General features: G+C 39.3%; 1 protein-coding gene across 1 annotated transcript; it reads right to left on the reverse strand.

Annotated features, from left to right (window-relative positions):
- Positions 1-5,385: 5,385 nt before the first annotated feature.
- On the reverse strand, positions 5,386-50,401 carry LOC121506354 (pseudouridine 5'-phosphatase). The gene is made up of 4 exons (XM_041782129.1): positions 50,308-50,401; positions 49,290-49,508; positions 48,110-48,339; positions 5,386-5,610 (listed from the first exon to the last, which is right to left on the reverse strand). The coding sequence occupies exons 1-4, from the start codon at positions 50,372-50,374 to the stop codon at positions 5,434-5,436; spliced, it is 693 nt and encodes a 230-aa protein (XP_041638063.1). The 5' UTR covers positions 50,375-50,401; the 3' UTR covers positions 5,386-5,433.
- Positions 50,402-72,089: the final 21,688 nt, after the last annotated feature.

A 72,089-nucleotide genomic window follows, 5' to 3' on the forward strand; every position in this document is an offset into this window, starting at 1 on the left:
AGTTATATTTGAAAAGAACTTATGTAGCTCGGTTGAAGATGACGTAATCTAGTGCAGCGGTTTTAAAAGATTTTTCGCCCAAGGCACACCTAAGGTTAAATTTTAAGGCACACCATAATCATATCAACACAAAATAGACCTTAAGAATAACATAACAGTCAAGGTGGCCCATAAGGCCAATAAAGGGGAGAGGTTTCTGGGGACCAGCCAACTGGGGGTGGCAAAAGTGGGCAAAAGGTGGCTGAAAGGTGGCAAAAATTGGTTAAAAGTAATGAAATACACACGGCAAAATTGGGCAAAAAGTGGCAAGACAAAGTCAAAAATGGGTAACAATTGGCGTAAGGGGCCAAAAATGGGTTACAAGTGGCCAAAAAGTGTTAAATGTTGTAATAAGGTGGTAAAATGGATTAAAAGTGATTAAAAATGGGCAAAATTGGCCAGACAAAGGCAAAGTGAGTGAAAATTGGCAAGAAGGTGGCAAAAATGGGTTAAGTGTTGCAAAAAGGAGGCAAAATAGGTTACAAGTGGCAGAAAAGTGGAAGAAAGGGTTAAACTGCTAAAATGTGGTTTAAAAAGGGTTAAAAGTGATTTTTAAAAAAAATGGCAAAAAATGTCCAATTAATAGCAGAAGTAGGCAAAACACACCAAAAAGGTAGCAACAATTGGTGAAATGTGGCAAAAAGTTCCAAAAAAGTGACAAAAATGTGTAAAAAGTATTTAAAAAGTTGCAAAATTGCAAAAAAGTAGCAAAAATAGTGTAAGTTGTCAAAATAGGTGGCAAAATGACTAGAAAACTTGGTTAAAAAAAGCATGAATTAATAATTCTAACACCAATTTCAAGTTAATAGCAGCTTGCTAAATGAGGTAATCGTTAGCCAGGATGCTAGCACCAATGCTACAGATCAAACCCACAAACACTGATATCAATAAATCACAACTTTGGAGAACCCATTCTCTGGGGTTGTTTTTTTCAGGGGCTAAGCCAGATCCCCAAGGCGCACCTTGACTTACCTTAAGGCACACTAGTGTGCCTTGCCACACCCTTTGGGAACCACTGCTCTAATGGATTAGTTTTCAAATGTCCACTCCAACAGGTGCACATCAGTATGAGGGCAATGACGGTTGTAAAGTTAAAAACGTACTGATCTACTTTAATGCGTGCCAAGAGCATAAATGAGCCTTAACAGTAAGAATTTTTGCCTGTTGGACCCTTCTACGGGACAGGGACTCAACAAGAAAACTCTCAGCAGGAAGTTTGCTTCAGTGATGTTTCTATACCAGTATATCTACAGTAGAGGAGAGTACTTCTCCATTCACTGCCACCACCATAAGTCTACAAAAGTATGGACAATTTGATATATTACCATGTGTTTTGGTCAATAAGGCTGCTGTAGGATGTCAAGGCCAAGAAATTCAAAAGGTGGAGTCTTATCATTAATCCATTAATTGCTCCGTTCTCTAGAAGTAAAAATGTAACCTGGGCTTGCCTCCACTTCACAGTGGTGCCCAACCGGGGGTCTGGGCATCCCCGGACGGGATGGGGGGCACAAACTATTCTGATGTGTTGAAATTAGTTGTGCGCACATTTAAAAAGAAATTAGAAACATAATGATGGTGTATCAGGGTGTATTGCAATATTGACAACATAAAGAGGATCCGTGTATTTTTGCAGGGGGAAAAGGGCTCAGTTTATTGGGGAACAAAATCTAAATATTTGAGATTGTAAAGTTGTAAATTTACAAGAAAATAAAAAGAATTCCAGAGTCTAAGAAGTCTAAAAAAATGTATTAGAAACTCATAAATTCCAAGTTTTTAACATGAATTTGAAACAGTGTAAAGGCAAAAAATATATAAGAATTCAAACTGAAAAAAGGGGTTTGATTTTCAACTTTATAGCCTCAGAAATTTAAAGTTTTGGTTCAGGTACATTTTTAGTAAAAAAAATGACTCTAAAACAGAGATTTTGAATGATGAGAATTATGGATAGTTTATACATAGATCTTTAGTCAAGAACCAGTGTGGTTAGTCATATTATGTTAGGGGTATTCTCAATTAAAACAATTAACATTGACAATTTCTCCAAGTGGGTCCTGGGGGGCTTAGCTTTTCTTAGATATTAGTAGTGAGGCCTCAGGAAAAAAGGTTAAGAATTACTGAGTTAGTGAACCCAGATGAAGAACAACTTCCTTTAATTAAAAAAGAAAACTGTTTAAAACACATAGGTAGTAACTGGTACCACTCTGGTAACTGGGTAACTGGACACCAGCCAAAATAGGCAAGACACTGGGCTAAAGCTGGCAATTATAGAATCTAGACTTGTCAAAATGGACGTCAAAGTGCAAATCCAGTAGTCACTCAGCTGTTATGCAGTATCCACGCCCAATCTGAAACAACCGTCATAAGACAAGATTTCAGCCAAAAACAGTAACTTGTTCTTGCACTTCTTGTCTAAATGAAAATGGCTTTTTGGATACCCCAAACAAATTGAATTTGAAACGCAAAGTAAAATTTTTGGCACCATTATAAGGAGTTAGATTTGTGTTTTGGGTTTCTTTATTTGAAAGCAGAGTGAGTGAATTACAAAAAAACCATCCTAGTGATGAGTTTGTGATCAGAAAAGAGAAAGCAGCCAATCTCTCTCTTCCTTCAGGATAAAAGGCCACACAGGCGACGCCTGAACGTGGATGTGAGTGCGGTGAAATCCTATTTCAGCAGCCTGGAGATGCTGACGAGTTCCACTCCTACGGCAAAAGCCCCCAAAGGAAGTGTTCGTGCACAGTGAGATGACTAGAGAGGGTTACATGTAAGACGTCACGAGGCAAGCAGAGATGAAAGGGTGAGGACGAGTCGCAGCCTCTTTACTGGATTACACAGAGGAGAAGAGGGGTGTCTTTGGCATTTCAATCAGAGCAGTTCAAAACAAAAAGGGACAAGGACATGGAGAACATGCTGGTCTGATGTGGGGAGTTGTTCTTATTTTTTCATGAAAATGTCTGATTTACATCAAAATGTAGGCAGCAATGACTTGGCGGTTAAAATTAGCTAATTTTCCCAGTCCTACTGTCCCTAATCAGCCACAACATCAATCAGCATGCTGATTTTTAGATGTGGATCAGCCAAATTTCATAACTATTCAAGGCAGTCTGTAATGGTTTAATTGCCATCTCATGCAAAAGCGCTACATTTCCCACAATCCAAGAGTGTCAGAGCGACATCTGATTGGTTGATCCTACTTTTGCCCATAAAACTTCAGCATTCTGCCTCTCATAGTGAATTTAACAGCAGTTTTTCTCCAGCAAGACTGGGTAATGAAGGTATGTAGAAGATATATGATCACGCAAAAGACATAAGAAGCCCAAATATGCACTATATGGACAAAGGTATTTGGCCAGACCTGTAAATTATTGAATTCATTCTGAAGAGCTAAGTGACTTCAAATGGGGTACCATGATGGATGCCACCTTTGCAATAAAATGGTTCATGCTGGATATTCTACAGTCAACTGTCAGTGATATTATCAGAAAATGGAAGCGTTTAGGAACAACAGAAATTCAGCCATGAACCTGTAAAATCACAGAGCAACAAAACCTGTGTGGTAAAGCACACCGACACTGGACTGTGGAGCAGTGGAAACGTGTTCTAGATTTTGAAGTCTGGGTTTGGTGGACATCGGGAGAACATTGCCTGCCTGATTGCACTGTTCCAGCTGTCAAGTTTGGTGGAGAAGGGATTATGTATGGGGCTGTTTTTCAGGGTTAGGCCCCTTATTTTCCAGTGAAGGCCAGTCTTAATGCTTCAGCATACCAAGACATTTTGGACGATGCTATGCTTCCAACTTTGTGGCAACAGTTTTGGGAAAGGCCCTTTCCTGTTCCAACATGACTGTGCCCCAGTGCAAGGACTATAAAGACATGGTTTGATGAGTTAAGTGTGGATGAACTTGACTGGCCCACACAGAGCCCTGACCTCAACCCCATCGAGCACCCTTGGAGATTGCAAGCCAGGCCTTCTAGTCCAACATCAGTGCCTGACCTCATAAATGCCCTACAGACTGAACGGGCACAAATTCCTACAAAAACACTCCAAAATCTTGTGGGAGGTCTTCAATGAAGCGTAACAATCAAATCTGTAAAGCAGCATAGACTGAATGATGTTGTGGCTGATTAGGGACAGCAGGAAAGAGGGGGTACCTTGAATGCAAGGTGCAACTAGCTTTCTGCACTTGGCATTTGTTTACCTGCACAGTGGAAAAAGCAGGCCGTGATATAATAATGTATAGACAGCCCAATGTTGGTGTTAGCTTTCACCCACTTTACAGAATGAACAAAAAACAACCAAATTAATATTTTTCTCATCTGAATCAAATCAGCAAGCAATAGTTGTGATAGCAGCCCAAGTTTCAAAAATATCTCAATGTTAGTCTTTCCACTATCATTTAGCCTGTAGTTCTGTGGCTTTGTTGTGTGAAACAGATGTTAGCTATGATTGAAGTTATGATTTCTTTCCCTCCAAAATACTAAAACTGGCCCATAAGCAGGTATGCAAACATCATTGAAGCTAAGTTCTAGCTGGCACTTTCAGATTTTAGTGGTTCAAAATACTGCCCTGTGCTGTAAAAGGGCCAAAAGTGACAAAAACTCATTGTCAAAATCGTAATTCATCGTAATTTTGAGGAGATTGAGAATAAAATGCTCTGTGCTGAAGCTCCACGTAGTGGTCAACGATAGCTGCTGTTCAAAGCTCTTTGTCCACAAAGCCTTCACACACTGGTCACCATAGCTTGGCTTTTTCTAAACACAAGTGATTAAAAAAAAAACAATCCCAGTTGGATGGTAATACTGGGTGTTGCAGCCATCGGGTTGTGCCTTTTCTGCAAGATAAAAATCTACAGAAAATATTCCAAAAATGTTGTATTTTTCCGTCCTTGAAGACCAAAGACATTTAAAACTAGAATGGCTGTCGGAGGCGGCAGACCCACGCCTAAGCAGTGCCACCGAGGAACTCCAGCTCCCATTGATTACTATGGTGTTCAAAATTTCGAAGTCCGAGAAAAAACAAGCGGGTGCGCAGATCATCACCAAAATCTAATCGATTTTTTCCTGTCACTATCCCAATATTCCTTGAAAGTTTGGTGAAGATACAACTTTCCGTTCTCGAGTACACAAACAAACAAAAAAACAAACAAATATACGGAACCCATTACATAACGATTTCATCGGCATGGGTAAAAATGGGACCAAAGTTAAAAATAATAGAAGAAAGATTTCTTTTTGGAATAGTTGTACAATAAAAGCTGATCATGATGAATAAAAAACCTTCAAAACTTAAATTCAACGTGTCAGAAATGTCAAGAGTATGCAGAGAATATAATTTCAGAAGCTAAAATTTGACACAAAGATTCATTTATTGTGATTTCTTTGGTTTTGTTCCAGTTCAGTCAAACTGTGGAAGTCCAAAGTGCTCTGGCTGAAACTCCTCCATACTCCGGAGTGTAAGCGTGGCCTCCCAGGTCAGGCTCCGGTCCATGTTGTCATCAGGGATCATCACTACCTGCATCCCCGCCGCCAGTGCCGCCTTCACACCGTTGGGAGCGTCTTCAAACACCAAACACTGAGCAAGGACAGACAAGAGGAAAACAAAGTGATATTATCCTTTAAGCCTATTAGGTGTAGAGGATTTCACAGAGCTGACACCTCAAACAAACAGGCAGAAACGGGAGCGCCGTTTCCATTTTCAGTCTGATGGGTTTGATATTCCTCTGAGGAGTTTCGCTCTGACACATCAAACATCCATTTCATCTACAATTTGAGGAGCGCTAACCCCTGAAACCTCTGTTCATCTGCTTTATTTAGATTTTACATTTTCAGACGCCGCTTTTGAGAGCAGCTCATCAGGTTTTTATGACATATCAGGAGGCTGCATGCTTCAAAAACACCCGGCTGTAAAGGAAAATATGATCCAGGTTAATGATCTACTCCTGCTCAGCTTCCTTTTGAATCAAATGTGCCTTTTTTGTTATGACGAGGCCTGTGTCCGAAACCTCATGCTTTCATACTACTCATACCAAATGTGATGCCAAATTTAGCAGTATGATCTGAATGCATAGTGTCATTTTGTGTACACAAGACATTCGCAATTGTTTACTAAATCGGCTCGACTTTTTGAAGTATAAACATGAGCCTGCTTGTTGAACTAAACTGCCCCACAATGCATTGCTGCTCTCACTGGAGCTTACCAGCCAGCCAGAAATCAGCGTAAAGTTAAATGTAACAGTATCATAGTGGGTTTTTAATGTTTACATAGCTGCAGGCCGGCCCATAGAACTGGCTGGCCCCTGAATAACCTAGAGAATAGGCCCTCCCCAGACCTGATATATTGGTTTCTGATTGAATTATTGATTCCTGCTACCTTCAATCCGTCTAACCACTACACTAATTTTTGTCACTTGTTGTTTCGTGTCGAACTTTGACCCATTTTTGTGGCTTATTGCCCATTTTTGCTACTTTTTCCAATTTTATCTGCTTTTCAACCTTCACTATTTTTTCCACTTTTTAGCCATTTTTGCCACTTCTTTCAACCATTTATTACCCCTTTTTGCTATTTCCATTTTTGCCATTTTAACCAATTTGTGCCATTTACACCCATTTTGAACCACTTCTTACCCAGTTTTGCAGCTTGTTGCCCATTCCCTGTGACTTTTTTTTCACTTTTTACCCATTCATGAGACTTTTTGTCCATTTTGACACTTCTCAGCCATTTTTGCTACTGTTGATGCCATTTGTTCCTCTTTCACCTGTTTTTAACGCCTTTACCTATTTTTTTCCACGTTACCATTTTTGCCAATTTTCTTTTACATCTAATAAAGTTTTGTAGCTAGTTGCCCATTTTCGCCACTTCTTGTCCATGTTTGCCACTGTTCTTGCCATTTTATCCAAATTTGTGCTGGTTTTTTTCTATTTTTTTTTTACCTTTTTTCCACTTTTACCCATTTTTGCAGTGTTTTGCCAATTCTTTCGCATTTAACCCCTTTGCATCCACTTTGTTTTACAATTTTTTTCCTGTTTCTCTCACTTCTTGATCATGTTTGCCAGTTTTTCTTGCTACTTTTCTTACCAATTTATCCAAATTTGTGCTGTTTTTTTAAACTGTTTTTCTACTTTTACCCATTTTTGCAGCATTTTGCCCATTTGTTCACATTTAAACCCTTTCAATCCATTTTGTTATCCCATCTTTTAACCCATTTTTTTCCACTTCTTTTATTCTTATACCCTTTTTGTCCATTTTTGCTACTTTATCCCACTTCTGTTGCTTTTAAACCCTTTTGTTTCTACCTCCTTTAATTTTACTCACCTGTGTTTTTTATTGCGCATTTTTGCTGATTTTAACCCACTTGTGTTGCATCTTGCATTTTTGCTACTTTAAATCAGTTTTTTGTTGCTTTTAGGCACAATTATTTAAATACTTTCCTTTAAAGTTGTCTCAGTTTATTCTACTTTTTTTCTGGCATCCTGGCATTTATGTATATCATGGCTTAGATGAAGTCTGAAATGACTTTCCTGATCATTTAGTTCAGTGTGCCATCCACATTGTTAACATTAGCAATAAAATTTCATTCTGTTTTTAAAAAGGGGTTTACATTTTTTATTGCACAACAGCATAGATACAATTAAATTCTTGTTGCTTTGATTATAGTGGTCATTATTCAGGTTATAAATAAAATATTGTCACAGCTCAACTTTATAATGGACTATGATATGCTGACCTCCATGGGCCCCCTACTTGGCCGGTCCCCACAAAGTTCTCCTCTTTATCCCCTCTTTCAGATTGCATGGCTAGATCATTAATAAAACTGTGACTTTATTTGTTAGCTTGATGGCCAACTTCACATTGGAAAGGTTCACTAAACTATACACATATCAAAAAATTGACTTTTACGGTTAATAAAAGGTCTGATAAATCAGATTTTCCAACAGAATAATGTGTAGGACCTCCCTAAAATCAAATATTTCCTCTGAATGATCATTCATAAACCAGGAGAAGTGATTCTGCTCCATCTGTAACTTCTATTTTTTCATTTTGAGGTCATTTTATGGGTATCAGTGCAGGGCTGTGAGGCTGGGATCAGACTGCAGGTTGGGATGTAACGGAAAACTTGTAGGGAGCAGGAACATCGCTGCCTCTCTCCTCTGCTCTCTCTGTATCAGACACTAACGGTAACACGTGTATCTCTTTTAAAGAGACTTAATAAAATGTATTTCCAATTGGCAATGGCAGATTTATTTACATTTCATAGAGCCGACTCTTTAAGCTACATTTGTGTGTACTCGTGCAACTGGCAGTATGACATCTCTTCTTTGTAATCACTGCCTGTCTGAAGGGAGTCCCATAAACTCGACATAAAATCTTAAACTGAATGATCTTAAATCTCACACAATGAGGATTACAGCCTAAAATACCAAAGAAGAGGAGCTTAAACTGAGAATATGTGAATTTCACAGCAGGAAACATTGATCCTCTTAGAAGAGAGGAAACTGGTTCTCTGAGTGAAATCAGTCCCAACATTTTCAGTAAATAAAACCAATAAACTCTTAACAAACCAAACTATATGTGACTCAAACTCAACAAAGCAAGAGGAAATATGATGTTTGAAATCCTGCACATGTTGGTCGAGGACGTTGGAGCAGCTGCAGTAAATTAATACGTCTGAACCTCCAGCGGGAGGTTAATCATTCCTCAGTATCCAATAATCAGAGAGAGAGAGGGCAGGCGGGAAGAGGAGTACAAGTTAATGCCGGCTAATCAACAAGACGATGAGCTGGAAACACGAGCTCAGGCGTTCATATTTACTCCTAACTGTGTGGGAGTCTAAATCAATGTCAAATAACCTGAAACGGCAAGGACAAATCAGCTACTGAACACAGCTCTGCTTCTTTGAACAAGTTTAATTTATTGGTTTTAAGATTTAAAGAGATGAGGAATTTTTATCCACCTTTAGAGTCGGTTTAAAGCTTCCACTCTGATAACAGCAGGAGGGCGAAGGGATCATGTTTGGATGATTCTGCCCATCATACCTCTGTCCGGTCTGTTCTAGGGAAAGAATGATCTCAAGAATTCTTTCTTCAAGGTTTCGCACAAATGTTCAACCCCAAATCAAAGGTCTACTCTCAGTGGGCCTCATGTTCATCACTTGATTGCGAATGCAATATCTAAAGAATGCCTTAAGTGTTTTTCTTCATATTTTAAGAAGTTTTGTAATGACCTTGCAAAGCAGATGGATAGGGTTAGGGTGTTTCTCACTGGTGAATCCATCTTGTAAAGTTCCCATCTAGAAAGTGACAGAACCAATCAGTGTCAAGGGGCAGTACATTCGGGTGCGGCGGAGTCATGACATAAGCGAGCAGCAACAACAGGCCGGTGCAATTATGGCAGAAGACATTAGCGTGGATGCTGCTAAAGCGCCAGTTTTATCAGAACCTCACGACATTTTTTCGTTAAAAGAACAAAGAACAGCAGTGAGTTGTTTGCCAAAATGACAAAGGTCGTGTACTGACATGTCTACAGTCGCCATGGTTCGTGTTAGGCAGTTCTCTATAAAGTTTACTCCTCGGTAGTGGCGCACCTGGGTAGGGCTTCATCTTGTGTTTTGTTGCTCTGATTGGCCAAAAGGTATGACAGACTGAACGTTCATTCCCCAAACGCTGTCTATGAGAGGTTTATCAGATGGATGTGGCGTGTCTGGTGTGTCAGGTTAGTTTTTAGGGTTATTTCTTTAAATTTGCACCAACTTCCCCTTCAGACTCAACGATAAAACCATTGAGTTTTTGATGATTGTGGTCAAATGTCTCTGGGCCTCATGTTCATCTCTTGATTGTAGGGGTATGACGAGACTCTTATCTTACGAGACAAGATGAGACAAGATTTGGGCCCATGTGACACCAGACGAGACGTGATGAGAGGAGACGAGATTTTACATTTTTTTTATTTTGAAAAAAAAAATAGGTGGATAATATGTCCTTTATACAGCTATACGTCATAACTGCAAAGCATTCAGGTCTATTCAGAAGTGTTTAAACTAACTCCTCATGTATGGAATAATCCATCAATGCTTACACAGTTTGTCTTATCTAACTCTGAGTCAAACTGTACATTTCAATGCTCTACAAATCAAATATTTCATTTTAATAGTCTCCCATATCTTTAGTTTACTACACTATGCACTCATTGCTACAATTACAACTATAATAATGAAAGCATTTAGATTATTTTGAAAGTACTTTAAACACTGTTTATGACAGACTGAGATATAAAGAGCTGCATCAGTAAAATCAAACTATTTCTCATCGTCTTTGAGGACATTCGTAATTAAAACACTCAAAAGAAATATTTCTGTCAATAAAACGTTTGCTGTAATTTAGTGAAATAGTTTATTTGATCGTTTTGTGCGCTTTTTGTTTGTATGAGCTTTGACAGTGTTGTACACGATGCACAGAGGAGCATTTACGTAAATGTGTGTGCGTTGGTGATCAAGTGTGTGTCTGCTCTGTCTCTGCTGTCAGACAACAAGCCGGGCACGTTTAAATGGGGCTATAGCTGCGTTTTTTTGAGCTAACAATGGACTCTATGGCGCTGAAAGAGAGTTTGTTTAGCTAAGTTTACCTCTTCAGTAGCCTATACAATGGTCCGTCGCGGTACACGTTAAGCTTCTGCGCGGTCAACAGCTGATGGATGTGTGACTGACAGACGGTGAGATGAGAAGGAGACATGACAAAGCAGAGCGGAAGCAAAGTTATAAAGTCACAGACATCCACACACTATGAGTGAGTATTCATGCATACACAAACTAATTTAACACTATATTCTCACAGCACAGCAGCAACATTTCATCATTTTGGACCGTTATGATGAACTTCGTATGCACAGGCGGATCATGCACAGCCCTAAGTGGCGCACGCGGAGGTTGGGGGTTGGAGCGGTGACTGAATGGGTCACGGATCAGCTCCATTTCTTCATTAGCTGCCAAACCAACGATTTTAAAGTGTCCAGGGCACCTTTGTGTACTTTTATAATTTCCAGTTTGGTATTGTCTCCTGAAAGGACAGCTGCTGCTTCATGTGTCAGCGCAATATTGATCTCGCGAGATGGATTTTCCCTCGACGAGAAATCTCATGACTTTTTGATCTTGCGAGATCTTGTGGCACAAGATCTCTTCACACCCCTACTTGATTGCAAACACAATATCTAGAATGTCTTGAGGGATTTTCTTCAGACTTTCTACAAATATCCACTCTGAATTACTGATGAAAAGGTTAAATTTTCAAGATAATGAGTCAAATGAACAGGGTGTTAAGCCTAATGATCATCGCATTCTTTTGAAAATGTCTCACCAACGCTTTGAGAAATTTCTTCAATCTCTATGGCCTCATTTTCGAGATAGTAAGTAGAAAGAAACCGACGTTAAGCCTTATGTTCATCCCTTGCTTGTAAAAACAAGATCTCACCAATGCTTTGAGAAATTTCTTCAAACTCTGGCCTCATGTTCATTCTTTGCTTTCCAGGCTATTAAAAAAAGTTTTCAAGGTTCTTCTTCAAACTTTCAAGGATAAAATCATTAGGTTTTGGAAGCTGAGGGTCAGCTGTCATTGGTCCTTATGTTCATTCCTAGACTGCGAATACAATAACTAAAAAAGCCTTAAGGTATTTTCTTTAAACTTTGTACACTTGCCCTCTCAAACTTACATTGATTGTATTTTGAATGGAAAAATTAAAGGCTCATCTGTTGCTTGTGACCAGGATAAATATGTTTCACAAACTGGCTGAACTTTGAAACTTAAGTCAAAGGTCAGTGGGGCCTCACATTCATGTCTTGCTTTTGACAGCGATATCTCCTGAATGCTTCAAGGGATTTTCTCTAATCTTGGCTGAAATGCCAACTCTAAGGCCTCGTCCACACGGAGACGAAAATGATATATTTCTTTTTCATTTTGATAAAGCTTTCCATAAATACAAGGTCATATCAGGAAATGTCCGCATAACCATGGAACAACTGAAAACGACTAAAAACGTAACATAGTATATATCCCAAGCCTGCAAGTGTTGCTGTAACGCTTCCACGGAAATGCACCAAAAGAGAGAAGAAGATTACAGAAAACTGCCACAAACTTTCTCCTGGTTGCCCTTCTGGTTGTTCTCCGAAGTGGATTTAAGAACGTCTGGTGTCTGCTGTTCTTGGTGGTGGTTAAGGAGCATCAGATTTTGCTGTAAAAACCATAATAAGCTCAACAGCTTCTGCAGCATGAACACGACCCTGTAATCCGTCATTGTTATTTTGGTTCGACTTGCGCATGCAGCATAGGTTGGCTACGCTATGTGTGACGTAATCGTTTCAAGAAAGATGCGGTTGGTTGTCCACATGGAGATGAAACGGTAGGCAGATTTCTTCACTCTGGAACTCAGTTTCCAAAAGTCGCAGTAGCAGTTATGGTCTCCCAAAACGCCGTTTCCGTGAGGATGGAACGCCAATACAAAAAACTTCCGTGTATACTCCTGAATTCATCTCTGTGTGGACAAGGCCTAACTCAAGGATAACCATATATATTTTTGAAGTTATGAGTGAGAAGTTCAAGGTTAACGGGCCTCATGGAAACCCCTTTCTCTACAGGTCATTCTTGTGATATTTTTAGTGCACTTTGAGGAATTTCATTCAAACTTTGCACAAACATTCCCTCCGACTCAAGTGTGAACTGATTACATTTAAGGGGTCAAAGGTCAAACGTAAAGGTCATTAGGCCCCATGGTCAACCTTAGCTTTTAATATTTTTACCACTGTGGACACTCTTGCGCTTCTTTTTGACCCACCACTGCCCTTTAATTGCCAACCTAAAGGAGATGTGTAACCACCAGGTAGTAGACCTAGTTTGTATTGTATAATTTCATTTAATGCAATAGTCTCATGAATTAAGACTTTATCAGCTTCTATATTAACAAGTTTTCAAATGATTATTTTTCACTTGTTGAACAGAGCTGAGGAAGAAAGACCCGCTCTCAAACAAAAACATTCTTGCTACTGAGAATGTGAGAGAAATGTCCTTGACTGAATCTCACCAAGCAGCACTGAATTATAAACGAAGACGTTTTTTTCATTGTATAAAGATTCTGGCTTGAAATTAGAGATATGAAATATAAAATTCAGCTTACATGGCGAAACAATGGCATGACTTCGAGACTGATGCATAACTGACATTCTGTCTTAAAATAAATCTAGAAAAATATATCAGAGCTTCTTAACAAAAGCCAAAATCAGAAACATCCACCCTTTATAGATTTATAAACACTAACATCCAATGACAGTAATCTAATCCTGCAACCAATTAAAATGTGAGAAAGATTAATGTAAAACTGGGCAGAAAACCTCATGTTTCTGAGGATATAGTTTCCTTTGATTTGCCATCACAATCATACACGTCTTCATTAATCTTGCAGAAATAAACAGAAGCTGCAATAATTACCCTTATCTGTGATTATTTTAAAAGACAATTATTTTCCAGAGTGTTTCTCTGCTTTGGAGTTTGTTTGCATTTAAAGGCAAAGGTTTCCCTGCGTCTCCGCGTCACATGGTCATGGCAATAATGCAGGTTAATTGCATGTCACACGAGAAATGATTTGTCTAATAAAGTCTTGAAATACAATTACAGACACTAGAATATTCATTTGAGGCATGACGGATGGTTAAACGTTTTCCTGGTGAATCATGGGGTTCATCACAAGTCTCTTAAGCTGCGTCAATGTCCTTCACTTGGATCCAAGTATCTCCTATTTGAGAATCGTGTATCCATGAGAAAGGGAAGGAGAAAGAACACATGGGAATAAAATCAACCACTAGGCCACCAGTAACTCTACATTCACAAAATTATCAGCACAACACCAGTATCCACAGATATTAGCTGTAAATATTGGCTTATATTGGCTGTAATAACTGGTTGACACCAGCTATAAATATTGGCCTTTATCTGCTGTAAATATAGGCTTAAATTGGTTGTAATAACTGGCCTGTATCAGCTCTACAACTTGGCCTAAATTGGCTGTGAATTTCAGCCGATAACAGCTGTAAACATCTGCATATATCAGTTGAAATAATAGACTTAAATCAGCTGTAAACATAGGCCTAGAGCAGCTCTAAATATTGGCCTGTATCAACTGTAAAAACTGGCCTATATCTGCTGTAAACATAGGTATATACCAGCGACAACAATTGGCAAATATCAGCGATAAATGTTGGCTTATACATGCTGTAGTTATAGGCTTTTATCAGCAGTACCAGTTGGCCAATATCAGTTACACAACTCTGTCGACATTGGCTGAAAACATCGGCCTATATCAGCTGTAAACATCTGCCTTTATCAGTTGAAATATAGACCTTTATTGGCTCAATTAATTTGCCTGTATCAGCTGTAAAGGTTTTGGCTTTAAAAATTCTCCTATATCAGCTATAAATATGAGTCTGTATCAGCTGTAATTGGGGCCTTAAACAGATGAAAATATTGGTCTACATTGGCTGTAAATTGGTTTTTACCAGCTGAAAGTATTGACTTTTATTGTCCATCAATATCAACCAGTATAGGCTGTAAAAATTGGCCTGGATCAGCATTAAACATCAGTCTACACCTGCTGTAAATATGGGCCTATATCATCTGTGAATTTTGGCCTATATCTACTTTAAATTGCTTGTATAAACTGTAAATATTGGCCCACATCAGCTGTAAATATCAACCAATATCACCTTGAAATACTGGCCTAAATAGACTGTAATATTGGCTAATATGGGATGTAAACATCTGCATACATCAGCTGTAAAAATCGACCTATACTGGCTGTAAACATTAGCCTATATTAGCTGAAATAGATGGCCTATATTGGCTGTAAAAATTGGGCTACATTAGCTGTAAACATTAGCCTTTATCAGACGTTAATATAGGCTTGTAACGGCTGTAAAAATCGACCTATACTGGCTGTAAACATTAGCCTACATTAACTGAAATAGATGGCCTGTATTGGTGGTAAAAAATTGTCCTACTTTAACTGTAAACATTAGCCTATATCAGCTATAAATATAGTCTTATAACAGCTGTAAAAAGCAGCCTATATTGGCTGAACCATTCCGCCTGCATTGGGTGTCAAAATCAGCCAGTCTTGGCTGTAAATATCTGCCTGCATCATTCGTAAATATTGGCCTATATCTGATGTAATTAAGGGCCTAACCCAGATGTAAATATGGATCTGTATCTCTTGTAAATATTGGTCTATATCAGCTGTAAATAAGTTTGTACCTCCTTTAAATGTCGGCCTATTTTTGGTTATTATTATCAACCAGTATTGGTAGCAAATCTCAGCCTATATCTGCTGTGAATATGTGCCTATATCATCTGTGAATGTTAGCCTTTAGGTACTTTAAATAGCTTCTATCAGCTGTAAATGTTGGCCTACGCTGGCTGTAAGCATTTGCCAATATCAGCTATAAATATAGGCTTATATCAGCAGCATGCCTTTCTTTTGGCATGCCTAGCACTCTGTACTGGGCCTTAAGATACATAAAGTAAAAAAGGAAAATACTGAGTCATCCATTTGCAATCCATCTATCTAGATTATTTAAAGCACACTTTATTCTATAATGTTTGTATCTTATGAGGTTTTATTTGCATGTTTTCCTTCTTTATTATTTCTTCTTGCACACACTGTACTAGCTACAGGGCAACCAGGGCACCCAGCAGTGTTTTCTTCATTTTCTAAGAGAAAATGTCTCACCACAAACTCAGCCTTAACCTGAATATAGGCGCTTCTTTGTTTACGCCTCCCTTTTTTATTTTTTTTTATCAAGAACGGCACAAAGTGAATTCATTAGCGAGTAAATGCAGCTGGAAGTTTGTGCTGGGAAGCAGCACTTCAGTCAGAATAAAGCAAACAGACGCTGAATGAGTCTAAAGCTGCACAGAAGTCGGAGAGGACGCTTTAAGCACCTTTGTTCATGTCAGCTCTAATACTCAGGTAGAACAAAGAGAACTCCTCGACTCTCTTCAAAACCTAATTGACTTCTGTGATGTCGCTAAGCCTGAAACCGGAGGATGTGGAACAATGACAGCGGAAACACTGAGAGTACACAACGGAGGGCCCTGTTGCTAATTCCCCTGATTGGGAGCAATTAAAACTGGTAATTACCCTGAGAGCCGGAAAAATGACCCTTTAATCTGCCTCCTATGCTGTGGTAAAACGGATGAAAATAGACAAAGATATGGAGCTAGTCACTGAGGATCGCTGGAAAGGCCGGACTAGGACTTCATAAAACAATCTAAATGAGAATACAACTCCACAAGCATCTCAGACGCATTAGTCTGACCCTGTTTGCCTCCATAATTTACATGGACTAACGTGCATTTTAGCTTACTGGACTGTTACTACTGACCTGTTGAATCAAGAAATCCCTTGAATAGAACCTGGCGGACAAATTGAAGTAGGCTAAAAGATCTCAAAAAGCAACATATCATGCCACAGCCTAAAGAGAACAGATAAGAAACAAAGTCATCGACACATACTATTCTGAAAAGGGCTACAAAACAAATTCTAAGGCTTTGGGACTCCAGCAAACCCCGGTGAGAGCCATTATCCACAAATGGAAAAAAACTGGGAACAGTGGTCAACCTTCCCAGGAGTGGGCGGCCTACCAAAACTACTCCAAGAGTGCAACGACGGCTCATCCAGGAGGTCACAAATGAACCCAGAATGACATCTAAAGACCTGCAGGCCTCACTTAAGGTCAGAGGTCATGACTCAACAAGAAGACACTGGGCAAAAATGGCAGCTGTGAGAGAGTTCCAAGGCAAAAACCAATGACCAAAAAGGACACAATGGTTCGTCTCACATTTGCCGAAAAAATAAAAAAAAAATAAATAAATAAAAAAATCCTGATGATCCCCAAGGCTTTTGGGAAAATATCCCATGGACTGGCGAGACAGAAGTTGAACTTTTGGAAGGTGTGCATCACGTTACATCTGGCCTAAAACCTACACAGTATTTCGAACAAAGAACATCATGCCAACAGTCAAACACGGTGCTGGCAGCGTGATGGTCTGGGGCTGCTGTGCTGCTTCAGGACCTGGACCTCTTTCCATAAATGGTGGACCATGAATTCAGCTCTCTACCAGAACTTCCTAAAGGAGAATGTCTGGCCATCAGTTTATGATGTCAAGCTACAGCGCAGTTGGGTTATACAGCAGGATAATTACAAAACATGCCACAAAGTCCACCTCTGAATGGCATTAAAAAACATAATGAAGGTTATGGAGTGGTCTTGTCAAAGTCTAGACTTGAATCAGATTGAGATGCTGTGGCATGACCTTAAACAGGCTGTTCATGCTGGAAAAATTCTAATGTGGCTGAATTAAGACAAGGGTGGGCCAAAATCCCTCCACAGCCATGCGAAAGACTCAGTGCCACTTATCGTTAACACTTGCTTGCAGCTATTGCCACCATCTCAGCATCTAAGTGTAGCAAACATGCCAAAAAATGTTCAATCAGGAAGTTGACAAATACTTTTTTTTTTTTTTAGATTTATTTTTTGGCCTTTTATGCCTTTATTCAATAGAGGAGGACAGTGGATAGAGTCAGAAACAGGAGAGAGAGTGGGGAGAGACATGCGGTAAAGGGCCACAAGCCTGATTCGAACCCAGGCCGTGCGCCCGACAAATACTTTTTCACAGCACTGTACGTACACAACCTTCTTTTAATGAAGAAATATCGTCAAGTTCTGATAAAACTGCTACGCTAAGCTCTTCCGCCATAATTGCACCGGCCTCTTGTTGCTGCTTGCCTAAAAATTACATGTGGTTTTAGTGCAGTACTCTTTTTACTTAACAACAATCTATTTGAGGTATGATTATAATCAATTAAACAACTTTACAGACAGTACTGAATTTAGATAAGATACATTTTGGCTAGATTTTACCAGGTGTTTTATGTTCTAGTCTCTTTTTGTCTGACCAAAACTCAAGAACCTGAACTCCTTAAATCCAAAGAAAATGTGGGAAACATTTACAAAATATTTGTCCTTTATGGTTCAATTATTCCCAAGAAAAAGATGGAGAAAGTGCAGCAAAAACAGAGTAATTTATATGTAAAATCCCTCAGCACAGCTTATTTTCGACCTTGAACAACAGCAGCATTTTCCCCATGTTTCCTTGCCCACATCAGTGAGCATACTGGCGCTGACGGTCCATGAATTTGGGTTATGAGGATTTATTTTGGCATGAAAAGGCTGTTAAACTGTTTTCCCCTCTAAAATGTTGATAAAGTGACTTCCAGTGGATTTACCTTGTTACATTTTTATGAGGCTTTGTTGCTCTGTGGCCGAGTGTTTAACAAGCAGAACACCTTGGCTCGCTGTGACAGCTGCTTTTGGAGGATTTTGGTCCAGAGTCAGCAGCATTGGGCCGCCGATGCTGCTGTGATTCACACTGCAGTTACATGAGCTAACAAACCAAACCGCAGGTTAACACTGGGTATTATACACCACTGAAGTGAGCTTTACTTGGCTTCTTATCAAACCCTTCCTCCTACCTAGTAATTCTACAGCAATAAGTGTGATTATCTAACAATTTCTCAAAAATAAGGTAGGAATTACCTTGTAATAAGATGGCATTTTACAAGTCAGATATAGGGTAATATCAGGAAAGTATTTACTTGGTAACAATGTATTAAATATTGTGGCACTTTACTGGTAATAAGTTGGCATTTTACCCTAACACTAACCCTAACCCAAAAAAATACTTGAAAATGATTCAGAAAGGACTCAATTAAATTCAGTGGGCAAAATTAAATGAATAACCTGGAAATTATCAAGCAACTCATGTAAAAAAAAAAAAATCTTATTTCTAAGAAATGACTTATTAAAATACTACCAAATTACCAGAGGATTGCCAGATTATTACAAGGATAAGGCTTAGCAAAAAAAAAAATACCACCTGATTACCAGATAGTTTCCACAATATTATTAGGGTAGGGGATTAGGTTAGGGTTAAGTTGAAATACCACCTAATTACAGAGAAATGCTGTAGTATTACAAGGGTTAGGGAAAAATTCCACCAAAAAAAGAGAATGCAAGAGTATTACAAGGGTTAGGGGGTTAGGATTAGAGTAAAATACCACCTTATTACCAGAGAATTGCCACAGTATTACGAGGGTAAGGGGGTTAGGGTTAGAGTGAAATACCACCTTATTACCAGACAAATTGCACATTATTACGAAGGGTTATGGGGTTGGGGTTAGAGTGAAATACCACCAAACTACCAGAGGATTGCCACAATATTACAAGGGTTAGGGTTCAGGCTAAATGCCACCTAATTACAAGACAATTGACACTATATTACAAGGGTTAGGGGGTTCGGGTTAGAGTAAAACACTATCCTATTATCAGAGAATTGCCACGGTATTGTGAGGGTTAGGGAGTTAGTGTTAAGGTCAAAATACCACCAAATTACCAGAGAATTGCTACAATATTACAAGGGTTAGGGGGTTACGGTTAGAGTAAAATACTACCAAACTACCAGAGAACTAAAACACAATCTTACAATGGTTAAGGGGTTACGGTTAGAGTAAAACACCACCAAACTACCAGGGAATTGACACAATATTACAAGGGTTAGGGGTAGGGAAACATACCACCTGATTTCCATATAATTGCCACAATATTACGAAGGTCAGGGGGTTAGGGTTAGAGTAAAATACCACCTTATTACCAGAGAATTTCCATTCTATTACAAGGTATTACTTGATAATTTATTCATTATTTCTAGCTTAATACTTCCTTTGTATTACAGAGTTAGTACTTGGTAAACTGCAAACTTATTACTCGATAATTACCACTGTAATCTTGGAAAGTTACTAGATATTAACCACTTATTACTATATAATTAATTGCTAATTAGGGCCCACTAAAATAAAGTGCTACCCATTTTTTAAACTCCAAGGCAGATGAATGTGAGTTGAAAATCTGGGCTTTAGTTATCCTTTATTGTGCTGGTACACGTTGCGTCTATGCAACCAATACAGTCCGGATGAAGGCATCCCAGACCACCTCTGTTTGCAGTCTAAGAGGGTATCAAACTGTCTTCAGTGCACGCTGAGGTGTGTCCACACAAATTATTAAAGATTACCACATGGTCTCTGATGAGGATATAAATCCTTGTTAATATGTAAACAGAGTGACTTAGACTTCATTTTTGAAAGGGCAACATAGGGAAATATTCCCTTTCCTTATAAATACAGGGAAAATTCAAAAACACATATCCATTGATGGAGTATTATGATCAGGGGAGTAGAGTAGAGCTTCTAATGGAGAGTTGTGTCACTGTTATTGTTGTTTGTTTGTGGTGGTGGTTTTCTGTTGGAATGGTTTGCACAGTCAGGATCCAGGGAATCAGAGCCTTCTGGTGCTCTGCTGGCGTTTGGCAGGCCCACAGATTTTCAAGGGGCCCTCCTCTGCTAAGCTATGGCTCTTGTTTAAAGAGAGCAGGGAGTTGTTACAGATTCTTTCACAGTTCTACTTCAGAGCGATCTACTCCATGTTAATGTGACTGAATAAAGTCTCAGATTCATTGAGCTTTCCGAGTTGGATCTCGCGGCGCCAGCTGGTCTCCTGACAGTTTCCTCCTCTGGGTGAAACAGTGAGCAGAGCGAGCGCCCTCCACTTCAAGATTTACAGCCCGTCCTCCGGCCTGCACACCGACACATGCAAGATTCATCAGAGCCAGATCCTGAGTCAGCGAGACAAAGGTGTGTGAGTCTGCTGTGTACCGATACACACCTTTACTATTGTCTCGGACACAATCGAGCCTCCTAACACACCCACATCCACACACAGATGGAGTGAAGGCTTTTAGAGGAGCGTGCTGTGGCCAGATGACAGCGGCCGATGTCTGTGTGATGTGATTTGGAGACGGTCCAGAGCTCGTTTGGCTGCGGACAGCGGTTCGATAAAAACACGCCGACATGAGAGAAGCCTGACAGAGAAGCTTCCTGTTACACACAGGCCCGTAAAAACACGATCATTTCTTTAAAGGCGACGATCAGACGAGTGCATTCACCCTGAGGGGCTGCACGCTGTTGTGCTCTCTACAACCATCCCATCACTGTTTGATGTAAAGAGATGAGTCAACAAGGAAATGAAAGCAGACAATCACAGCTTCACACATCTACTTGAACCTTTGTTAGCAGTCCCTCAGAAATCTACACATTATTTCAGTTCTGTAGAAAAACACTCGAGTGCTGGATTTAATGCTCTGTAAGTAGCACTAATCTGTTTTAATCAGATGCAAAGTGCAGGAAGGGGAGCCGATGGCAAAATTATACATTTTCACAACAATTTATTGATCGCATTAAAGGGAAATTAGAGAAGATGCAGGGGGACTGAAACAGAGGAAGTGTACAGCGATGTCCATGCAAGTTTAAACACAATGGGGAGAGGAAATTATCAAAATAAAATCTAATCTTTGGCCTTTTTTCAAATCTATTGTTTCTTATTATCTAAACCAGTGGTTCGCAACATGGATTCTGGCACCCTAAGGAGGGGCGCCAAAGATCTCAAGGGGGGTGGGATCCTGTCAGCTCTGAATTAGTTGTGCACAGTTATTTATCCAAACCATGGGCCAATCTATCCTGACACGCCAGATGGATTTGTTTCACACATCCATCTTGAAAACCTTCAATACTGGGAAAGGGCAGAGGATTTGACAGAAACTTGGAGCGTGATTGGATGAAAGTTCTGTCTGTCATATCTTTATGGGCCAATCAAAGCAACAAAACACGTAACATAGCCGCGTAACATCGAGGTGCGCGTGCGCTGCTACCGCGGAATAATGCGAAACATGGCGACTATAGACATGTCAGTTCACAACTTTTGTCGTTTTTGAAAAGAAAACAACTCAGTGCTGTTCTTTGTTCTTCTTTTAACAAAGAAATGTCGTCAAGTTCTGATAAAACTGGTGCTTTAGCAGCATCCACGCTAAGCTCTTCCGCCATAATAGCACTGGCCTTCTGTTGCTGCTTGTTTACGTCACAACTCCGCCATGCCTGAAAGTACTGCCCCTCGTCGCTGATTGGTCCTGTCACTTTCTAACTGGGCCCAAGCGGTTCAGACGGGAGCTTTGTAAAATGGATTTGCCAGTGAAAAACAAGAAAACGGGCGTATCCATCTACTTTGCAAGATTAAGAATCAGGTTTATTGGCCAAGAATGCTATGCAACAAGGAATTTGACTCTGGTTAGCTTTGCTCTCAATGTACAGGAATTAAACATTAAATACACAAATAAATAAACTTACAAATGTATTAAAATTAAAATGTAGACATGTACAGGCTTTGCTGACATTGTTTCCAATATGATCAGAGTATAAAAAGTGAAAGGATGAGGGAGAGAAGATAATGTAGGATAGTAATGTATGGCTAAGGGGGAGAAATGGGACTGACCCTGAATCTAATCTATCTAATATTGTGTCGGTTATAATATGATGATATATTGCCTGTTTTGGTTGAAAATACATAAGACAAGGAACTTAAAAATATAAAACTGCAATCGCAATGTTGAGGGGGTGCAAATAGATTATTTTCCCAAACACTTCATCCCTAAAATAATGGGGCTGATTGATTGGCTATGCATTGGTCAGTGCCGAGTGTCTTTGGGCATAAGAAAACACAAAGCAGTTCCATGCGGGCCAGTTAGATTTCTGTTGTTTAAGTCGTGATTTTGTCAACTAAAACTATGACTTAAAACATACGTTTTCCATGAGAAAAACTAGTCTTAGACTAGCTACAAATAAGTCTATGATGATAAAAACTGATGAAAAGTATGTTTAGTTTCATGAAGGACAAAAGACGGCCTTACACCTCACAACTTTTCCTCCCGTTTCAAAGTCGCGGACAAAATTCCAAAGTCAGAGTAAAATCATGGGAGTCTTGCTAAAGTCACAGCTCGCTAAGGTGGTCATTAGACTCGATTTTAGCCACTGTAAGGTGGTCTTTCTTCAGTCTTGGTGTTACGATAATATCAAACGTGACTGATATTATCATAACTCTGAAGTCTGGTCATATGCAAATTGCTCCAATGGGAGCTGGTGTTGTGCGTGAGCACATTAATTACAAACATGAGCGTAGATCAGTCTAGAGCAGCTGAATGTCCACTCAGAACTCAAGAGAGTGAAATGACATAACAGGGATGGTAAGCCGCCACTGAGATTTTCAAAGTAAAAGCCCAATCAGTTTGTTTCCGTGGTGAGACGACTCTTGTTTTCATATGGAACTTTTATTATTTATATATACTGATATCAATACCAGTATTTAAATATGGTTTTCAGAAAAAAAAAATTCAGTCATTTTGGACACTTTAAGGTTTAAGGATGACTAAGGAGACAAACTTTAGTCCTTAAAAACACTTAAAAGTTCAAAGAAAGGGGAAAAAGATCTCACCTGACATAGGTCTGTTGGTTCAGACTAAAACTCAACTAATTTATTATATCAGTGTTACTAAACTCTACTCAACCAAAGAGCCAAATTGTTTTAAAAATACCTTTGCAAGAACCACAATCTAAGTGGTGAAAAAGGCAAAAACAGCTTGAAGTATCAATAACAATAAGTTAAAGGTGGCAAAAATAATCAAAAAGAAAAAAAATGGGTTAAAATGGGCAAATATGGGGAGGAAAAGAGGTCAGAAATTGGCAAAAATGGGTGAGAAGTGACAAAAAAATGAGTTACAGGTAGCAAAAAATGGTCCAAAAGTGGCAAAAAAAAATGAGCGGTGGTATTTAATGACAAAGTGGTATTTAATGACAAAAGGTAAATTAAGTGAGTGAATATGGGGAGAAAAAAACTGAGAAAAGGCAAAAGTGTTATAGAAATGGGTAAAAAGTTGCAAAAAGTGTCAAAATGGGGGAAAAAGTAGGGGAAAAGTGTAATTGAATGGCAAAAGTTAGCTTAAATGAGCAAAAATGGGATAAAAGTGACAAAAATTGGAAAAAAGTGGTATTTAATGGCAAAAGGTAGCTTAAATGGATAAAAAGTGGTTTCCCTTTTTTAAGGTTTTCTGGGGGAATAATATTTTAAATAAAGACATGAAAGAGCCATAAATAATCACTAAATAGGCACATGTGGCTCTAGAGCCAAACGTTGAGTATCACTGGTATTTATGGACTGCTGATACCGATACCAAACCGACAACATCGTGCATCCCTACTCAAAATTTAAAAAAAAAAAAAAGCGGAATATGTTGTAAAGGATTAGATACATGTCAGGCAGAGGTGCAGTAAAATCCATCTTACCAACAGTTTACTGTATTCGTGTTACTGTACAAACACAAATAATGAGAGTTATTGCATGTCTGACTGAAAAACGTTTCACACAATACATCATTGTCTGAGTCTCTATGGATTGAATATCTCATGATGTATAAAAGAATCATGTATTCGCTCAGAGACGTCGCTGCATTTATTCCCTGTGGAGCCATGAAAAGATGACATATAACATTATAGTAGCAATAAAACGAGCCTCTTATTTACAGCAATACGGCTATGATGCACGGCTGATGCACACTGTGAGACTATAACAAGCTGACGCACCAGCGTGTGCTCCGTACAAACAGCACGTGTGTGTATCATACATGTATTTGTGTCCTGGGAGCAGCGGGGAGTGAATGAGCGACAGTGACAGATTGCCGACCGCATCTTCTAAATGATGGTGGAGCCCCGAGCAGATGCAGAGCAGGATGTGTAACATTTCATCCTCTGGATGGTAGAGAGAAGAAATAAAGCCAGTGTTGATCATAGAGGACCCTTGTAATGGAGGGTGAGGATGTGTTAGCACAAACAGCTAAAGTGGTTCAAGTCCGATACAGAGACCTCTGTGGCCCCAAGGACAGGTTTGAATGACTGATTACATAGAAACACATAATTAATGGTGAATGAATGGTGCTACAAATGTCTGTTATAAAATCAGGATTTTAATACAACTGCAGACCCTCATGAGTTTTTATTTTTGTGTCAGCTGTTTAGTCAAAGAAATAAGACATCTTTTGATTCATTATTTGTGAACCATGACCGGCATCTTTCAGTTGAGCTCTGTAATGCTCAATATTTTACCCAAATGTTCTCTTCGAGCTCCAAATTCCAAGCCAAAGTTGTCTCCGTTGGGTGTTAATGGGCAGATGTCAATAAGATGAAAACATGGCTGCAGCTTCAAACAGCCCAGCTTTTCTTGAACTCAGTCCCAGTCCACATAGACTGGTTATCAGACCTGAAACTGGGAGCCAAAATATGGAAGCACAAAACCTGCTGAAAAATTCAAAACACGCCCCAGTGCTGCCAAAAAAAAAAAAACAAGCTAGAAAGTTGCAAGGGAAAGCTGCAAAAATTCCTTCTTTATTTCCATCCAGGGTTTGAGCATATTTACAGAGAGCACATTAATGTGCAGTCAGGGAGAAATCAGGAGTGTTTACACTATGGAAAATGAGTCTAAAATGCTCTGTGTCGAACATCTCCTCAGTGACAGATTCATTCCTCAGCCGTGTTAACTGTCACACATGAGGCTGACACATCGGCTTCACCTCGGTGTCACACGCTGACAAAGCCGCTAACACGAACAAGCTGCAAGTCAAACAAGATGCATGGCTCCGTGGAGGCTGCAACCCAGAGGAAAATGTCTTTTTTAGATGCTTCTCTGCAGAGCTGGAGCTAAAATCCACCAAGATAATACAGTAGAGATCATGGATAACACCAACGAAGACGATGATTAGACTGTTTTCAGAGTGATGAGATCTAGGGAGGAAGAGGCGTGAAGATTTCTTTAAAGTGAAAGCTATGTGACGAGATCAGTACATCAAAAGTTAAACGTTAGATCCAGTTCATAGTTTTATTTACCTACCACCATGACATGAATGACAGATGACAGAAGAACGTCCAAAGGTTGACAAAGGACTTTAAGGGACATTATCCTGTCTGGTAACAATCTTAGAATCATTAATCAGTAAAAATCTATAATCCATATCAATCTGGCTTGCAGGGCAAGTCTCAGCACCATCACCATTATTACATCTGTTACTAATGATAGTAGTTTTGCAATGGACAAAGGGAACACACTTTGCTCATTCGTAGGCTTAGCAAGGTTAGCTTAGCCTACCTCCTGTTAAAGGGAGTTACACAAGGTTCAACACTGGGTCCTCTTTCATTTACATTACATATCAAAAACATCACATCTGCTATTATCAATTGTTGTGATTTTCGTTATGCAGATGATACCGTTTTATATTGCTTCGCTGACTCCACGCATTCAGCCATTGAAACCGGTCCTTAACCCAACAAATCCATATCTAGTTGAAACCAGAAGTTTACTTACATGGTATAAAAAGACGCATAACTTTTTTTTCTCACTGTCTGACATTAAATCAGACTAAAATTGAGATATACTTTAGATGATTTACAATACTTTCTTCAAAGTCAGAAGTTTACACATAGTAAGATAACTATGCCTTTAACCAATTTGGGAAAGCCCAGATGATGCTGTAATGGCTTTAGAAGCTTCTGATAAGTTAATTAACAACATTTGTGACCGAAGCCAGATAAAGTTCCTGCAAGTCGGCATTTCGGTAGTTGAGAAAAATGGATACAAAGTCGTTATTTTCATCATTTTTTTGTTTTTTCTCATTTTATGCAAGTCTGACATTTAAACTACTCATTCAATGAAAAAAATAACACAAATGTGATATTTAAAAGCATTAATTTTGTGTTTTAAAATGCCCTGTTTTCAGAGTTGCTGCGGGGAGATTGAGGGGAGGGGAAAGCGAAACTGCTGGGTGATAATTGGCCACTCACCCTGCCATTGTCCCCATTGATATGGACAATAACAAACACCGCATGGCTCAAACGCCACCCCTCCCCGTATGTAAATACAGCTGTTTCTAGTTATCACCTTCATAAACAAGCCTCAAGATGCACCCTGCAGTGAAGAAAAGTAGAAGAGACGATGAAGAAGCGGCAAGAATTATCAACAGATTTGGGAATATTTTGATGAGCGTCACCAGTCCGATTCGGAAGCTTGGTTTGGGCGGACTTTATGTAAATGTGGCCATATTGTTCACACCCATTACCTGGCCTGCCTGAAGGAATGAAAAGTCCTGAAACTTTGAGCCTGGTTTTCTCAGAACAAACAGAAACTAGAAGTTAACATTCAAATGAGCATACCTTTGTAAAATATGCTCAGATTAAGGTGTGTGATACACAATTTGAAAGCTTGGAACCTACGCTTTCATAATGCATCGAAAACTCAAAAATGACCTCAGACGACTTGCAGGAGTTTTCACCAACTTTGGTCACATTTGAGTTAATTTAAGCCCACCTTTGGCACACCTCAAACACACTGATTCTAGGGATGCAGGATATTGTTTTTTGCCGTTATCCGATATGCCAATATTTGTAGATTTTAGCCGATACTGATATTGATACCAATATCTATATATGCTTTTCGTACAAGAAATTTCAGTCATTTTTGACACACTTTAAGGTTTGAGGATGACCAAGGAAACAAACTTTAGTCGTTAAAAACACTTTTAAGTTTAAAGAACAAGGATAAATAAAGAAATAGACCTCAACTGACATAGGTCGTTTGGTTCAGCCTAAAACTACACCAAATTTTTGTATATACGGGCAAAATTTACAGTTGATTTATGCTCAAATACAGAGGCAAAATATCAGATGTAAATATCGGCAGAAATTTTGATATCTTCCGATATCAATATGAGGCCGATGAGATCGTGCATCCCTAACTGATTCCTTGTGTGTGACATCATTGGAAAGTCCAACAAAACCATCAAAGATATCAGGAAGAGAATTGTGGACCTCCACAAGTCTGGTTCATCCTTGGGTACAATTTCCAGAGGCCCGAAGATGCCACGTTCATCTGTTCAAACAATTATACGCAAGTATAAAAACCATGGGAATGTCCAATCATCATGACCATGCTTTGGTGCGAAATAGGCGTATCAACCCTTAAACAAAAGCAACAGACCTTGTGAAGATGCTGGCTAAAGCTAGTAAGAGTGCCATTATCCACAGTGAAACGAGGCCTGTACCCCCATGGGCTGAAAGGCCACTGATAGTGCTTTCAGACAGACACTGTTACAGTTCTGGCTCTGGCGCCATTCTGGACTCTCAGAACTTGGTGCCCTCTGGCCAACCTGCCTGGGTTCCCATCAGTTTAAGTGGAACCAAAGTAGGAGGACGTGATGGACATGTATCACCACATCCAGCTCCACTTTTCCCCAAGTCTTTCTTGCTGTCCCAGTATTCCTCCTTTAGGTTCTTGAGTTTAGTAATCATTTGGTCTGGCGTTCGTGTGAACCCAGCCTTTATAACGAACACAACTATTGGTTCGATAGCCCTATCAGCCATTACTCCACAATCAACATAAAACTGTTGGGTCATAATTACCACTGTTACGTTTGGAGGAAAAAGGGGAAGCTTGCAGGACTGAGAACACCATCCCAACTGTGAAGTATGGAGGTGGCAGCATCATGTCGTGGGGGTGTTTTGCTGCAAGAGGGATTGGTGCACTTTACAAACTAGAATGGCATCATCAGAAAAGAACACTATGAAGAAATATTGATTCAACATCTGAAGACATCAGTCAGGGAGTTAAAGCTTGGGCGCAAATGGGTTTTCCAAACGGACAATGACCCTAAGCATACCGCCAAATTAGTTACAAAGTGGCTAAAGGACGACAAAGTTAATGTTTTGGAGAGCGCTGATCTCAATCCTAGAGAAAATTTGTGAGCAGAGCTGAAGAGGCATAGGCGAGCAAGGCAGCGTACATAACTGATTTAGTTACACCAGTTCTGTCAGGAGGAAAGGGCCAAAATTCCTGAAAATCATTTTGGATTCCCAAAATGTTTGACTGAAGTCGTACAGTTTAAAGGCAATGCTACCAACACTAAGAAAATTTATGAAACTTCTGACTTTGAAGAAAGTAATAAAAATTGCTCAGCCGAGTGGAATTTGATTAAGGTGCACATTCAGTAAGGTTTTACTTTTATATGTTAATATTTCAATGCTTAGCAAACCTGAAAGTCCACAGTGCTCCGTTCTGCTGAGTTGATTTTTCTTTTTTTCTATACTAAACTTTTTAGTCGTTCAGACCTGAAGTTTTATTAAAAAAGGCCTCAGGTTAAAAAGTTAAATTATTTACATTGTTTGGAGTCAGTTTGTTCGCCTTTGAGCTCTGTGGAGCGAGACCCACCGCCTGAGCCATTTCCCGCCTGATACAGAGCATCCACAACAGACTCGGCCTTTTTATTCTGACGACTATTCCATTATGAGATAAAGTGCAACCGTGCCGGCTGTAAAGAGATTCTCAAAGACGAGCTCATGGACAGCCTGAAGACTTAATCAAAAAATACCACAATCGAGCTAAAACGAGCGTCTGCAAATCTCACAGCCGCCACCCTGCCCTCCTCTGCTCTGCCTGTGATCTGAGGAGGACCCTGCAGCAGGCTTAGCCCACACATCTGAAGTCTGCGCCGATAAAGGAATCCAGCCAGGAAAACACAAACAGGAAGGAAGCACATGGATGCAAGTTTCAGCCAGACATACGCCACACTAGATAAGAGAAATGCTGCAGAGCGCAGGCTAAGTGGTTTTAAATCAAGCTGGCCATCGGTGCATCCACCGACCCATAATATTGAGTCCGTTTAAACCAAAAGGTAGTGAATATTTCAGAGAGCAGGAAGGAAACAGGAAGTCGGCCTCCTAGCTGGAGCTTATTAAGTAACCTTTTAGGACTGCTTTGGGAAATTTTGCTTCATTACTGGACCAAACAGACGCAATGACACTGACCATGTGGAACAATCAAATACCAAACTGTAGAATAAAACAAAATGCAAACAATCCAGGGCCGGACAGATATAAATATAAGTAAATAAATGGTTATTGCAATACTAGAAGCAAGGTCGCCCATAAGAGGGGATTAAAGGATCCAGGGAGGTCAGGAAAATCATGGTCCCTTTGAAATTAAGCTGTGATAACCATATTTAGTGTTTGTTTTTTTTTTTTTTAACCTGAATGGCAGCAACCCTTATCAAAACAACAAATAATTTCATTCATTAATGTCGTAGTATATAGCCTTCTTCAGAATGAAAATCCCTCTTCTTAAAAAATGGTATTTGAAGTGGCAAAAATCTGTTTATAGTACCAAAAATGGGTCAACAGAAGTGAAACAAATGCTACCAGGCAGAAAAAAAGGGGTGATAAGGGGTTAGAAGTGGCAAAAATAAGCATAACCCCAAATTTCCATATACAGCTTGCCTGCGCACACCGAAGCGCCACGGGTTTGCTCCGACCGAAGGCAAGCGACCTCGCCCACTGGAAGGGAGTCTAGAGCGCCACGCCACGGCGCGCAGCCCTGATCATCAGAAAGAGATCACAGAAGAACTGCGAGTTCATGCAGGAATAGCATGTCAACAGCAGACTATTTTACCTTTTGGGGTTAATTTATCATCCTTTCCAGTATAAGTCCATGATATTATTGCTTCCTCAATTGAGTGAGTACATTAGGAAGTTAAAAGGTTCATGTTTGCTTAAAGGATCTGTGGTTTTATGTAAAATTCTTTGGCTAAATATCCCCAAAACTTAACTGTTCCTCATCAAAGGTGCCACTGTAGCTCTGTGACCAAATGACCTCTCGATGACCCTTTGCTCTCACTGCAGGATGAGACGTAATGTTAATATAGTAATGATTTGCAATCGGGAGTCTGTACATTGTGTTTTATTTTGAAAGAACCAGATGTTCTACTCTTGTGATTTCCATGGTTGGTGCTTTCTGAACGATGGTGAATTTACGAGGTTTGGCAGCGGCCGGCGCCGAAATAGACCTGCAGCATATTTGAAACGAAGCAGATCGGAGTGGCGCTCCAGGCACGCGCCGCTGCCAGTCTGGAGTGCCGGCTATGGAAATGCTCTGACTGACTAGAGAGGGAGCGAAGTGCTCCGCAGTTCAATTCGCCGGCATTCAGCGGCGTGCCGCGGCGCACACACTGTATATGGAAATTCGGGGTAAGAAAGAGGGAAATGTAGATAAAATCATCAATAATTGGTATAAAAAAGGTTAACAGTGGCAAAAACAGGTTTAGAATGCCAAAAATTAGTTAAAAGTGGAAAAAGCGTTAACAGGCAAAAATAGTTAAAAAATGGGAAGAATGGGTTATAAAGGCAAACTGGGTTTAAATTAGCAAAAAAGAAAAAGTGGTTAAAAGTGGTTTAAAAATTGCAAGAAATGGGTAGAAAGAAGCAAAAATAGGTTTACAAACAAAAAATGGGTCAACAGAGGCAAAAACGGAAAAAAAGGCAAAACAGGCTTAAATCAGCAACAACTGAAGAAAAAGTGATGAAAAGCGGTGAAAAGTAGCAAGTTATAGGTAGATAGCGGCAAAAAATGGGTTAAAAGGGAACTTTTTTTTTTAACTTGCAAAAAAGCAGATAAAGTGGTTAATAAGTGGCAAAAAAGGTAGAAATGGCAAAAATGTGTTAACTCATTGAGTGCCATTGATGTATATATACGTCATTTAAAAACCAACGCTTGAATGCCATCGACGTGTATATACGTCAAAGTGTTTTTTCGGCAGCTGGCAGAAGGGGGCGCTCTCACGCTCCCTGTGAGTAATTTTGGGGCTTCGTAGTCAGAACACGGAAGAGTCATTCACTGAAACAGACAGAAATCAGCGCGGCCATTCATCTGCCTCAGCCGGCCAAGAGGCCGCCAGGTCTCCCCCGTGCATCGGAGAGAAAAGCCAGCTTGATACACACAGCAATGACACTTCAGAGATGGACTTTTTTGACCCAGACTCTGATGAATGGCTGCCGAGTGAGCGGAGCAGATCTTGACTTCCGTCCCATAGCAATGGAGGTAAGTTAACGTTACATATTACATATATAATCCATATAACATATTTATATTATACTACTATAATTTTCAGGCAGTGCCAGAGGACACACAAGCAGGAGAGGACGTAGGCATATCGGGGGTCCCGTGGAGGCCTTCCAGTTGTAGGCTGTTTTTTTTTGTACTTTGTATTTATTTTACAATAAAATAATATTTGTAATACAATTTTCAGATGTCTTTTATGTCATTTAAGGCAAAATTATAACATTCAAATCACTGTTTTGCTTGACAGACTGTCTTTCACAAAAATGCATTTTTCTCAGCTTTCTTTAAAAAAAATGGTGTTTTTGGTGAAACTAGCCTCTATTCAACTTAAGATAAATCAAGAACGGAACAAGCTGCAAACAACCTTTTTTTCCATGATGAAATAGAGGGTTTGCTCTTTCATTTGAGTTATTCTGTGTTTTCAGAGTCATAGTACAAGATATTCTGTGGGTCGCTGGCACAAGGCACTTCCCATTTTATAAAAGGGCTGGCACTCAATGAGTTAATAGGCAAAAAAATGGGCTGAAAGTGGCAAAAATTGGTTTAAAAAGGCAAAACAAGTTCAAAATGTCATAAAAGGAACAAAAAGCAGTGAAAAACAGTTGAAAAGTTGGACAAAATGGGTAGAAAGTGGAAAAAATAGGTTTACAGACAAAAAATAGGTCAAAAGTAGCAAAAATGCTTTTAAAAAATGTCAAAACAGGCTTAAATCGGCAAAAACTGTAGAAAAAGTGATGAAAAGCAGTTAAAAGTGGCAAGTTATAGGTAGATAGTGGCAAGAATGGGTTAACAGGCAAAAAATAGATTGAAAGTGGCAAAAATGGGTTAAAGGGAAAATTTGTTTTAATTTGCAAAAAAAGCAGATAAAGTGGTTAAAAGGTGGCAATAAAGGTAGAAACTGGCACAATGTGTTAATAGGCAAAAAACGGGTTGAAAGTGGCAAAAATTTGTTCAAAAAAGCAAAATAAATTCAAAATGCCAAAAAAGGCACAAAAGCAGTTAAAAAGTTGCAAGAAATGGGTAGAAAGTGGCAAAAAAAAAAGTCAAAAGAGGCATAAATGACAAGTAAATGGTGAAAAGGGTTTTAAAATGGTTGAAAGAGATTCAGTGTGGCAACAATGTGAAAAAAGGGGCAAACTGGGCAAAAAGTGTGCAAAGTTGATGAAAAGTGGCTTTTAAATGAGACAAAAATTGTCTGGAAAAAAATGGTTAAAAGGGAACCGTTAGCCAGGATGGCTACCACCAATGCTACTGACCCAACACACATCGATATCGTCAATAAGGGGGGCCAGTTCTCTAGGTTTGTCAGGGGCCCAGCCAATCTTATGGGCAGACATGCCTATAAGATTGGCAAAATATTTGTGAAATCTGGACTTTCGGTAGCATGTTTCTTGCAATTTTTCAGGCCCAAAATATCGGCAACAATACTGAGACGGCATGTAGGGGGTTATCTGCATTTTTTTTACTGAAAAGTTCCCAGATATTTTTGTAAGTAAGACAGCGCTTAAGATGATGTCATCTATGAAGATTCGGCAATGTGCAGGACTTTGCTGGCAATATTTGAAAACAAAAAATACATAAATTGCACAATAATGTGTGTCTTAGCAGTAGTTTTCAACCAGGATCACTATTATTTGATTTTTAATTAAATAAGTGCTCCATCCATAAATAGAATGAATAAAAAAAGATTACTTAATAGACACAAACTGTATCTGTCTGTGGTTTTTCATTACAGTCATTACTGAATGAAAGTCCGCAGTCTGCAGGTCGGAAACAGACTTGAGTCAGTATTATGTGAATCCTTGTAAAGCCCTGATGGTTTCAGAGGGATGAAAGCCAATAAAAGTCATGTGGGTGGAGCCGGCCCTGAATCATACTTGCTGTGTTCTTGCAGTATCATTATCTGCACATCCGAAGCTCCCGAGATCCAAGAGGGAATTCACTGACTGTATCCGCCCTGTGTGAAAAACCTCTCTCCTACTCTCTTAAAAGCTTTAATTCATCTTTGCTCCTTCAACAAAATGAGTAGATAGAATAGGATGTGTGTAAGGCAATGTAAAAAAAGATGTTCTGAAAAAGAAAATGCCCGAAAGACTGAGAATTTTGGAACTAACTGCATAGTTAATGAGTGAGGGCAGACGTACCCAACCCGTGTTGGGACTCTTTAAGTCTAAAAGAGCTTTGAAAATATGTAAAATAAAAAAACATCCGCAAAATTGAGTAATTACAGTTCACATCAATCAGTTTGTTTCACACTGACAATACTCAAGCAAGTGCGATAAATAAAATTGATCTAGTTCAGTCTAATCCACGAAATTGCAGGCAATCAAATACAATACAATCCAATTTTATCTAATCCAAATCAAGCCAGTTCAATCCAACCTGGACCGATGCAATCCCATCCAATCTAACCGAGTCCAGTTTAATCCAATCCAGCAATTAATGCCTGAAAAAGGGATTTCAGTAAGTTCTGTTTTGCAGTTAGGGAACTGCAATCATCAGCCTTACAGATAATTTGGCAAAAAACAGCATTATCTTAGTTTTACTGAAGCTTGTTGTAATAATTACATACACCAACATGTCAGCCTTAATAAAAAGGAAAAAATTTAGAAGCATTGAGGGGGACACGTCTTCAGATTCAATTTAAGTAAAGGTAAATATTTTCTGCATATTTTCCCCTAGTTTTGACTCACTACTGACAGACGAGTATCGGAGCTTATTAACATTCGACTGCTGGAGTGAAAGAAGAGTGAGGAAACTGTCCAACTCACAAAGACTTTATGAAAATGTCCCCTGCAGCGAAGCAAAAACATGACCTGATGTGATTCAATGTGATGCTGAGAGCCAGGGGCAGAGTAGTGCAGCTCGCCGGCCTCACAGGTGAGTAATGTGGTGTCGACGCCGCTGTCTGAGCTGACCAAAACTGAAAGAAAAAGCGCTGCTCTCTTTTCCTCTGAGAGAGCAGAGACATTTTTCACGAGTCCAAAGTAACACTGTTGATGAGACGGGAGATTTTTACCAAAGGTGTGCTCAGCAGCCTGAAGAAGATTAATGAAACATGAAAGTGAGCAAGTTCATGCTCGCGTTGATGTCAGAGAGGAGCGCTTCTTCCTCCGTCATTAATCATACGAGGCATTACACCTGAGAAAGTCTTTTATAATCCGTGGATTCAAATCGGGTACAATTAAGGTATGAAAAGTCCTTACTGAACATTAAACTGGCCCATTACTGCCCTGACAAAATGACCACCACATTCACCTTTACCACTGCCAGATACACACGAACGTTAAGACTTTATATGGAAATGTTAAATGTAGTGTAGGTAAGTGGTTTGGTTTCCTTTTTAAGTGCTAAGTGCTCATAAGTTGTTCATTCAATGTAGTCTTTAGAGCACAAAGTAGTGCCTTACACTTGGCTATGAAAGACTGAGCAATTATTGTGAATTCAGCCAATCACTGGGAGTTCTGCACAGCCCTGCAACTTCATCTAACTACTGCAACTTTTCTGTTTTAACTTGGTGACCATATCAACTTCCAAAAGGGGAAATAAGATTAGATCTGATAACCAAATTGAACTTGAATAGATTGCATTGAGTTGGACTGAACTGGACTTGACGGGATAGAATTAGATTTAAATGGAATGGATTCCTGAATTGTGGGATAGAATTAAGAGGAACTGGATTGAATTGGAATGGATTGGATTACATCAAATTGGACTGGGTTGGATAAGACTTGATTGGATAACACTGGACTAATTTGGATTAGATTGGACTTGACTGGATAGGACTGTGCTAAGATGGACTGGGCTGCACTAGGTTGGATTAGATGGGATCAGTTTGAAATAGACTGGACTGGATGGGATTGGACTAGACCAGATTGGATTGTATTGGAGTGGACTGGATTAGAAGAGACTGGACTATATATTGGACTGGATTAGGTTGGATTGGATTTGATTGTGCTAGGTTGGGTTGGATTGGACTGCTCTGGACCAGGTTGGATTGGATTGTGCTAGGTTGTAATGGACTGGACTAGATTGGACAAGGTTGGATTAGACTGGAGTATAATGGATTGGATTTGAGTTGACTAGGTTGGGATTGGTTGGATTGGACTGTACAAGGATTGATTGGATTGGGCTAGGTTGGACTGGAGTGAACTGTGCTAGGTTGGGGTTGATTGAATTGGATTGATTGGACTAGGATGGATTGTGCTTTGTTGGATAAAACTGAACTAGATTTGATAAGATTGGACTGGCGCAGACTGGGTTGGATTGGACTGGATTGTGCTAGATTGGATTGTATTGGACTAGGCCAGATTGGACTGGACAAGACTGAATCAGACTGGACTAGGATGGATTGAAGTAGACTGTGCTAGGCTGGACTGGGCTGGACTAGAATGGATTAGATTGGATAGGACAAGTTTGGATTGAACTAGGTTGGAGTGGACTGGATTAGACTTGATTAGATGGGATTAGTTTGAAATGGACTGGACTGGATGGGACTGGACTAGACCAGATTGGATTGGACTAGGTTGTATTGGAGTGGACTGGGATAGATGAGAAGAGACTGGACTATATATTGTACTGGATTAGGTTGGATCAGATTGATTGTGCTAGGTTGGGTTGGATTGGACTGGTTTGGTTTGGGTTGTGTTGGATTGGATTGTGCTAGTTTGTAATGGACTGGACTAGATTGGACAAGTTTGGGTTAGACTCGAGTCTAATGAATTGGATCGGAGTTGAGTAGGTTGGGTTGGGTTGGACTGGATTGTGCAGAATGGATTGGATTGGACTAGGCTGGACTGGAGTGAACCGTGCTAGGTTGGAGTGGCTTGAATTGGACTGGACTGGAATGGATTGCACTTGGTCGGATAAAACAGAGCTAGATTGGATTAGATTGGATTGGCGCAGACTGGGTTGGATTGGACTGGATTGTACTAGGTCGGATTGGACTGGAAGAGAGTGGATCAGACTGAACTAGATCGGAATGGATTGTATTGGACCAGATTAGACTAGGTTGGAGTAGACAGGGCTAAATTTTGATTGGATTAGGTAAAACTGGATTGGACTGATTTGTCAAAGGGGGACAATTTTGTTTGCAACAGAAGTCCACCTAGGCTAAACATATCATAAAAATACACAAATATGCAATTTTGACATTTATTAGTGACAAACCACACCCCTGAGGCGATAAACTGGTATCAAAACCATCATTGGTGTTAGTTCTGCCCTGATATGAATTTAATGACCTCATTGTTAAGAACTTGATTAACCCACATATAGTGCCAAAGTCAAAAGCAGACATTTCAGCAGTAAGAACATGGGGCTGGATGCAATCAAAGCTTGTGCATTACTGACAATATCATATTTTTGCAACCTAACTGTATCTATGTGGAGTTAAATGTATGAATACAGCACTTCTCTTCCTTAGTGACTAAAAACACACTGCTGTTTGCATCAGAGTTGAAATCAGGGCAGGAAGAACTGACAATTGGATGTATGTCATTACCATACGGCTGTTTCTTCTGTTTACACCGTCCTCTCCACCCTCCTCCCTGCAGCCTCGCCTCTGTCTGCTCCCCCCCTCCGTCACGGAGTGGGAGCCGGGGAGTGACGCATCATCATTCGTTATTCCACTGAACACTCTGTCGATTCCCCCTCTGAGCCTCAGTTTCATATCTCATCAAGAAAAATGCCAGCCCTAACCGTGGCTGGCTGCAGATTAAAAAATCAGGTGTGCAGTGCCACAGGCGCACCTATTTGCAGCAAAAAGCCTTTTAAGTGAGAGCAGAGGAGGATATATCTATCCGATGCCTCAGTTAAATTAGGCTGCAAATATCCAAATGCAGTACAAGGAAGATGCAATCATTGCTCACTTTTTGAGTGATTTCTTCCTGAGTGCACACACGATTTTATATTATCCAGGCACCGTCTGCAAATGCAGGGCTTTATAGTTAAACTGTGAGATATAGAGCCCATCATTTTTATTAAGGTTAAGGATTATTATAGTGGGGGAGGCAGAGCTACTGGCTGATGAAGATCTGATGTTACTGTATGTTTAGAGGGCAAAAAGAAATGTTTACTACCGCTATATCTCAGTAAAATAGGGCACTTTCTCCGGCCTTTAAAAGCAGCACAAAGCATCAAGGGAGAGCAGATAATCAGAACCTTCTGAGACAAAACTGATCAGTTCATTTTGATCAGACTGAGCCTAAATCTACAAACAGTTTAATTCATTTTACACATGTTCCTTCAGTCATGTGACTGTTAAGCTTTTTGGTGTCCCAAGCCATACTCAGCTTACTGGGTTGAAGGGATATTTCAGTATTTTTGAAGTTGGGCTAAGGTGTGTAGCAGCAGTAGTGGCCTTAGCCCCCAGCTTTTTTAATTAGCATTGCTCCTTTAAGAAGAAGGAAGCTAGGCTATACAGTGTAACAGATGAGTACAGCTTCTACGCAGAATTAAGCGAGTTTTTGGTAAAAGTGGGCCACAAAACAATGGTGGCTCAAATGTATATCATATGACTTTGCACTACAAGTGTGGACCAAAACATGGCAACATTCTGGTGAGTTTATACGTTCAAATTTACTCAAAATGCAGATATCTAGTGATTTTCTTATTCAATATACAAACAAGAGATTCAAATATCCATCAAATATGGGGAATTTGTCTGATCATGCAAGGTTCCTTTGAAAGAAGGTCAAAAAAACTTGTCACATATGCCTTCAAGAAAAATTTAACAAAGAGAAATTAATAAGGAAAGTTTCTGTCTTTGATGTGTTGTGACTACAACAGGGTAAATTTCGTCGACTAAAACTGTCAGCTACCTTTTTCCCATGAGAAAGACTAGCCTAGGGCTTGTGCTGCCATATTCAAACTGCTCTGTCTGCTCCGTCAGCAAGACGTCTTTGTGCAACCCTCCTCCACCCCAGCTCCTCCTTTATTCCGCTTCTGACTTAATCCATGTTATTCTGTTGCCAGCTAGTCCACACTGCTCTGGGATTTTTGCTGCTTCTCTCCCTGCCTCAAGCTTTCCCTGTTGGCACAGGAAAGGCCAGAGCGTGCTGTTCATGCTTGATGCTTGCTACGTAGGCTCACGGAAGAGTAGGGGGATCCCAGAACAGCCACTCCATTTGATATAAATAACAGCCATAAGTGCAAATTAAAACCTACGATAAGGAAAAATATTTTTAACCACAAACTGTGTGTTTCTGGACAATGTGGGCCTGGCTGAAACATATATAGTTGGTATTGCATCATAGTTGGGGGTTGGGCATCCCATAGGGAAAGAATCCTTCCTCCTAGCCTGCAATGCTATGTTTAGTCATATTAGCAAAGACAAACACATTATGAAACTTGTCAGAATACAGTTGGAGCTCAGATGAAGTCTCCATGTCATTCCCAGATATCTTTTGCTGCCAGGTTGAATTGATTGAGAAGAGATCAAATGAAGTTTGCCGTCAATATGATGAGTTGAACTTGACATAGTATGAGTTAATCCAACTAATCCTTCAATTAAGTTAATTACAGTTTGAATAGGTGAACAGACGTTAAAGTTACATGTACAGACATGTATCTGATCATTTATTCTGACTTCGAAGAAAAAGCAGAAATATAGGACAACTGGCGTTGTCGGCAGGTTGGCCTCGCATGCATTCACTTTCGTAGCGCCAGTATATAATCTACCCAAGTATAAGGATAGAATCCTAGCTAAAAGGACAGAATAGTTGTGCTTCTGTGAGCAGTACAATACATCAGGTTGGTGACGTTTCCCTGAACATTTAAGACCATCCACTCGGGGCTTATTGGGGAGCCAAATCAATCTCAGCATTGTCTAGTGTGTAGGCAGCATTAGCCTCCTGCAACTGCAACCCAAGCCTGGATAAGCGGAAGAAAATGGATGGATTGCTGAAGGCTACAACATGCAAATCAGTGCTGACAGGCTCAGATTGTTAGTTTAAGTTTCTGACAATGTTAGAGGAAAAGACCCCTGCAGAGGTGGAGCTTTTTAATAGGGGAGACAGTGATTTCTTTTTTTTTTTTTTTTTTTTTTTTTGCTGTTAAAGCTTTTCTATAACCACACAAGACAGCATTGTAGCCATCATAGCCTGCATCCCAGCTTCTGGTTGAAGCAATCTATTTGAGCTTTTCTTGTCCCTATTCATGTTTTAAACACTAAAATATGCCACAATTAACAATGGTTTTAAAGATTTTCCCTTAAAGAATGTCTCTCCTATTTCCATCCAGGATTTCTTCTTTGAAAGATCTTGTAGAAACAGTGTCAGAAGAGCATGGACACATCCTCTGAAACACTAAAATCAATACCCTATAAAGCTTGAGATCATTTCCATCAGACCTGTTTGCATTAATGCTGACTACATCATGCGTGGGCAGCTGTTAATAGGAAATACTTTGTATTAGAGGAACTTTTCCTCCTTTAGAAAAATTCAATTAATTTTTCACAGAGTTCATGTTGCAAAGGCGCATTGCCAGTTCAATCTTTGTGCTCAGCTATGGTGAACAAAGTGAATAAAGAGGGCTGTGCTCGTCGAAGGCAGAGCTTTGGAAATGACATAAAACAGTGTCAAATGGGTTTCTCAGTTCATCAGTTGACAAAAAAAAAAACATCCAAATACTAGTAAACCTGGAAGTTCAGGTTCAGGTCACTGGAGACAAAGATGTTGAGACTCACAGGGAAGTGTAGTTATAACATTATCATTTAATACCTTTTGAAGCTCAATCATACAAGCGCTATAAAAAGTATTAGCCTCCCTGAAAGTTTTACCATTTTACTGACTTTAAAAATCAATCATGGTCCATATAATTGGGCTTTTTATTAAAAAAAAAAGAAACAGCTAAGTGACTGTATAAATATTCACTCCCTTTAAATGACTGACCTAATTCAACAGAGGTCCAGCCAATTGGTCCTAGCAGTCTCACAATTGAAATGGGGATCACCTGAGTACAGTGAATGTGTCTCAAGTGATTGTCGTATAAAGACACCTGTGTCTGGAAGGTCCAGTCACTGGTAGATCAGCATTCATGGCTACAATTACACCATGAAGACAAAAGGAACACTCCAAGCAACTCGGAGAAAAGATTATGGAAAAGTATGGGGATGGATATGAAAAAAATCCAACCCTGAAATGGTGCCTTTTCGCCATCAGACAAGACCACAAACACACCAACCCCACTGTGAAGAACAGTGGTGGCAGCATCATGCTGTGGGGATGCTTCTTGGCAGCTGGCCCTGGAAGGCTTGTCAAGGTAGATGATTAACATGATGCCCCTGTACTGCAGAAGGGTCCAACAAGACAAAATCGTGCAGTTTAAGTTAGCATTTCTGGGTGTGCAAAGGCCTTGACTCTTTTCATTTAGCCATAAATCACAAGAAACAGCTGCTAAAAAACCTTTCAGTTATTATGGTACACCTCAAAATTGACACTAAGTTAATAACATAAACACAAAGTGCCATGGAGTTTTCCAGCTGCTTTATATAATTTATACAGAGCTAAGCAATCCTTTATTTAATGGTACTGAACACCAGTTAACAATGAATTGGTTAAAATCAGCATAATTCTACCGTTTTCCTAAGCGTGTGGTCTTCATAGAGTTTATTCCCATAAAAGTAGGTCAGCCCTCTCGCTGTCATTTGGTGCCTTTTTACAGATATTTGGCAGCTATTTTAGACTGACTCAACTCAGAGAAAGACTTCCAGAGAGTCTGAAAATATCTCTTAAAAAGCCCGTGAACCCAGAAAGCTCTCCACTTCTGATCAAAGTGAGCTGCTGGAAGTGTGTGAGAGCTTGTGAGAGCAGAGAGCGGCCGACATGACGACCTGCTGCATCACTGCAAGCATCAGCTGTGAATGAGGAGCAATCTGCTGACACTGAGCAGCATACCAGCTGGTATAATACAAAGTGTTCGACATTATGTTGACATGAGGACTGCTCAGTGTGCTGAAGAGCCGTTCATGTTTTCACTGAAGATCAGAGTTACCATGATATTTATCTAATATGTCAACCAGCCTGACACTCCAGAAGTTTGGATTATGCTAACATATCTTGGTGCTAGAGTAGCTACACACTGATTATTTTTGTTTACTAAGAATCATTTTCCTAAGCTTTCATTACATAGGATTCTGAAGCTTTTTCTATGATTGCTGTAGTCTGACATGTTTAATGTGTCTACAGTTTCCTTTTAAAAAAGCCTGTATCAACTGTAAATATCAGCTTATATCAGTTGTAAATATCAGCCTACATCAGCTGTAAATATCAGCCTATATCAGCTGTAAATTTCAGCTTATATCAGCTGTAAATATCAGCCTATATCAGCTGTAAATATCAGCCTATATCAGCTGTAAATATCAGCCTATATCAGCTGTAAATTTCAGCTTATATCAGCTGTAAATATCGGCCTATATCAGCAGTAAATATCGGCCTATATCAGCTGTAAATATCAGCATATATCAGCTGTAAATATAAGCCTATATCAGCTGTAAATATCAGCATATACCAGCTGTAAATATCGGCCTATATCAGCAGTAAATATCGGCCTATATCAGCTGTAAATATCAGCATATATCAGCTGTAAATATCAGCCTATATCAGCTGTAAATATCAGCATATACCAGCTGTAAATATCAGCCTATATCAGCTGTAAATATTGGCTTATATCAGCTGTAAATATTGGCCTATATCAGCTGTAAATATTGGCCTATATCAGCTGTAAATATTGGCCTATATCAGCTGTAAATATCAGCCTATATCAGCTGTTAATATCAGCATGTACCAACTGTAAATATCAGCATATATCAGCTGTAAATATCAGCCTATATCAGCTGTAAATATCAGCATATACTAGCTGTAAATATCAGCTTATATTAGCTGTAAATATCAGCCTATATCAGCTGTAAATATCAGCATATACCAGCTGTAAATATCAGCTTATATTAGCTGTAAATATCAGCCTAAATCGGCTGTAAATATCGGCCTATATCAGCTGTAAATATTGGCCTATATCAGCTGTAAATATTGGCCTATATCAGCTGTAAATATTGGCCTATATCAGCTGTAAATATCAGCATATATCAGCTGTAAATATCAGCCTATATCAGCTGTAAATATCAGCATATACTAGCTGTAAATATCAGCTTATATTAGCTGTAAATATCAGCCTATATCAGCTGTAAATATCAGCATATACCAGCTGTAAATATCAGCTTATATTAGCTGTAAATATCAGCCTAAATCGGCTGTAAATATCGGCCTATATCAGCTGTAAATATTGGCCTATATCAGCTGTAAATATTGGCCTATATTAGCTGTAAATATTGGCCTATATCAGCTGTAAATATTGGCCTATATCAGCTGTAAATATCGGCCTATATCAGCAGTAAATATCGGCCTATATCAGCTGTAAATATCGGCCTATATCAGCTGTAAATATCGGCCTATATCAGCTGTAAATATCAGCCTATATCAGCTGTTAATATCAGCATGTACCAGCTGTAAATATCACTTTATATTAGCTGTTAATATCGGTCTATATCAGCTGTAAATATCAGCCTATATCAGCTGTTAATATCAGCATATATTAGCTTTAAATATCAGCCTATATCGGCTGTAAATATCGGCCTATATCAGCTGTAAATATCGGCCTATATCAGCTGTAAATATCGGCCTATATCAGCTGTAAATATCAGCCTGTATCAGCTGTAAATACCGGTCTATATCATGTATGTTTGAACTACATTTACATACCACTATCAATGTATGTAATGCCTAAAATGAATTTGCAAATGTCAGCATATCTGATATCAGCAAAAACTCAGCATCATGCATTGGCACTGACTTTGCAAAGAAGTTCAGCTTGCATTTATCATAAAGCTATCAGAAAAGTTTTCATTTAAACCAGTTAAACTGTTGCAAGCTTAGTCCACATTGTGCTGCATGCTATCAAGGAGTGTTTTGTTGTTTTCATTTACATCCAGAGATCATGGTCTAAATATCAACAAAAATGAATCACCACCTTTTGGGGATTTTTAGCAAAAAAAAAAAAAACACCACTGCAGCTTTCCAAATGTTTAGATGCAAAAGACAAAAATGTTTGATTAAATACAAAAGAGGAAACATGTTCTGTCTTTATACATTAGTAAACCAGATCAAGAGCAGGTTTAAATATGCATTTTTACTGTGACTTCATCAGAGCCTTTCTGCGTCACATAGAAGTTGTTTTTTGTGTTTTTTGTCAAGTTCATTTAGAGTTGAATGACCCACTCGCTGTCCCCAAACCCCAGTTTCCTGTTTGCTTCATGATAAAAGGAAGCAGATAACAGCTCTGATAAATAAAGGATCCTGTTTTGAATCTGAACCTGTTCTTTGAGTTCTGCAGGGATTATTGTTATTAACATAGAATAAACAGTCTAAATTATAGAGACAGAGAGAATAAAGACAAGGAAAGGAGACAGGTGGAGATGATTGACAGCTCTGGGTTTATTCATGTGTTAGTCAGAATGATGCTGGTTTGAAAAACAGTGACATCTTCAACTGAAAATGCAGGTAAATACTGTAACTACAGCATGGTGGTTATATCTATGATGTACACAATAACCAGACTGTAAAAGCACTGCACTGAAGAAGGGCTGGATTTAAATTTTGACCTCCAAAATCCAACCAGTTCATTCAACTTTAAGGAAATGCTCTTGAGCTATCACGGTCATAAAAGTCTGGACACACAGACAACCCACAAATATGATGCTCATGCCTCGGAAGGGTACTTGAGATATCATGTGCAGAAGCAGGGAATAATGTTGACTCAAAGAACCTTGAAATTTAACCTTTGAGCTCCGAAATAACAGCACTTCTATCTTGAGTCAAAGGGAACGTTTGTGCAAAGTCTGAAAAAAAAAGTCCCTCGGAGCGAGGGATAAACATGAGACCTCCATATTTCACCGAAATCTAACAAGTTCATCCTTGAGTCAGAGCAAGTTGCACACTTGACCTTGTCGAAGATCTGTGTTCTTTGAGTTCTCCTCTAGTTTGACTAGAAGTTCTGCCAAGTGTGCACTTATTGCATCATGCACACATGAATATTTTAACACTCAACACCAAGAGTTGTACTTGTTTTTTGTTGGGTTTTTTCTGAATGGAAGGTGCTATATAGTAGCAAGCTCTCTGAGGGGAATACCGAGTCTGAAGATATAGACGAAGGCTCAAATCCTTTACGGTCACTAAGGTAGTCAAAAAGCCAAAGGTGTAGACGATATTCGACCTGAGATGCTGATGGCTTTAGACCAAGGGTGTCAGACTCAACCACAGCAGCGCCGAAATTTGAATTTAGGTCTAACCTGAGGGCCCAACAGGGTCAACATTTTACCATAAACTGTCAACCTTATTTTTACATTAAGATGCGGATAAACTGATGATGAATGATTTTAAGATTTTAAAAAAAGTCAAAATGATAAGTTTAAAAGCTCAAAATCTGAGATAAAAACTCAAAATATTAGTTAAAAAGGTCAGAACACAAACTCAAAAGTCAACTCTATCAGTCATAAAGGCCGAAACATACAATTAAAAGTCAAATTAAGGTTTGTAAAAGGCAAATATATGGGATAGAAAGTAAAAATCATGAGTTTAAAAGGTCGAAATATGGATTACAAATCAAAGTTAGGAGTCAAAAAAGGTCACAAGGTCATTTTCAATTATGAGTTCAAAAAGTCAAAATATTGGATTAAAAGTTATATTTATGAGTTTAAATTTGAATTCATGATCTTGAAATTTTAAAATATGACTTGACATTTATAATTGGAATCTAAAAGCTCACTATATGAGAGAAAAAGTCAAAATGCGAAGTTTAAGTGAGAATTTTGAGATGCAAATTGAAAACATTACATGAAAACACAAATTAATTTCTCTCCCCCATTCCTTACCTTCTATGTAGTTATTTTCATTCTTTACTTTTTCAAATTTTTATGACTTAAAGGCTATTTTAAATCTTCAAGGTTAAATTTACATTTCTATACTGGAGGAAATCTGCAGACCTCAGACCAGTACTAATTAAAACATGATATGATTCTGCGGGCCGGGAAAAACTGCACCACGGGCCGGATCTGGCCCCCGAGCCTTGAGTTTGACAACCCTGCTTTAGACATTGCTGGTCTGGGGCGGTGCCTGTGGAGTGGCAAACTTGTGTAGCGGCTCCCATTCTTAAAAACGGGGACTGAAGGATGGGCTAGAATCATCGGGGTATCACGCTACTCAGCCTCCCAGGGAAAGCCTACCCTAGGGCAGTGGAAGGGATACGCTGGCTGATTGTTGAACCTCAGATTCAGGGGGAAAGATGCAGATTCCGTCCTGGTCATGAAACAGAGGACCAGGCTTTGCTCACGGTCGTGTTACATGGGGGTTACTGCCGGAATACGGGGTACCGGGGACACTGCAGTGAACCATCAGATCCCTGTATGACCAAAGCGAGAGTTGCGTCCGCATCCTCAGCACAAAGTCGAATATGTTCCAGGTGCATACTGGCCTCCAGCAGGCACTGGGACGGTTTGCAGCTGAGGGTGAAATGGTTAGTATGAGAATAGGCACCTCCAAGTCTTAGGCCATGGTCCTTTGCCAGAAAACGGTGGATTGCTTCAGTTTTCCAAGTGGTGGGACGGGTAGGTAGTGAGTCTTTGCCCCAAGTTAAGGAGTTCAAGTGTCTCAGGGTCTTGTTCACAAGTGAGTGTAGAATGGGCTGTGAGATTACCAGGTGGGCTAGTGCAGCATCAGCAGTTTTGCAGAAACTGTAGCGTGCCATTGTGGTGAAGAGGGAGCTGAGACAGAAAGCAAAGCTTTCAATTTACCAGTCAATCTATGACCTAACCCTCATCTGTGGTCATGAGCTTCGGGTAATGACCGAAAAGAATAAGGTCGCCAGTTCAAGTGGTCAGGAGCGTGTCTGGGCTGAGCCTCAGAGAGATCTGGAGGGATCTCGAAGTAGAGCCGCTGCTCCTTCACAACTAAAGAAGCCAGCTGAGGTGGTTCAGGGATCTGATCAGGATGCTTCCTGGTCACCTCCCTGTGAAGGTCTTCCAGGCATGTCCAACTGGAAGGACCTTGAACTTCAGAAAACACAGTGGACCAACACCAGCAGATGACATTGCTACCCAAACCATACTGGAATGTGGAAACTGGAAATACTGGACTTCAAGCATCTTAGATTCTGTGCCTGTCAGATCATCTTCCAGCGACAGTCCAGCCCTTTTTCTCCTTCGCCCAGGTAAGATGCTTCTGACATTGTCTCTGGTTAAGTAGTGGCTTGACAAGAGGAATGGGACAGATGTATCCAAATTCCCTGATATGTGCATGGTGGCTATAGATAAACTGACTCAGTCCACCCCTTGTGAAGCTCCCCCAAATTCTCAAATGGGTTTTGCTCGACAGTCTGCTTAAGGCTGTGGTTATCCCTGTTGCTTGAACATCTTTTCTACCACACTTTATCCTTCCACTCAACTTTCTGTTTGGATACAGCACTCTGTTAACAGCCACTTTCTTTAATAATTACCTTCTGTGTCTTAACCCTCCTTGTGGAGGGTTTCAGTGTCCGTCTTCTGGACATCTGTCAAGTTAGCAGTCTTCCCCTATGACTATGTAGCCTACTGAACCAGACAAATAGATTATTTAAAGGCTCAGAAAACATTTGCAGGCTAATCAAGTTAATTAGCTGATACGAGTGTTACACCTTCAGTTTTCACATATTCTAATTTTACAAGATACTTTTAATTGAACTACTGAAATAAATCAGCTTTCCACAATATTGTAATTTACTGCGATGTACCACTCTGCTGACCCCTGAGTATCTCCTGGTTGATGCGCCAGCATAGTCACAGGATCACTTGTGACTAGTGCTACCGCAAAGCCAGGAAAAGTTACATGATCAAATTGAAATAGACTAGCACTAAAATGCACTGAAGGCAATCCTATTTGAAAGGGAAAACATTTTTTATTTAATTATCCGGAGAAGGCCACCTTACCTCAGCTCAGATTTTTTAAAAAAGCCAGCAAAAATGCATCCACCAGAGCCTCTTTAAGCAAATATGATTTAAATATTACATCACTTATCTTTTACACTAACCTTCTCAGGAAGAGCCGGCGGGTTGAATCTTTTGGCACAAATGAGGAACGAGTCGGGCTGAGGTTTGCTGTTCTTCACGTCAGGGTCGTCGCCCAGCACGATGTGATCAAAGAGAGCGAAGAAATCTTTGTGATTCTTCGTCTTTAACTCAAACGTCACTCCCGCTGAGCTGGTGGCCACAGCTATGGGGATGTTATTATCTTTTAGGTGGTTCACCAGTCGCTCCACGCCTGAAGGGATGCACAAAGCAAAATTTGGTGAGTATCAGTGCATACAGCCCAGTTCAGAGTGAGATTTGCAACACAATGAGAACGTTTAAGAAAGCTGCAGGGGACAGTGAGACCTGGTTAGGTTTCATACAGCTTTTCTGTGTTACTGTGGCGACTAAACAGTTGAAAAACCTTTCTGAAATATGAATAAAAGCCTGTAAGTGCTGCAATAAAGCTTACATTAGTGAGAAAATTGCACCTTTTAAACTAAATGCATTTTCTATCATATACATGTCTTATTCTCTGATGTGAACAAAAATAAAGTAATCAAGACAGTCGAACTGAAAGTACCTAGATGTACTAGCAGGCACTGCATGAGCTTTTTTTAATAGCATGAGTAGCACAGGTTTGCTGCTCTATTATTCAATGATGACATGACATTTTAAGGTTGAATTTAGGCGTCAGTCGAGGAATTAAATTATGAGACACCGCAGCAGCAGCTGAATCATCCACCATGCTTATATAACACAAATGAAGGCAGTTATTAGGCATGTTTTTAGCTCTCAGAACATTCTCTATGGTTCGTATTTGGATGAAAGGGCCATGATTAGACCAATATGAACCTAAATATGACACCATCAGCAACATCAACACTAACAAAATTATATTTGGTCATAATATTTGATGTTTTGCAGAAAAAAAATCACAAATTCAGAAAATAGAGGATAAATTTGGCTCTAGCACTGACTAGATGATAACACAGCAGATTGTGTGCACACTTGCCCCAAAAGCTACACACATGTACACAAACAGAGGAAGCGTCCCTCCCACATGTAGAATAAAGAGGACAGCAGCCCACACAGGAGCTAATGATAGTTCATACTCTTCAGCTGGGAACAAATCAGCTGCATTTCACTGTTCCATGTTTGTGCATTCTTCGATTTCAACGTGGCGTGGCGAATCAGGAGTACCTGGCAGCAGCTTGGCAGTGGGAAAGATCCTTTCTTGTATCCGTCTGGTTTCAGCCAGCAGCTCTTCGGCTGTCATGGGAAGCTCCAACGTGTCCCGAATAATCTGGGCAGCATCCAGAGCCTTTTTCCCCATCACTGACGACTTCACGTCCCAGGTGTACTGCTTTCCAAAGCGGTCGCATACTTCCTGGAAGGACACGGTGTACAGCCGCTCTGTGTCTGCAATGACAAACATGGACTGAGAAATTAAACACTTCCAGTTTCATGGCACTTAAGGGAGATTATGGACTACCACATGCCTATTTCAACAGGAAAATGAACAGAAGCCATAATATGTTTATGATTTCCTAACATGGTGGCAAACTTAAATATAATTTTTTTTTTTTTTTTTAATCATTATTATGACAAAAAAAGGCATTACAGGATAGTCTAGAGAGGTTACTTTGGGGGTAAAGACAGTATAAACGCTGCTTCAGCATAATGGTGAACCTCGTTTAAAAACTTGGTACTTTACAATGAAGCACTTTAATCCAGGAAATTTCATTCAAAATGGGTAAATTTTTTGTTTTATACACTGCTTAAATCTCCTTCTTTAATTCGGCACATGTATGCAATTAAATATGAAGTTTAAACTTCTAGTAAAACCCGAAGTTTCAGCGGCATCATTGTAAAACTTCTTGTAAACGTGGATCATTTTGGGGGCCATTAAGCTCACGTTAACCACGTTGAAGCGACCGTAAAAGTTTAAAAAAACTAAACGTTAACAACATTTAGCTTTTACACATGTATGCCGAATTTAAGATAAGCTTATACCATGATTAAAAATTTTATTAATTGTGCTCAAATAAAATATAAATTTAGCAATGAGCAACAAACAGAGAACTTGTACAATGCCGAACGGAGTCCGGCACTGTAACGCCACACCGCGTACTGAATGAGATTCTGTCTCGTCAGCTTTAGCACAGGTGAAGCGTCGTTTGAAATGATTAATAAACACATAACACAAATTCATAAAGACCTAATAACAGTCCATCCATGTCGAAGATGACATGGCTTACAGGTTTGTAGCTGCCTGGCAGAGACATGTTTGATATCGGGAGTTTGAGTCCGCGTCGCAGATATGACGTATGAGGACGTACAAAACTATCACGGGGATTTATACACTAGCATAAAAACAATCAACAAACAACTTACGTGATTGGACACAGACTGAAACGAGAAAGTATGCTCCTTTTACATGAAATTTCGATCTCAAAGTTGGATAATTTCCTCGTAAATAGAGCTCCCGGGATAGTTTTCAGGCGTTCCAGCGCAATGGCTTGTGGGAAACGAAGTCCAAGCATAATTCCAAAGTTCAAATTCAATCAAGTAATCTTTTGTCAATGATTTAAGGATTTTCAGGACAACTATGAAACAGTTTTATGATTTAGAGAACGAATAAGGTTTTGATTAACAAATATAAGGCCATAAAGTCAAAGAAAAACAAAGACAAATGCATTTTTTAAAACATTTAGCTAACAAAGTAAGCAACAAGAAAGCTAATTTCAATACAATTGCAAAATGGGGGGAAAAATTGGATTTTGACTATTTTATCCCATCTTTCTGATGATTTTAGCTGGAAATCAGTATTTTTTAAGTCCACAAGAGCATTTTAAATGCCTTTGTGTTATTTTAAAGTGCATTTTAGCAAAATAAAAATACAAATTTTCTCCTCTTTGAGATGAACTTTCTGGGCATTATTGTGAGCTAGTTAGTGGCTCCCACAGGAGACTGGGGAAAGAAAGTAGGGAATGGTATGTAAAATAAGGGGCCAGTGGTTGGATTTGATCCTGGGATGCTTGCTTGAATGACTACAGCATCTACACATGGGGCATCATCCAACTGCCAGGCCCCTGCCAGCCCTGGAATAAATATTTCAGATTAATTCAGTTAAGTAAGAGGCATTATTAAGCATCTATCAGTCATAAAAACAACAAACATTTAGCCCACTCTAAGGCCTTGTCCATACGCAGGTGAAAACTTTATATTTCCGTATCATTTTGAAAGAGTTTTCTGTAAATAAGGGATCGTTTCAGGAAATGTCCGCGTAAGCACAGAACCACTGAAAACGACTGAAAACGCTGTAGTATATATGCCAAGCCTGTAAGTGGCACTGTATTACTGCCATGGAAATGCACCAAAAGAGAGAAGAAGATCACAGAAAACTGCCACAAACTTTCTTCTAGTTGCCTTTCTGGTTGTTCTCCACGTTGCATTTAAGAACATACAGTGTATGTTGTTCTCGGTGGTGGTAAAGGAGCATCAGATTTTGCTGTAAAAGCCATAATAAGCTCATATATAATAGCTTCTGCAGCACATACACACCCCTGTAATCCACCATTGTTGTTTTGGTTCGACATGTGCATGCAGCGTAGGTGGGCTACGCTACGTGTGACGTAATCAGTTCAAGAAAGACGTAGTTGGCCACACAGAGACGAAACGGTAAGCGTTTACAGATTTGTTCACTCCCGGGCGTTTACGGCCTCCCAAAACGCCATTTCTGTGTGAATGAAACGCCGATATGACAACTTTTGCGTATACTCCTGAATTCATCTCGTGGACGGGGTCAAAATGCTTCAAAAAGAAGAGACGGAGAGGTTAAAACAAACAACAAACAACCACTGTGAAGCACAGTGGTGGCAGCATCATGCTGTGGGGATGCATCTCAGCAGCTGACCTTGGAAGACTTAAGGTAGAAGGTAAAATAAATTTGGCAAATGTAGAAAAATCCTGTGGAACAATCTTGTTAAGCTACACAGAAATGGTTGAAAGACAACAAGGTGAATGATCTAGAATGGCCAAGTCAATCCGATAGAGAATTTGTGGCTGGACTTGAAAAGGGATGTTCATGCTTGATCCTTGTGCCACCTGACAGAGTTTGAGCAGTTTAGCAAAAGAAAAAAAAGAGAAGTTTAAGTCTGGACTGAATGTAGATGTCCCAACTAGGAGAAAAGTAGCAAAAAAAAGTGTGAAGCATTTTCATGCTGATGGTGAAAAGATGCTTTTTTTGTTTACTTGATAAATGACAAAAAATCATGCAGTACCTATTTTACTGTTATTCGTCTTTGCCATGACAACAGATCTGACCTTTCTGTGTTAAATTATTTGAGTTCTCATTACAGAGAATATCAGCACTCATTTACTGCACATAAAACACAAAACAGGCCTGTAGAAGCTCATCTTCGACACGCTGAGGAACAGGTATTTTATTAAGTCAAGACTCAGCGCCGTACATCTCCATTCTCTTGAGTGTGTCACTGAGACAAGCCACTGCAAATTACTGACAAAAGGCTGTTGGCTGCGTTGCCACAGTTCTCTGAATAATTGGAAGCTCCATGTTAACAGAGTTTGTCTTGTTAGCAAGAGAGCGAGACGGGAGCCGTGTAACCTGGGCGATCTAATGAGCCTGTGGATCTCAGGTCTAATTGGGGGACGGAGGGAGCGAAATGTGGAGGCTTTGAGTCCGGACGAGTGTGCTTTTTGCCAAATTGTGATGTTTAAGCAGCGGGAGCATTTCTGTTTCCCTGCAAGAAAACACAACGTCATGATCTTGCTTTGTAGGAGTGTTACAACACTGACAAGGGAGAAAAATATTATTATATGGCGGCAGAAGCAGTTGAGGCTTCCAATCCCACAAATCAGATCGGCAACAAAAAGATGACAGTCTGGAAGAAGTAGCAGGAGATTGCTATGAAGCTAGCCCGGAGCGACACTTTGCTGTCTGAGTGAAACGGCGTGTCTGTAGATATAAATAGTGGAGTGGTAAGAATCACACTGTTAGTTAGTTTTCACTTCTCTCTCTAGAGTGGGACTGCTACTGCTGCTGCGTTTCCATGAGATTCAAAGCTTTATAGTTGCCATGCCGCCTAATTATCACACGCAGATCCATAAATAAACCGCCATCCTGCTGCTCATTACCCGTCCGTGTGGTCCAGCTTTGATGTGATGGATAAATCTCCGTTTACTGCATCATTGCTTTGATTGCTTTACCTCATTCCCACTTTATAAACCTTAGATAACCCTTCATATTCTGCTTATTTAGCTCGCCGTATTCTGCACATGACCTCAGAGGAGCAGGGAGGAAATGATTGGCAGGGAAGATCTTTTTAAAATGGAGCTGTGTTTCACATATTCTGAGGTAAGATAAGGTGAGATAGGCTTCTGTTTTAACCAGACAGACATTAATATTCCCCCCTGCACAGCCACCAGACTCCATTGATAAAAACTGTTATTGTTAAGTGCCTGACAACAGTATAGTCATAATTCCTGCAGAGACAGACCTTTATGTGAGGGTGAAAGAGGCTTTATTAAACTAAAGCAGCTCTTATATCACTCTTTTCAAAGCCACCAGACCCTACAGATAAAATAACAGCAATTGCATCACAGGAACACATACTGCCGGTTTACCCCTGCCTATGATGATTTCAGCTGGAAACAGAAACCTCCTGTTGCATTTAGGCTGTTGTTTACATAAAAATAGCTGCAAATTGAAGGTCTTGAGAATGGGTTCTTAGGGTGCAAAGATAGTGCTGTGCCATGCAGAGAATTTCCGTATGCCACACACGAAACGAAAGTGTTTTAATAGTGATGTCTCATTTTTTTAACATAAGCAATGGGATCTTGATCCTGTTGGAGAGGCATTTGTTGTTGATGGTGATGGGATGTCCAGGTCTTTATTAGTGATTTGGATCATCTGGCTCTTAATGATAATGTACGACTTTTCATTTGGTACCACTTTGGTTTTATAAGATCAGCCAAATTTAGCAATTTTTTACATAGGACTTTTTTTTTTTTTCTGATATTTTAACAAGAGTTACTGTTACGACCACTCAACAGTCACTGAGTTATGATGATGTCCACTCAACAGTCACTGAGTTACTCTGATGTCCACTCAACAGTCACTGAGTTACGATGATGTCCACGCAACAGTCACTGAGTTATGATAATGTCCACTCAACAGTCACTGAGTTACGATGATGTCCACTCAACAGTCACTGAGTTACGATGATGTCCACTCAACAGTCACTGAGTCACTCTGATGTCCACTCAACAGTCACTGAGTCTCTCTGGTGTCCACTCAACCGTCACCGAGTTACGATGATGTCCGCTCAACAGTCAGTGAGTTACTCTGATGTCCACTCAACAGTTACTGAGTTACTCTGATGTCCACTCAACAGTCAATGAGTAACTCTGATGTCCACTCAACAGTCAGTGAGTTAAGATGATGTCGACTCAACAGTCAGTGAGTTACTCTGATGTCCACTCAACAGTTACTGAGTTACTCTGATGTCCAATCAACAGTCAATAAGTAACTCTGATGTCCACTCAACAGTCAGTGAGTTAAGATGATGTCGACTCAACAGTCAGTGAGTTAAGATGATGTCCACTCAACAGTCACTGAGTTACTCTGATGTCCACTCAACAGTCAGTGAGTTACTCTGATGTCCACTCAACAGTCAATAAGTAACTCTGATGTCCACTCAACAGTCAGTGAGTTAAGATGATGTCCACTCAACAGTCACTGAGTTATGATGATGTCCACTCAACAGTCAATAAGTAACTCTGATGTCGACTCAACAGTCAGTGAGTTAAGATGATGTCCACTCAACAGTCACTGAGTTACTCTGATGTCCACTCAACAGTCACTGAGTTAAGATGATGTCGACTCAACAGTCAGTGAGTTAAGATGATGTCCACTCAACAGTCACTGAGTTACTCTGATGTCCACTCAACAGTCACTGAGTTATGATGATGTCGACTCAACAGTCAGTGAGTTACTCTGATGTCCACTCAACAGTCACTGAGTTATGATGATGTCGACTCAACAGTCAGTGAGTTACTCTGATGTCCACTCAACAGTCAATAAGTAACTCTGATGTCCACTCAACAGTCAGTGAGTTAAGATGATGTCGACTCAACAGTCAGTGAGTTACTCTGATGTCCACTCAACAGTCACTGAGTTACTCTGATGTCCACTCAACAGTCACTGAGTTATGATGATGTCGACTCAACAGTCAGTGAGTTACTCTGATGTCCACTCAACAGTCACTGAGTTACTCTGATGTCCACTCAACAGTCACTGAGTTAAGATGATGTCGACTCAACAGTCAGTGAGTTACTCTGATGTCCACTCAACAGTCACTGAGTTACTCTGATGTCCACTCAACAGTCACTGAGTTAAGATGATGTCGACTCAACAGTCAGTGAGTTACTCCGATGTCCACTCAACAGTCACTGAGTTAAGATGATGTCGACTCAACAGTCAGTGAGTTACTCTGATGTCCACTCAACAGTCACTGAGTTACTCTGATGTCCACTCAACAGTCACTGAGTTATGATGATGTCCACTCAACAGTCACCGAGTCACTCTGATGTCCACTCAACAGTCACAGATTTATTTTGAGGAGCATTCAACAGTCACTGAGTCTCTCTGATGATATTTTTCTGAGCTGAGCCAAATAACCGCAATCACTCAGATAAGAGAACATGTATATAAAAGTTGAACCATTCCCAGTTAAGAAGTAGTTTTAACATCTGTCTGTGCACTATGACAAACTGCTGACCCAGAAAACAGTGCAGACAGACTGTTTGTTCTATAGCCATTGCTAATGTTATATTCATCCAAACATTATTTCAAGGGTGAGTTCCAGGTAGAAGGAGTATTAAAGTGTGAACACACTGCATAATGTAGGAGGAGCCGTGTTTGCTCCTTGTTATTCTAATGTGAGAAACTCCACTGCATAAGTTAAATAGCAGATTTAAAGCGGGGCATCAACAACACACAAAAAAAAACAAAAGTCACGTTGTGGGGAGATGAAGTGAAGCAAAAGCCCGGATATATTTTTCCTTTTAAGTGCTCAGCGGTGAACAACAGACCTGTCAGAGCTCAGCTTCAAAGCGGCCGCCGTAAACACGCAGAGCCTTTGTGCATACTGTATGTCTCTAAATGGATCTGTGCAGCCAGACCCCGGGCTGCTGCTGCTGCTGCTGCAAACTGGGTCTCCTCAGGTTACGTTTGGTTAGACTCACAATGAATCACAATTACATCAAGATCAAGCTGAGACTTAAGTTCAATAATGTTCACTCCACTGCAAACAACAGCAGGTAAGTGACGGCTGAAGATGAAACAACAAAGAAAACAACAGCAGTCTTATTACTGGTGGTGGTGTAGCCGTAAGTACTTTAACAGAGTTTTATCAGGACAGAAATTAATCACTGTTTTGACTGTGATCAAAACTTATTTTGGAGCTTTGATTTCAGTGAGTCATCCCTTTGTTTACCTTCTCAGTTTGTTAAGGAAAGTGTCAGGATATACAATCCTACCAGTGCATCCTCGATCTTCCCTGAAGTCTCCTCCCAGCTAGACATGCCTGGTCAAAGAATGACCGGACTTATCGTGGTCAAATAACTCCATACACTTGCCATGAAATATAGCTCCACCAACACTTGATCCTTTCAATAATGAAGACATTATATCAGCCAGGTTCTTTACAATTAATCCCCACTTTTTAGATTGTTCCAATGCTTTTAGAATGAAAGAGCCATATCAGGAAATGTTTTGTTTAAGGGAAGCTGAACTCAGCTTAAAACTTAAAACCACAGATTCATTTACAGGCCTCATGATACTCTGGGCTGAACACACAGACTCAGAGCAGAGGTTATCTTTTATTCACAAGTCATTTATTTTGAGGATGACCAACATTTCTCTTGATTAAAACACAAAATCTCTTCAACAAGGACATTTCTGAACAGAAGAAACACTAGTAAACCTTGATGACCCCTGGTAATGGGCCCTTTGAAATAACTTCAAAGCATGGGACGTGTACCAATCATTTTTATTGTCATCAATCCTGGATTAAAAACCGGAGAATCCCTGACAGCAGTGACTGATTGTTCAGCTAAATAAGCAGCTTTTTCTCTACCACTCATTATCAAACTTATTTTGAACTGAACTCATGAATTTTTAATCTGATTTAAATTCCAGTACCACAGCAGTGCACTTAGCAACTTAAAAAGATCAAAATAGTGAAGTCCTTCACATCGACTCTTTTCCTGTAATCAACCTGCTAATTGAAAATGAAGATGTTTCCAAATGAGAGCTGTAATTATCGTTATCATCATCAGCGAGAGGAAGACACTTCACAAGACACTCCAGGTTCGAGTGCTTACCGCCTCTCGGAGGGCTGCGGTCCCACACTTAATGAAGGGACGGAGGGTGGGGGGGTTTACTCAGAACTATATTTATAAAATGACTCAACATCTACACCGTGTTAGTATTCAAATTTTACAAATTCAGATTTCAACAGCAGCCTACGGCTTAATTAAGAGGACCACTTTTACAACAACAATATCTAACTTTCCATCCTTAAAGTAGTCGTCTCAAAGTAGATCTGACAGCAGGTCCTGAGTGGGAGCAATGTGAGCGAGCATCAGAGACTAAACCATCTTGCTTACATTGATTTCCATGAATGAAACTTGACCTTTGTCCTCCATTGCCCTGTTCCTATTTTTCTCTCCATAATGAACATAGAATGCAGTGAATGTGTCTCAAGTGATTGTAGTATAAAGAGTCTGGAAGGTCCAATAATTGGTTAATTAGTATTCCTGGCTACCATTGCACCATGAAGACAAAAGAACACTCCAGGTAACTCAGAGAAAAGGTTATTGAAAAGTTATTGAAAAGGGCTGGATACACACAGGTATAAAGACACCTGTGTCTGGAAGGTCTAGTCACTGGTTAATCAGTATTCCTGGCTACCATTACATCATGAAGACAAAAGAACACTCCAAGCAACCGGATGGAGCTTAAGTAGTTTTGTGAAGAAGTATGGACAAAGGCTGATGGTCAGTGCAAGGATCTGCCACCATCTTGAGGCGGGGCTCCCTGAAAGCAGCCTGGATCTGATTGGTTCACTTTTTACATTCTATCTTTTCATTGACATTAATTTGTAGAAATCTGTTTTCAGTGTAAAATCATATGCAACAAGCCTTGAAGGCGACCATGCCTTTCTAATCACCGGGGGAACAAATTGGGCAAGAATTGGGCCTAAAGCCAACGCCCCAGGACAGAATTAAGATTAATTAACTGACCATGGATTGCAAAGGAGCTTTGCCCCAAATCTGGCCTTGATTAGCTTTTTAAAAAGAAATGACACTTAAAGGAAACCAAAAGCATTTTATTTGATGCTTTTGTCTACTTAACAAGCTGATGTGAAAGATAAGTAAATATTCTGTCTTTTAATATTGGAGTCAGGATCTTCTATAGCTGATCAATACCTTTTCCTGACCTTTATTGGTTACTAGTTCTATCATTTATGAAGCTCCAGTCATCAGCGCTCTCTGTTAGGATGCAGATATAGACTCATCGAACCTAAATTAATTCACTTTGACTGACTGGAGAAGGATCAATAAGTGTATTCTGAGTGCTTACTGAAAACAGGGGGCAGTCATTGTTTAGGGCTGCCACTGTCACATCCACATGATGCATTAATAATTCTCCTCCAGTTTATCCTCTGATTACTAACCATGACACTGCTGAGAGGACAGGGGGAGGAGGATGACGGCTCTAAAGCAATCAGCACACTCGCACCAACATGCACAGACACAGAGCTATTTACATTGTGATGATAAGCTCGTTAACTCGCGGTGGCTGATCGGTATCGCCCTCGGCTGCTATTCCCCGGCCGGCCATTTGTCCTGGGTGAGATATCAGCAATCACCATTTTAAATGAGGGAAGGTGATATGAAATGCTAATTCAGCAGCTAAGATCAATATGCAACGCCCAGGAGGATAAAGTAGAGCAGGGTAACAGGTACAGGCCGCCGCTGCCCTTCAGCCCTCAGAGAGAGACGTGACTTTAAACTCATAGAACTTTGACTGAACTCATTTCAACTACTCTTATCTTCATCTGAAAAGTAAAGCAGCTTTATCCATTCACATTGCAGGTAATTATGGGCCGATCTAAAGTTGACGGATGGGTGCAGCTCCAAAAATTATATTGTGGAATATACAGTTTTCTTTACCATATTCTAATACTTCCATTTATTACACAAAGCATAAAATATTTAATCCTTTATTCTATTTTAACTTTGGTGAAAAATGCTCACCCCACTGAATAGCAAGTGCCATTTAGTCAAAGTTTTGGGGCTAAATCTGGTCAATCCTAGTCTCAATTTTGCCCAAAAGAAAGGCTAGTTGTTCAAATTAGGTTGACATTTTATTGGCTCCATTTTAAGACCAAAAATAGGCTCGTCATTGAAAATTGGGCTGCCGTTGGGCAGATTACTGACTTAAAATTAAGCCTAGTTATGGTCATGAATATTGGATTGGGTTTAGACGTCCTATTGGCTGTGAATGAAAGGACTAGTAAGAAATTGGAATGTGTATAGATGTCTTATTGGATCCAAAATTCAGCCAAAAATGTAAATGAAATTAGGCCGCATTAAGATATATATGTTTCAAATTCAGAAAAAAAAAGTTTAAAAATTTTTATGCTTTGACATCTTATTGGCTTAAAACCTAGCCACAAAAAAATGTCAGTTTTAAAAAATAAAATTCGTCAGTATGGCTCCAAATTTAGCTCAAGTTAGCTGTCCTATTGGTCATTTAAAACTGGCAACATTTATGTCTTCAATTTAGCCCAAGATGTTTTTGCTGATTGGCTTGAAAAAATGCTCCAAAGTGGCTTTAAAAGTTGTCCGTGTTTTGATGTATAATTTCCCCAAATTTAGCCCAGAGAAGGGCTAGTTGTAATTTATTACTGGTATGTTCTGTTAGCTAAATATTAATCCTAAACTAGATCAAAATTGCAATTTCAGCTGAATTTGCTTGGGGATGCTAAGAGCTGAATTGTGGAAGAACTGCTAAAAATAGCCAAAAGCAGAAAAATAGCTGAAAATAGCATAAAAATGGCATAAAATAGCAAAAAAAATGGCATAAAAGTAGCTGAAAATGGCATTTAATAGATCAAAAGGGATAAAAAATTGCTGCCTAAGAAAAGCTGAAAATAGCCTAAAAACAGCTGAAAGTAACATTAAAATAGCTGAAAATAGCATAAAAATAGCTGATTTTGGCCTAAAAGTAGCTAATAAATTGCATTCAATGGCTGAAAAAGCATAGAAGCAGCTGAAAACAGCATGAAAATAGCTATACTTTAAAAATGGTAAAAGTTAGAAATGAAAAAAGTCATAGCAGTCAAATGACGAAGAAATTGAGTTTTTAAAGTCAAAACAGTGCTGTTGGACAAAGTATGAAGGCGGAGATAGCCGGCACGGAAGAATAATAATAAACAAAATGGCCAAAGCGAATATCAATAGTGTGGATGCTAATATATATAATATATAACTATAAAAATGTAGAAATCAAACTGTTGATTCCAAATTTAGCCTAGAAATGATGATTGGTAATTGGGCGGCATTTAGACATCCTATTTGCTAAGATTGTTCCTGAGGATGTTCCTTTATTATAAAGCATTTATTTACCCTCTACCTTTACAAGCCTTACAGGTCGGCTGCCAAGAAGCATCCCCACAGCATGATGTTGCCACCATGCTTTACAGTGGGGATCGTGTGTTTGTGGTGATGTGCAAGGTCTGACAAACATAGTGTCTTGTCTGATGGCCAAAAAGCATCATTTTAATATCATTAGACCAAAGACATTTCTTCCACTTGACCATGGAGTCTCCTTCTTGCTATTTGGCGAACTCTAGTTGAGATTTAATATGTAACTAAATCTCAACTAGAGTGTAACTAAGTAATGTAATGCATTACTTGTGTGTATAATGATAAACTCATGGCTAAAATCCAAAATAAGACCATAAGAAATAATTCATAATAGAGACTTCTACAAGCTTGGCTTCTCCTCCTCTCCCCGATTCACATTAGCTTCCTGCAACAACAGGTATGATTCCCAAAAATAAAAAGGAAAGAAGCTCTGAATTCAATCTAAATCTCAATTGAACCAGCTCAGTCATCATATTCTATAACCCCCTCATTTATCACCCTGGACTCACCTGTCCGTCATTATTATGTCTCATGACACGCAAGGTCCTCTTACATTCTCTTTCAATAAAAATCAAAATCACTTCTGTCTCTGTGACAGCAGGCGATCAATAATCACATCAGGGACGGAGCATAGCAGCGTGATCGGCTGTCAATTCACATGATCTAATCCCAGGATAATCCCCCTAAAGGGTTAATAGTTTATTTGATAGTAGGTTTAACTATAGGGGTCGTTCCTCTGATACATAGGCATTACAATTTATTGACAAGAACTAGACATGTTAATCGGATACTGTTTAATGCTCTAATTGAGGCTGGCGGCTCAAGACATGATCTTCAAATCTTCAATCTGACATTTGATATTTAATGTGCAGATCAGGGAGGTTCTCACTCAATCATAAAGACAAAAACTGAAGGTTTATTTGAACAAATAGATGGTTAAAATGTTATAAAATCTTTCAGGGATGTCATAACATTTTGGGGATAAGTTTCAAGATTTTGTAGTGTTTGTTTGTTTGTTTGTTTGAATGAATTATATCTTTATATATATATATATACTTTTCTTTTTTTTTTTTCTTTTTTTTTTTGAGATTTGAAATTTTAGGGGAATTTTCTTCAAAACTTTTCCTAAATTTTGGGGGAATTCTACTGGAAGATTTGGGTGGAATTTGCCTTTGAGTGTGCTTGAAAATTACCAGGAATTTTTATGGAACTTTTGTCACAGTTCTTATTTCAATCTTTAGGCTTTTTTTGAAAAAATCCACTGAAACATTTAGGGAGTTTAAGGGGTGTTTCTGTTGTTTTTTAAAGGGATATTCTATTTGGTAATGTGTTTGTAAATTCTAAAATTTGAGTGGATTATTTTGTGTTTCTCTAATAACGTTAAAGGAAATTTTCAAAGACCTCAAAAACCTTTATTGGAAAAACAGTCTTTGTCAAAATGACTTCCTATAAGTAAAGATTTTTTTTGTTTTACGAGGTAGGATAGGTCTATCCTACGATCTCATATGGTGAAAACTACTTCCTGTTCAATGGCAGGTGTTAGGATTTATACTTATCAGGTCCTACTTATCCAAAATAAGTTTGTTTGCATTCCAAACAAAAGCCTGGGTTTCAGGCAGTTAAATATCAGCTGAAATTTTGATATCTGATTATAGCGATGATTGCCTTTTTTAGCTAATATCTGCCGATACTGATATCAGACCGATAATATTGTGCATCCCTACCTGTTATAGATTCTACACAGTAAAGGACAAAGATGCTTTAATCATAAAGTTAACTATGAACAAGATATAGGTTACTTATTATAAACCTAAATTTTCAATTTAAAAAAAATCAGTTTAATTACAGATATGAATGCAAGCAAAAAGCCACAAGCTCTGTCAGGTTGCACAAGGATCGGACATGACCAGCCTGTTTCGAGTCCAGCCACAAAGTCCTTCCAGGTCCGGCTGCTGAGAAGCATCCCCACAGCATGATGCTGCCACCACTATTCACAGTGGGCGTGGTGTGTTTATAGTGATGTGTATTGTTTAGTGTTCGTGAAATATAACGTCTTGCCTGACGGCTGAAAAGCGCTCAGAAAGATGAATAAAACATCCAAAAAGGAAAATAAATACCACAACAGATGCAAAATGTTAACAAAAAAATGCAAGAAATTAAGAGGTAGATGCACCAAATTATTATAAAAAAAACAACAAAATGACCCCAAAGATGAACCAAACTACTACAGAGACTTTTGCATGTCAGAAATGAGCCAAATGAGCCAGATCACTTAAAAAATACCATTATTACTTTTTTTTTTTGTAGTTTTTGGCTGTTCATTTTAACACATTCTTTTACCCTCTACAAGCCTATCATGGCCACTGCTGAGAAGCATCCCCACAGCATGATGCTGCCACCACCGTGCCTCACAGTGGGGATGATGTATTTCTGGTAATGCGCCACACATAGTGTCTTGTCTGATGGCCAAAAAACATCTTTTTGGTCTCATCAGACCAAAGAAGAGAAAAGACCTTGACTTGTACTTTTCAGTAACCTTTTCTCTGAGTTGCTTGGAGTGTTCCTTTGTCTTTGTGGTGCAATGGTAGCCATGAATACTAATAAACCAGTGGCTGGACCTTCCAGACACAGTTATTAGTATGCATATTTTGAATCAAAATAACTTAAAATAACCTGTTAAGTCCATGGGTTTTCTCCTGTGAATTATCTTCTCTGATAGCTCTCGTAGATTCCCTCAAATCTGAATTTATGATAGAAAGAAAACTTTTACTTCTACCATGCTGTGTAAAGTTAGGACTGAGGGGAGTAACGCTCACAAAACAAACAGCCGGTTGTAAAAATGGCTTTAAAAACGGCCGTAAAGGAGAAGAATTTATTCATTTACTGAGTGTTGGGGCTGCATTAGAATTCCCCCGCTCTGCATGGTTTAAACCCACGTCACGGCTCCCAGCTGGAGAAGTGTTTTCTGTTTTACTTCATTTATTTCATACAGAAAATAAACCTACAAAAGTCTTGATAAATGAGGCCCATTATCCACGTTCCTGTTGTGTGTTTGCACGCCGGCAGCAGAGAGGGTCACCGCTGCCCCGCATTAACAGTCTGCTGCACCTCAGGAACATCTTCCTGTTTGATACGGCTCGTGATTTATGTGGCTGTCACGGCTGACGTGCACTGACCCCAAAGCAGCGCGATAAAATATTCATATCTGAGCGGGACACACCGCCACAAACCTTCTCATCCCCACTGATATTTACAGAAAAAAACACTCCTCCACGGCCTGTGAGTAAATATAAGGTTAGAAATCAGCTCAGCCTCTGAGGTTTCGGACAAACTCGAATCATTTGTGGAAATTGAAGCCTGTGGAAGCAGGAAATAATGTGTGTCTAATTGGGTGTGACTAACAAGGCCTCAAGGCAGAGCTGTGCATCGTGTTTACAGGCAGAAAATCAGAGGAAGCCCTCAAAAAGTCAAGACTGTCCACCAGGGACAGAGAGGAAGTGTTAGTAAGAGTACTTCACCATAAATCACACGTCTGATCATGTGACAGCGCTGTTAAACAAAGAAAGGGAGAGATAGTCGAACGGAATTGAGATTTTTAAGGTGGATGAAGATAAATCAACAGGTAACCCTTATTAACCTGAATAGTTTGGATGTTTTTTGTTAGCAGCTGATGTTTCGAGGGGTTGTTGTCCCAAAGGTGCTCTGCCTGACCTCTACAAGGGCACGTGAGAACATTTATCATCAGTTAACTGATGTAAAAGCGAAGAGCTTTACCGCAGATACTCAGAGCAGTGACATTACCATGGACTAAAAATGTTCATGGTTCCTGCGTACGTCACTTTGAGAGATAATGCCGAATAGCAACACGAAAAAGACACGGACAACAAAGGAGTCCAAACTAAACGTCTAGAAGGTGTTGTTTCTGCAGAAAACACATCACTGAATCGGTTTTAAGAGCATGGAAGTTCCGACTATATGCCGGCAAATTGGTCAGCTGAAATGGTGTCAGACATAAAGAGAAGAAGTGGGAGTATTTAAAATGACGGACCTCAAGGACTTGAAAAAGCCAAGCATCGAAAAATTTTCACTAAATGTTATTGGAAATTTTCCATTTCCAAAATCCACACAAAATCCCCCAAATTTCAGAGAAATTGTTTCAAATTTCTGTGGAAATTCTCATATTTTTTTGAGTATATCAAAATAAAAGGTAAAACCTAAATTTTTTCAAAATATTTCCAAAATGATCCGATGTACATTCATCATTAAATCTGAACATTTTTATAAATATTTCCAAAAGACTTCCATGTGAATTCCTGAAAAATTTCAAGCCCCCCAAAAGTATCTTACAAATTTCAAAGCCAATTCAAAGAAAATCCTTCCAGAATTTTCAAATCAAATTCACCAAAAATGCAAAGAAAATTCTCAATTTTTCAAATCAAATTTTAGAAAATGCACATGCACATTCCACCAAATTCCATGAAAATTCCATCAACCTCCAAACAAAATTCCTAAAATTGTCATAAAATAAAGTTCTGATTCATCCCCACAAAAAATTTGCAGTAAATATAAAATATAGTTTTTTTCCATGAGAATTTGAATCAAATCCCTCAAACTTTTTAAAGCAAATTCACTCCTAAAATGTATTTAAATCAAATTCCCAAAATTGTGCAAATACATTCCACATATTACATGGAAATGATGAAAATTTCCTTATACATCCAAACAAATTTCCTCCCAAAAAATCCTAATGAAATTCCAAATAAATTTCCTCAATTCCCAGGAAAATACCTTCAATTTTTTTTACACAAACTCCCCCAAAAATCTTTTTGAAAATTCCCCAAATCAGAAAATGCATTCCCAAAAAATCCATGACAATGATTTTAAAAAATCCCCAAAACCTCCAAACAAATTTCCAGAAATTTTCTTGACATCTCCCAAAAATCCCAACAAAATTCCCAAAATAAGAAAAATACACTTTTCCAGGAAAATACCTTTAACTTACATAGTAAAGTAAGTCAAAATATTAGAAATAAATTCCCCAATTTTTCTATTAAAATGCCTGAAAATTTTAAACCCAATGAAATTATCCTAAATATACAAACATTTTCCCTAAATTTCTATGGAAAAATTGAACATCTTCAAGACATTTTCAAAAATTTCAAGCAAATTACCTAAACTTCAATGGACATTCAGGACAGTTTTCTCAAACATGTTAACAGCAGAATGGCTACTATGTGGTCAGAAACCTAAAAAGGTCTTGTCCTGGCATGTTTTGGTTGCATCATTAAGGCTTAGGATAATTTTTATATTAGTATTGCAATTTTGAGGTCTTAAACGTAAGCCATTATATTACCATACATAGGAAACCCTCTGTTTCACAGAGGTCTATTCCCACTACAGTGCAGACTAAGCTGACCTGGCTGTATGAGCTTCTCTGTGGGGGATTCCTGCAGATACAGAGCTCAGAGGAGCTTGATGAACTGGGGAAATGAGCAGCTGGATCTCCTGAGAGAGGAAGAAGAGGAGCGGAGGTTCGGTTAGGATGGTGTATGTGGAGCCATTCCAACCTAATAGCTCGGGGAATAAGTGAGCCGATGCTATTAGTGTCATGCTTGGTGGCTCACCTGGCTCCATCTGATCACTAAGACCTGTTTTAAGAAAATCCTGTGTTGAATTGACTGTACTGAAGCCACAGAGCTTGATTCTTTTAGTCAGTTTGAAGCTTTACCTGGAATATTTTACTACTAAATGTATTAATCGTTATGACTGAAGCTTTCATTTGGAGTCAAACAGAGGATGAGTAATTGAATTGCCTTGTTTACCTCCTTTATTTACCAGCTAATCCCACTTAGCCAATAAAATCACTCCCTGCTGACACCATGGTTAATCTCTGGCGAAGATGCGGCGGTACAGATGTGACTTAGTGATCACTGCTGTGTAAATATGGGAGGTTATATTAAGTGTCTGAGCCGTCTCTCTCAGTGGGAGGCCCAGCGAGGCAGATGACTTTCTGCTAATCACTCAACATATCCTCATAAGCTGAAGGAATCAAAGACGACAAAGCCAGCCCCTCATCATCATCAGCAGCACGCCTGCAGATAAACACTATCCTTTTCTGATCGAGACACACTGGCAGTCAGAGAACAGTCGGCCCAGAGAGCTCCCTTTGTCTGGCAACGTGTGAAAAGATTCCTTTACATAACACTCTGTTATCGCTAAAATGCAATTCACACGCAGGAAAATGTAATTTGCGGATATCAACAAGTCTCCTCCGAGGCACAAAGTGAGAGAGCCAAGACGGAGCGGTGCCACCAAGCAACACTTTGTGGGGCTGATCGTCTGCCAGAGAGTGAGCTGGCACGCTCGCTTTCCAAGGTGATTTTCTGGATATGTGCACGTTTCCCGCTTCACAACTACAACCAAACAAAGTCAACCAGCCGCCGATGCAGAATAAGTCCACCATTTGTTTGAGTGGAGCAGCTCCAGGTGGGATATTTTAGAGAAGGATTAAAGGAACATTTTTGGAGGAAGGATCTTCAGCTGCTCTTATTCAAAGAAGTAGAAGTCAGATGGATACCAATCTCAAGTCTTTCCATCTAAGAAGTGTTTTCAAACTTGGGCTAATTTTTTATATGACATTGTAGGGTCTAAATTTCCATTGCTCCAGCAAAACATGCTGTGATGGCTGCACTTTAACCTCAAAATTCCACATGCTCAACAGTGTTGGGGCTGCAAGAAACACCAAGGTACCATCTTTCATATTTGTTTGGTCATGTGTCCTACCTCAAACCACCCCTAAACTATTTCTGAACCTGCTCAGGAAAACAGCAAAAACATTTTTTCCACCAAGTAAAGCTTTCAGTGTGGTTCTTTGCTCTTTTTTAAATAAAGAAATGTCATGTTCTGTTTAAACTGCCTCTATCAACGCTAACCTTTGCACTATTTTCAGCAGTGGTCGACCCTTTTTTGCTTGCTTTCTTTTTCCTAAAAAATTCCCAATGAAATACAAAAATATTTCCAATAAATGTCCTAAATTTCCATGATAATACCTGAAAACTTAAGAGACATTTCTCTCTGAAAATTCAAATCAAAATTTTACAAATATATTTATCAAAACTTACATGGAAATGATGGAAAATCCCCACACACATCCAAAACACCCCTCCCCTCAAAAAACTAAAGTCTCCACATAAAGTCACATCAATCTTTTATTCAAATTCCACAAAAATTGCAATTACCTTTCACCCCAAAAAATCCCAATTTTAAAGCAAACCCACTAAAATTTAACCACAAATTCCCACTAAAATCTCCAACAAATCCTCAAATTAACATGAAAATTCTTAATACTTCCTCCCCAAAAGCTCTCTCTAAAATACAAAAATATTTCTAAATAAATTAAAAAAACCCCCCCCCCCCCCCCCAAACACACATCATGGTGAAGTTACAAAATATTTCCAAATAAATGTACTAAAATTCCATGAAAATACCTAAAAAATTTTCCCCCCAAAACAATCCTGATGAAATTTCCCCAAATTTCCAAATAAATGTTCCAAATTTCCATTAAAAAACTTAAGCAACCCCCCCCCCAAAAAAATCCAATGATATTCCCCCAAATTTCCGAATACGTTCTTTAAAATTTCACAAAAATAACACAACTTTTTCCTTGAACATTCCAACAAATTCCCACCCAAAAAAGTTCCCAATAAAATTCTCAAACATTTCCAAATAAATGTCCCAAATTTCCATGAAGATACCTAAAAATTTCAAAGAAATTCTCCCTGAAAACAAATAAAATCCCCCCTAAAATTTCAAAGCTAATTCCAAAAAATGTAGATACTCTACAATTCCATGAAACAAACATCCAAACTGATTCACTGAAATTTCTGTTAAAAAAAATCCTGATTATTCCCCAAAAAAATCCCAGTGAAATTTCCCCAAATTTCCAAATAAATGTCCCAAATTTCCATTAAAAATGAAGCAACCCCCCCCCCTTTTTAAAATCCAATGATATTCCCCCAAATTTCCAAATACATTCTAAAATTCCACAAAAATGACAACTTTTTCCTTGAACATTCCAACAAATTCCCACCCAAAAAAGTTCCCAGTAAAAATCTCAAGCATTTCCAAATAAATGTCCTAAATTTCCATTAAAATATCTAAACATCTCAATGCAATTCCTCCCTGAAAATACTTATCAAATTTCCCAAAATTTCTAAACAATTTCCTCCAAAAATTTCTTAGCAATTTCCCAAATAATGTACAAATACATTCTTAAAATTTCCCACTAAAATGACAGATGTTCCTCCTGAACTTCCTAACAAATCTCCCCAAAATTTTCCCAATGAAAGTCCCCAAGATTTAAATAAATATCCTTAATTTCTAAAAAAAAAACAAAAAAAAAACAGAAAAAAAACAAAAAGACACACAAACTCAAAATTTCAAAGCTAATTCCCAAAAACTGTAGACACTCAAATTTCCAAATAAATGTCCCAAATCTCTAAGCTTTGACATAAGGATCCACCTGATGGCAGACATGGAATCAGGACAATCCATAGACCTCAAAAGGTTAATTCTTAGTGAAATTACGATGGCAACAACCCTGTCTCCTTCAACATCCACTGTACTGTGCAGCTCAAATGATGAAATGGGCCCATCCTGTATAGATACCAGAGTTTCTAGAGGCGGACAGATACTGAATCGAAACATTCCTTGGGTTCTGTGAGGTTAGAGAAGACAAAAAGCAGCAGATCAATCAGAACCTTGTGGGACTTCACAATTAAAAGGTCATTCATTTCTAATCTTTGCTCAGAGTGAAAAAAAATTGAAGAAATACTCCAACGAAAAAGTCCAAACATGATGAACATTTGAGGGTCAGAACTGTAACAAAAGAGGGATCGATATCTGTCAAGAGAAATGACATCTCTTTGTTGCCAAACAGAGCACTAAACAGGTTTATAATCCGTCTGTAAATCCAGCCCTGACATCCTCATCCTCAGTGATGAAGACTTTCAGACCTCTCTGAAGCAGTACAGAAGCATGCTAATGCCTATGGAAGCCTGCTGCTGCATATGTGAGGTGGATTATTTCAAAGAAATTTCTAATTTTATCAGTTTTTAAATAATAATTGTCTGCGATGAGGCCACCAGAGACAATTGTGGCACTTAAGTTATGCCCACGATCCCAGCAGAAGTGGCTCTGATCCATTAAACATCCTCGTCTGGTCTATTTTTGAATGAGCGGCGTCCATGCAGCGCGGAGCTGAAGAGCCATAAAGAGGAGTATGTGTTGTGACAGGAAGAGGACTGTTTGAGGTCAGCTCGTGGCCCTGAACGTAAGCTAATATTATCTCTTGTTACCACAAGACAAGGCTGCTCTTATGAAACACAAAACTGTGCTTCGCCTTTTCTGTGTTCTCAGAGGATGCAGGATTTTTCAGTGGGTCCAGATTTACGGCATCTCTTCATTGCTGCTGTTTTTATAATGTGCACATCGCTACATCCACTGTAACACCAGGCATTTAGTCTCACAATTAGTGAAATAGGGATAACCTTTTTTTCTAGTAAAAAAGACGTGTCTGGAAGGTCCAGTCACTGGTTAATCAGTATCCCTGGCTACCATTGCAACATGAAGACAAAAGAACACTCCAAGCAACTCTTCTTCCGTATGCAACTGAGTTCAGCTGATAATATCACAGACCAATGTGGGCTTTTTGTTCCTCAATGACTCCCATAAATGCACTTAAAAGCAAACATACTTGAAAATGATTCCTCTGTCTTAAAGGGCTTTTGTAAGACGCATTATTGATGCAGGTCACGCCATCATCAACATCGCGTTCATTTGCAGATAATTTGCTTTGTGCTAAATGTGACCCCGGACACTGAGGTATAATCAGAGTTCATTAAATGTAAAGTATTAATGCAGCTTTAATGAGACGCTGATGACACTCAAAGCTCCGTGGATGTTGATGAACTATTAGAGCAAAAAGGATGAACATACACACATTATGTTGGATTATTAAAGCAGCTGCTGACATAAAGACATAAAGAGCAATTTGTTTTTATTTCCTGTTCACAGAAGAGAACCCCTGTTGTTATCAACAATCATTAAGAATCATCTTTAGTAATTCAGTGTGTTCATTTCAGCAGAAAATGAGCTCAGATGATTTAACTCTTAAAATCAACATATTATTTTATCCATGCTTGGCCCCTCATGCACACAATATGAGAACCAGAGCACCAAATTGGCAAAAAAAAAAAAAAACCCTGCTGGAATGCAATTCTTTTAAATTAACTTCTTGTATGGGGGCTTTAACAGGCTTTTGTTCAGGAAGCCCCCCAAATTTCTCCCCTATAAAACAGCTCCCCCATTGACTTTGACCTCCATGCATGAAATTTGGCAGGCATGTTTATTATGTCCATACCTACAAAAAAGTCCATTATAGTCATCCTGAAAAATGTACAGGACACATGCCATTTACAATTCATTGTCAAATTTTGCCCATTTTTGTCAATTTGCAGGTTACGCATTTTAACGAACTTCATCTAAGGGTTTCATCTGATCAGCTCCAGATTTATACAGTTCATTGTACACATGTTGATAAATAAAACTTATAAAAAGCTTGAAGTTTCATCAAACCAAGCAGCCAGAATTGGAGGTGAAAGATGGAGGTTTATTTTGAAATGAGACAAAAAAACGACTTAATCATAACTCTGAAAGGCTTCATTCAATTCTCACCTAATTTCACAAGTATGATATGACTCACAGCATGAACACATCAATAGTTGAAATGCTTGATTTTGTACCTTCCCCCAGAGTTATTACTGTTAGCCATATTTTCAGAAAAATAAGTTTGGATCATCCTTAGATTTTTAACATATTATTACATACTACAGGCTCTGTATGTAAGGCACAAGTGCTCATTCATGAAAACTTGATGCCTTGCTTATATTTATGCAAGTAAAATGGGACAAACAGACTTAAGGCATATTCTAAAAATGTAGCCATATTTTGACCCCATTGCCCCCACCTATCATCAAACAAACTACAATACGAAGAAAAAACCCCGCAAAAGTAGAACTACTTCCATGTGGTATATAATTCAACTCAAGGTATACAACTGGCAGAAATTAAAGTACAATGTTTGGTCAAGAAGAGGGTTGGGGTGGTTCTTCACTTCAGTCATATACCTACAGGTTAAATCTATATGTGTGCCAAACTGCACAAAAATCCCTAGATGCATTGTCGAAATTTTGTGCTCAC

This window comes from Cheilinus undulatus, linkage group 24 (assembly GCF_018320785.1).
Source record: "Cheilinus undulatus linkage group 24, ASM1832078v1, whole genome shotgun sequence".
In the NCBI taxonomy this organism is placed as follows: Eukaryota; Metazoa; Chordata; class Actinopteri; order Labriformes; family Labridae; genus Cheilinus; species Cheilinus undulatus.

Bases quoted from the DNA above. Each gene is read 5' to 3' on its own strand.
- LOC121506354 (XM_041782129.1), bottom strand. From the start codon at position 50,374: ATGTCTCTGCCAGGCAGCTACAAACCTGTAAGCCATGTCATCTTCGAC. The intron at 49,509-50,307 runs GTCTTTATGAAT...TTGTCATTGCAG, and splicing joins CATGGATGGACTGTTATTAG to ACACAGAGCGGCTGTACACC. The intron at 48,340-49,289 runs GTACTCCTGATT...GCATCCCTTCAG, and splicing joins CACTGCCAAGCTGCTGCCAG to GCGTGGAGCGACTGGTGAAC.